Genomic DNA, 71421 nt, shown 5'->3' on the forward strand with positions numbered 1-71421 from the left:
GAGACCATGACGATATTTTGCCGGGCCATCCAAAACAAACGTCATGGGATCCTGATGGTGGGAGTCTGTCTTCTTCATGACAATGTGTGTCTGCACACTGCTCATTGTTGACTTCATTTGGTTGGGATATTTTTAAGCCACCCCTCTAGCACCCAGTGACTATCATCCGTTCACTAAATTGAAGGAACACCTTGGTGGAAAACACTTTTCCGACGAGGAAGTGAAAATCGAAGTGACAAACTTGGTGAAAAAGATGGAGGGAAACTTCTATGGCACAGGCATCAAAAACATGCCCTACGGATGACAAAATGTATTGAACTGAATGGTGATTATGTGGAAAAATATAATACCTATGCTACAATCCATGTAAGTTTTATTAAAATATATTCTTTGTATTTTAAAGAAATCTTTCAACCTTACTTTCTGGATAACCCTCATGCCATTCACTTGTAACTCAACTGAAGAAAGAGATGAGACTTGTTTTTGAGAAATCCACGCTTTGAGTGACCATAGCCTTCTTTCCTAAGTGATGACAAACTGCCTCCTTCATGATCTGCTCCAAGTATAGCATTAGACCTCACCCTGCTGCTGCTCTGTATGATCCAATATTGCAAAAACATTGGGCCCTGAATTCAGAAGGAAAAGCTACCCAACCTCCCATTAATGCAGGATTGTTTTGGTTCATTCTTGGAGGATTTAATTTTCAGAAAAGGTGATACTCTGTAATTGCAACTGGGGTAGGTTGGCTTGGTTTGTAAGTACTCATTTTATATATAACAACCATTGAGGCATTACAAGTTCACATGCCTCCTATATTGGGAGAAAGGCACGAAAAAAGTAAATAAAATATGAATAAATGGCTGCTCAGCTTAAGAGATATGCTGTCCAGTAAATAAATAAAAATGGCTGATCATCTTCAAAGTTATTTGCCAAGTACATATAAATAGAAATAAATTCTTGGTCATCTTCAGAAATATGCTGTTAAGTATCAAATATCAAAATAAGTATTAAATACATTAAAATATTAAATAAACAAAAATAATATATAAATAAATAAACATTAAGTATAAAAATAAATAAATGGCTGTCATCTTAAAAGATATGGAACACATACAAATAAATGGCTGCTCATCTTAAGAGACGGCTTGCCCCGTAATGGAAAGAGCCAACCTTGGCTATATTTGTATTAGGCTATATATAGGGAGGTGTATTTGCTGGTTTCAAATCCCAGCTCTAAAAGGGACAAAGAGCCCACCTTTGGTCAAGTAAGCATGATCATAAACACTATTAGCAATACAAGATAAATTCCAGAACCCCAAGCCTGGTCAATTTCAAATATTCATGCTGTTCTGAAACATCAATAATAGTGTAAGACACAGCCGGACGTATTAAGGGAAACCTCCAGTCACGTTGGGATTGCAGTCACCGAATGCAGAGATGTCGTTTATTAAATTTCCTTGGTGTTTGTTTTTTTTCTATTTCATTTCTTCTTAAACAATGAAAAGCATCTCTCTCTATTACAAAATACAGCCCGAGGCTTATGATGATCTAGCGCCACGCATCACCTTGTATTATCAGATCTGTTCTTGAAGGTTTCAGGAGCCCAGGTTTCAACCTTTGGAGCGCAAGGAAAAAACATGAAGACAACCAAAGGGATCGTCCCCATCCCAAATATATATAATTATCCCAAATCTATCCTCACTCAAAGAGTCTCCTGCTTTCTGCTCGAGTCAGACCAGCAATTGCAACCAGGTTGAAGGAAATCAAACATATTTGGGGGCTCACAGAGTAGGCAAAGACAGGAACACAAAAGAAATAAAAGTTTCTTTTTTCTTTTTGCCAGAGCCATATTCCTAGGCAAGGCCTGTTTCCACACAGGATCTCATGAGAAGGAGTAGTTTCTCTCCCCCTCCGGAGACCGAATTAGACAAATATCTAACATGTGTGTATATATAATATATAAAAAATACAGAGCTTTGACTTTCTTCATTTTGAAGGAAAATGTACACGATACAGAATGCGAGCAGGAGGTCATCCCGAGAAAAAACAGGCCGGTTCCGACCCCTTGTTTTGAGATTTGAGGTTTGTCCCTGCAAAGAAAAGGAGGGGGGGGGGGGAATCCCAAATGAAACAACATGAATCGAAAGGTTTTTCTTCAAGTAAAGACAAAAATGGGGACTTTGATTTTCCTTCCTCTCTTTTCTTTCCCAATCAGTCCAAGTCAGTAGCAAATGTAAGGAAAGTCCTCCTGGAGTGGGAGCTGTGCTTTGAATCATTTTCGTGTGCCTTCAATGCCTTACAGATCCCTTTGGGAGAGTAATTTGGAAGCCTTGGCTCCCAAGGAGATCAGCCGCAACAAAAAGAAAAAGGATCCCCCCAAATGCAAATGCACAAACACACGAAGGCTCTTCTTCTTCTTCCTCAAGGCATGGTCCAATTTCTTTTCCTCCCTTGCAGTCTGTTTATGGGGAAAATTCTCTTTCTCGGAGGAGAGGACAAAAAAGCAGCAAGGAACTTTACCCCAAAATCCTTGTTTTGGCAAGAGAGGGGGCTCCAAAAGACAAAAAAAAAAAAAAATCAAAATAATAAACAGTGGGCCAAAGTGGTGCTTTTGGCAGAGGATAGAGTCTTTAATACAAATTAATATGTGCAAAACCAAAACAAAAATAGTAATCTTTTAAATAGTTGAATCCAAGCGTCCAAGATTAGTTTCCTTGGTTACGATTTATGTTATTTTATTTTTTTCTTTGGCTTCCTTCCTCTGAAGAAGCCTTCCTCTCTCAAGTACCTTAGTGAAGAGTCAATGTTTTAAGAGGAGAGAGAAAACAAACCACACCACAAAGGAAAAATAAAGGAAAGAAAAGAAAACCTGGAGGAAAATCCACACACACAAGAAGGTGTCACGGATTCACACCCCTCATCCATCCACCAGCTGCTTCTTCTTCTTTTCCCCCCCAAAAGCAGCAGCCAAAGGGGGGGAAAGTGTACTAAGGATGATCTCCTCTTCATGAGAGCGAAGCACAGCTGCCATGTGTCGGTGAAGGGAAAGCTGTTTCTCAACAGGTGCGAGGGTGCTGCCACCTTCTGCTTCTGGCAGAGGAGAGGACAGGGCCAGAGGCAAAGAGGGTTTCCTCCGTGGATGGATGTCCTGGTGGTCTCTCCCCCTTCATCCGCCTCCATCCGGGCGTTATAGCTGGAAGCCTTCCATGGGGGCCTCGGGCTGCTGGAAGATGAACTGCTGCTGGGCCTCGTCGACTTGGGGGGCCAAAGTGGCATCGTCGTCCTCGATGCCGAAGTAGTGCTCAATCAGGTCAAAGGCCTTCTGGTAGATCTCCTGGTTCTCGTGACTCTGGAGAAACTCAATTTTATCCAAGCCTGGAGGAGAAAGGGCATTGTTATTAATAAAACTCGAGTCTCATGTACTGTCAAATCCAGTGCATGCCTCAATTTTCAAAACCCTGAAATCAAAAACAGTATTTGCTATAGAATGTCATGCGCAGCGGCAAAAAGTGCATTCCTTGTCATTTGGCCATCACAGTTGCTGCCTGCTTAGAATCCTTTCTTTAAAAATATAATTGTTATGACACCAAAGCTTCCAGCAATTAAAAAGAAACTATGGTGTGCATCTATGCTGTAGAATGAATCCATTTTAACTGCCTTGGTTCAATGTCATGAAGGGTGTTACTTTTTCAAGATTCTCAACCTTCTCTGCAAAAGAATGCTGGTGCATCACCAAATGACACATCCCAAAATTGCATAGCATTGAGCCGTGGCCATTAAATTAGAGATGACATTCCTTCAAATAGGGATTCCAGTCAAGCTCCTTAAGCAGCTTCCTCCTTAGTTTTGGCTCAGCATTAAGATGACCATATGACACAAATCTAATGTGTACCCTAATTCTGGAGAGGCATTTTGGCCAAAAAAAGAGGATTGGATTTGAATAAATAGGGTAAACAGAAAATAGATAGCCATCTGTCAAGGGTGCTTTGATTGTGCTCTTCCTGCATGGCAGGGGGTTGGACTGGATGTCTTGCAACTCAATTATATCCCTCTCCCTCTATATGTGTGCGCACACGCACACACTTTCCATTTAGGTGCAAACATGGAAAAATAAATAACGGCCCTTAGAGGAAAATCAGATTATAAAATATTTTGGAACTGACAGAAATGGGCAAACTGTCTTGTCTGATAAAGGAAATATCGCCCCATTAACTTTTTAAAACAATGGGAATCCTTTGTGTTATTTATAAAGAATGAAGGAAAACAAAAATGCTTGCAGGTTTTGAAGATGAAATGAAATATTGAGGGAGCAAAGTAGAATGCAGAAGTTTTTTATTTAAAATTTATTTAAAGCTTTTATATCCCGATCTTCTCACCTCCGTAGAGGGACTCAGACCAGCTTACAAAAAGGATTCAATGCTACTAATACAAGTTAAAACATCATACAACAAAACAAGATTAAAATACATATAGATAAATACATATATATTGTTGACTAAGATAATGAGTTGTCTAAGATAATAAGGGGAATATGTTCATCGTATATCTTTTTAACTTTAAGGTTATTGTTTTTATGAGTGAGGAAAGTTAGTTTGAAGTAAGAGTATTGGTGATAAAAGTGATGTATTGGAAAATTACTGTCTTTACAACAATTTTATATAGCTGAAATAATATACAGATTTAAAAAATTGCATACACTTCTATATATGTAGTTAAGAGGTATATTTGGGGAGGCATCAAGGTGAACGTCACTCACTCACAGCTATTTCAAGGGAAGAGTCCTAACATGGCTATCTCTTTTCTGACCAGTTGAAGGGAGGACTCACCGTAGGCTTCCTCAATGAGGCTGCAGTAAGGGTTGATGCCGGTGCCGCTCTGCTTGGCCTCCTGTTCCCCGAGTCGCAGAATGTTCTCCAGGCCATTCAGGGCCACTTGGACAATCTTGGAGTCCATTACGGTCAGGAGGTCGCACAGGGGCTTGATGCAGCCCAGGTTTACCAGGTACCTATGGTAGGAGAGAGTAAATGTTCAGGAGAGTCACACCCGCAATCAAAAGTGAGGCATGCATTAATCTCAAGAAAGCCCTTGATCCTAATGCCCAGCGCCACAGCTTTACACAATAATCTACTTGAGGTGTAAAACATCCTTTAGCATAGGAGTGTCAAACTCGTTTTCATCAAGGGCCACATCTGCCTTATGGTTGCCTTCAAATGACTGTTCACTCCATGGAGACAGTGGGACAACTATAATTTTTAATATGATGATTGGTACTCTTTAGTCTTTGCCCAGTTTGGGTCTTGAGATGTCATGGAACGACATGCAGACTGGGAGTAATGAGGATTGTAACCCAACAGCCCTTGTGGCTCTGAGGTTGGGGACCCAGGTGAAAGGAACTTTTAAAGTCAGGCATCATACCAACAAGCCTTGTATCTGAACTCAGACCCCACTCTCCTGACTAAGCAGAGCAAATGGTAGCCTTGCAGGTGTTACTGTATGACAACTCCCATCAGTCCTAGTCATGATGTCTAATGAGGAGGAATACAGTAGTTGTAGTCTGGCATTTATTATTATTTTATTTCCTTCATTTCTACCCCGCCTTTCTCCCACAAGGGGACTCAGGGAGAGGGACATCTGGAGGGACACACAAAATGACATGGAGGGCTGGATTCGGCCCACAGGCCTTGAGTTTAACACAAGGGCTTTAGTAGCCTTTATCTGAAAACACACACTAAGCTCCAGCTTGGACACCGTAGATTTCCTTTTCAGATAGGAGAAAATGGGAAACTGCACATCAATCCTAAACTATTGCTTCCATGGACTCACAAGTCTCTCTATCCAATGTATGCCCCTTTAAGACTGATCAGAGAGCAGCCCCAGTAAGCCTTACTAAGGGGTAAATGCCTGGACTTACTTGATCTGCTCCGGAGTTCCTCCAGACGTTGCGTTGGTGATGGCCCAGGCGGCTTCTTTCCTCGTGCGGAATTCAGCCTTCTGTAGAATTTCGATCAGGACTGGGAAAATGTTGGCGTCTATGACTGCCTGAAGAACATGCCAGAAATATTAAGAATTAACTGGGTATTTTTGATGACAAAAGTGTGAGTCAATCACTGAAATAATTAGTTAGTCAGAGGAGAGTGAGCAGGCCGAAGCCTGTTAAGAGTTAGTAGGCCAAAAGCTAGTGTCGTCCTGAGAAGTGTGAGGTAAATCTCAGTGTGTGAGAAGTTTTGATAAAAGTAGCCCCAGGTTAAAGGACTCGTGCGTACAGCTGTGTGTAAAGCTACTATGTGAAGCTCCTGTGTAATTTCAGTGGGAGAGGAGGCTCTGTGAGAGCAAAGCTGTATATCTGTATGGGAAAGAAGCAACAAAGCATGGAAGCAAAGAAGGAAGTATAAAGGACTTTATTTGTATTGTGGAAACCTTGTTATTGCAAATAGTTCAACTATATTATTTTACTACAAAGAAAAGCTTCCTATGGAAGAGATAACATTGGTCTGTGAGTTTTTGTTCTTTTTATCATTTTGGGCTATTGATGCTTGGTCATGCTGCTGCTAAGTTACTCTGCTGTACATTTATGAGGAGGGTCTTTTGCTAATCAGCCCATTTGCCCAACAGACCAGAGCAAGGGAATAGCAATAGCAAGAAGTTGAAATCCCTTGTTGTTTTCAGTATTTCCAATCACCTTTCATGTTTGAAGTCTCCACTAGCAAAGAAGAAAGAGACTTAGGAGTACTGGGCAAGAAAGCAAAGCCAACCTCTCTCTAACTTCAGGCAGGAGTTTCTCCTTGTGTTTGTGACATCTCCTTCAATGGGTTTATCTCAAGTATGGGCAAACTTAACCCCTCAGGTGTTTTGGACTTCAACTCCCACAATTCCTAACAGCCTACTGGTACTATGGAGTGGGACAGTAAATGTGCCCCTTCCTGTAAGCTCCCTCATAACATTATGGGAATGGTGGTGAAGACAGATCCCTCAAAGGAGTAAACAGATTCTATTCCATTCTAGGATACCACGAAACATAGCTCACCTAGACAAGGCTACTTTAGGGCCCTGATCTCTAGGCCTCAGACCCAAACCGGGGGACACGGAAGCCCTACCTGTATCTGAGCTCTGTTCCCTGCCGTGACGTTGGAGATCGTCCAACACGCCTCTTTCCGGATAGACTCTTTGGGGCTGCTGAGCAAGTGGAGCAGACACGGCAAAGCTGAGCAATTCAGGATCACCTGGAAAGGAAATAAAAAAGGGATGCGGATGAATTGACCAGGGATGGGCATTCAGTGCCATTTTCATGGAAGCCTCCCACAAACCCATCCAGCATGGTGATGCTGATTGGTTGTAGGTTGTTAAATCGGAAACCTAGGCTGGGAGGAGGCCCGGATTTAGGATTCTGTCCCATGTAATCACCTGGGTCTGTATGTCGTCCCCGGTCACTATGTTGCCAACCGCTCGCAAAGCTGGGGAAGCCACTTTGTAGTCACTGTGCCTGAGGGAAGGAGGAGGAAAGATACAGGTTTGAGCCTACAGGCTTCGCTCATTTGTTTAGCCTGCAGAAGAGAAGGTTAAGAGAAGACATGGCACCCATGTTTAAATATTTGAAAGGATGTCCTAAGGAAGGGGCAACATGCTTGTTTTCTGCTATCCTTGAGACTTAGAATCAAACAATGTGTTAAAATTATAAAGAAGGTTTTAAAGATCAAGTCAGGGGGTGTTGTGGTTTGTAGATTGGAATGTTTTTATGGATTTTAACTAATTTTAAAAATACCAATGATATTTAATTCTGTTTTAATGTTTGTATATTTTAGATTTTAAATTTTATTGAAATGCTTTTAATGTAAATCATGCTGAGTCTCCTTGTGGAGAGAAAAAGCAGGTATAAATCAACATAACAACAACAAAAAATTACAGGAAACAAGATTCCACTTGAACATTATGGAGATCTTCCTAATAACAACAACAACAACACTTTATATCCTGAACCCAAGGGGACTCAGGGCAGTTTTCAACAAAATAATGGCAAACATTCAATGCTGTAATAAATCAACAAAAACAAATAAACTACTCAATCAAATCCCAGAAATCAATCCACATATAACTAATGATAAGAGCTATTTGGCAGTGGAATGTGCTGCCGAGTCTCCTTCTTTGGAGGTTTTTAAGCAAAGGGCTTAGATTGAATCTTCTTGTCTGGCAGAATGAGCTTGGACTGGATGGCCCTTGGGGTCTCTTTCAACTCTATGATTCTATGATTTTGCTGTCCTCCCAGTCAGCCATGTGCAACCATGGATCCTTCTCTGTAGTGTGTTACAAGGCACCACAATGTTGGCAGTGCTAACTTCTGACTTCACAAATGAGCTAAGAGTCCCATTTGGCCAAGGGCCTCCACTTGACCTCCAGGAGAGAGCCAGGGATTAGTGCCTGGGGTTTCAATGCCGCAGGTCAACTCCATTCACTGCCCGGACAGATTTCATGCTCTTCTTAAGCAGCTAATCTCTGCGTTGAGGATCCCGAGGGCACCACCTCAGCCCTCTCAGCACTGAAAATATCTCCACAGAGCTCTAACCCACTTAAAGCAAAACGAGATAACCATGTTGAGAATTCTTTTGCGGATCCAAGGATGAAGGCTTGATAATGAACACCCCCAAATTAGACTGGCTATGTTAGTCTGTATTAATAAAAGATCCTTATGTAACAGGCATGGGCAAACTTAGGCCCTCCAGGCGTTTTGGACTTCAATTTCCACAAATCCTAACAGCCGGAATTGTGGCACTCCAAGTCCAAAACACCTGGAGGGCCTAAGTTTGCTCGTGCCTGTTATAGAAGTTATTTTAATTAACACTGAACTTATATAAGGCTGTAACCATTAGGATTCATTAAAAGACTCCAATAAGAGCCCTGTGTCGGTGGAGGATACGCTCCAGTGTTACCTGAAACCACATACACAACCAAATGCCATTAAATTACCCAATTTCCAATCCCAGCATGCTACAGAGTTCCACTGAGATTCCTAGAGGTCTCCTCTCTAGGAATTTGCTAGGTCTTCCAATACAATGCTGTAGTAATGCTGTGGATTAAGGTTCTGGGGTGTCACCAGCACCTTAATCCAACCAAGATACTTACATCAGCAATTCCACCAACCGCCGGCACACGCCAGAATCTATTACAGCCTGGATTTTCTCATTAGGGCCGTCCGAAAGATAGGAGAGGGCCCAGCATGCATCTGCCAGCAAGTCGGAGTCGCTGCTAAAGAGTAAGCGGGACAAAACCGGCAAACAGGAGGATACCTGCGAAGAAGAAGAAGGCTCCTGAAGGAGGCAAGAGGGCAACAGTTGGCCTTAAAAAAGACTCCGCAGAATATTCTGTACCCCATTGGCTGTTTAAGCCAATGACTGAAGCTGGTGTAAACATCCCACCAATATATCAATATTTTCCACCAACATTTCAATATAGACAGGCTGAAGTAACTTCTCATTTGGGGGGGTTGCCCTTATCCATTCTCCTTACTGAGAAGGAGCACAACAAGAGTCGAGCTGCCATAAGCAGATCTTGACCAGCAGCAGGGTTAGCAATACTAAGTGTTTGCCAAGAGGCTTGTGCTAAATATGTATTTCCTCATGCACTTGTTTATGGGAGGGTCACAGTTCGTTACAGACTATAAACAGTTGGGAGCATTCGGTAATATCAATGTGAGTTCTGAAAGACTAAAATGGCCCATTTCAGAATAATAAGGATAATGTTGGGTGAATTCGTGTATCTCACCTTCTCAAACTCAGGGGGAGGGTTCTTCCCTCTGCACAGGTTCGACAAGGCCCAGACAGCGTTTCGTGTCATTGTCAGCCTAGTAGATTTTGTGAGAAGCCTGGAATATGAGGCAAACCATATCTTCTTAGTACAGTGAAAATGCACACTCATGTAGATTTGACAGCCCTCCTTCAGAAATACTCCCAACAAGGTTTAAGCCTTAACAATTTTAACTAGCCATGTTAAATCAAGTCTATAGCATAGTGAAGTACATACTAGAGATTAGAAGGCCTGGAAAAAAACCCCAGAAAAACTGGGGGGAAAACAGGATTTCTTTCCGTTTTTTTCCAAAGCCATTTCTTTCAAGAAAAATAAAAGTGCGTAGAATATGTTATTTTCCTATGATAAATACTATGTCTATGCCATGTTATTCAAACAATATAACAGGAAGATATTTATATTATTGGAAGAGAATATATTCTACACACCTTTTCCCCAATTTTTCTGCAAAATTTGCTTTGGAAAAACTGTTTTTCCTTCTATTTTTCTATTTTTTCCAGGCTTTCATATCTCTAGTACAGACACACACCTTCAAAGGTTGTCTTTCACATAGAAAATTGATCCTGGAATTATGCTCTGTGGCCTCGAGGAAAGCCATAATAAAAGTTTATTAATAAATCTTATAAAGAAATGTTTACTGTGGTCTTAAGTCCAGGCCATCAGGTTTTTTTTGTTTTTTTTTACTATGGAATGCCCTATGTAGTTAATACATCGCAAAGGGAGGTATAATATTCCAGTTTCTCTCAACAGCTACTCACAGCAACAGTGGAGGAAGGATGCCACAGTTGAGGACATAGTCGCGGCAGGCAGAGCTGTCTCCAGCAATGTTTCCCAACGCCCAAACAGCCTGGAGGAAGGAGAAGAAGTACAGTACTCAATCTCTGAATGGAGAGGAAATAGGGAATGAGAAGGAGACACGGTCCCAGACTTTGGTCCTTTCAAGGTCCTATTGTATTGGGAGATTATCACTACACTTTAAAGAGTTATAAGGTAAAGTAAAGGTTTTCCCTTGATATTCAGTCTAGTCGTTTCTGACTCTGGGGGGTGGTGCTCATCTCCATTTGTAAGCCAAAGAGCCAGTGTTGTCCATAGACACCTCCAAGGTCATGTGGCCAGCATGACTGTATGGAGTGTAGTTACCTTCCTGCCGGAGTGGTACCTATTGATCTAATCACATTTGCATGTTTTCGAACTGCTAGAAGCTGGGGCTAACAATAGGAGCTCACTCCGTGCATGGATTAGAACTGCTGACATTCTGCTCAGCAAGTTCTGCAGCTTAGTGGTTTAACCCACTGCGCCACTACGGCCTTGGTGAGATATAACTTAAAGAGTTGTATCACACTTTAAATCCTGCAGCTGCCTCCTACAGAACTCTGGGTTTTTGTAGTTTAGCGAGGCCCAGGATTTTTCTGGCTGGGAATTTTAAAGGCCCCTCTCTAAACTGCAAATCCTGGGATTCTAGAGAAGACTGCCATATAATTTAAAGTGATATAGCAACTCTTTAAGAGCACAGTGTGATGATATCCTTGCACTACCTTCCTGCTGTCGATCAACTTTGCTATTAAACGAGCAATTAAGGTTCTTGTAACCTGAAGGTTTCCTGGCCCGGCAGTTCCCTTGTTAATTGTGTGAAATGGAAACCCACCATTTAGATCTTGCTACCCTCACCCTGAATCACAGGGCTTCCCCTGGTGTCGATGTCTTTCTTGTCCTCTGAGCTCCCCTGCTCTTAAAGCTCCTTCAGCAGTGCTGTCTTTTCCCTTGAACAGTCAGAACACTTGAACATGTTGTGACCAAAGGCTTGGAAGGAGCACACTGAACATGTGATGAGCAGGGAACAACAATGGACAGAAAAGAATAGGAGGCAGGGTGCGAACCTCTCAATGCTGTTGGATTGTAATTCACATCAATCCTAGTTGCAGTTGATGGGATCTGTAGTTCCAACCATATCTGCAGGGCCACAATCTGCCTACCTCTGATTATAAACACGAGCCCCTGGTGGCGCAATGGGTTAAAACCCTTGTGCCGGCAGGACTAAATACCAACAGTTCAGAGGTTCGAATTCAGGGAGAGCGGGTTGAGCTCCCTCTGTCAGCTCCAGCTCCCCATGCACAGACATGAGAGAACCTCCCACAAAGTTGGTAAAACATCTGGGCATCCCCTGGGCAATGTCCTTGCAGACGGCCAATTCTCGCACACCAGAAGTGACTTGCAGTTTCTCAAGTCGCTCCTGACATGAAGAAAAAAATTATAAAGACTTGAAGAAGGGACTAAGACTGTGTGACTTTTGCTTGCCTCAATGTATTTCATGACAGATCTCCTGGACGTGGGGTCCAAGTTCACCCCAAAAGTGCCTCACCTGCTCCTGGACATCTTCAAAATCAGCGCTCAACAACTCGATGAAGATAGGAACAGCGCCGGCCTCAATGACTATTTTGGTTTGCAGTGACGTGCCTGAGGCAATGTTAGTTAATGCCCAGGCAGCTTCAAACTGGAAAAGCAAGAGGCAACTCATTAATAGACGTCCTCAAACCAAGTACTGAGACCAATAAAGGAGTCCTGAGTTGCAAAGTACAGCAGAGACTATCACAAACTAATCCCAATGGCAATGATGGATTTAGGCTTTCATAGAAAACATCCCACAAAAAAGTTACACAAACTGGGGTTCCATATAATTCCTTATCTGCCTTCTCTTAATGATGATTCACATACATTTTAGCAAACATTTGGCAGGAGGGCACTATAACAAGTACAGACATTTGGACTTCAATGGCTTCAATGCCCTTTATTAGTATCAGGACCAAAAAAAACCCCACTTGTGCTTCAACACTTTCATTTTAATCTGCATTTTACCGGTGAATTTTAATCTGTATTTTACTAAGTGTATTATTTGTTACATGTATTTTAATAGTGTTTTATCTAATTGTTTTAACTATGCTGTACCCCACCTCAAGTCACAATGAGAGGAATAATAATAATAATAATAATAATAATAATAATAATGCATTTCAGTTTACATTTAAGACACTTTATGTTGTTTGGTGCCAAGGAAAGACCACAGTTGTGGCCACAACAGCATGTTCAAGGAATGCCATTCGGAGGCACAGTGCCCTGTACAGTTCACCAAAATGTGAAACTGGGCCAATCAGATTTGCAGAAAAGCAATGCCAAGTCAAAAAGACCCCCTTCCTCACTTACCTGTAATGTGCTGTTCTCACTTTTCTTGAGAAATTCAACAAACCTGTCTACCACTCCCTGAGTGCTTATCACTTCATCTATTGGAGGATTGGGCTCTAAAGAAAAGAAGAGGGATACTTTTAAGAACATTTAATAAGAAAACATGGCACAAGGTGCTCTGCTGAAAACCACTCTTTAAAGACTCAGAACTGTCAGTATAAATCTATATAAATAAAAATGTAATGTTCGTTCGTGTGATTAACATAACTCAAAACCCACTAGACGAACTGACATGAAATTTGGACACTGCACCCCTAACAGACCAACGAGTGACCATCACTCATAAACCCCTCCCAAAAAATAGCGGACTTAAAAACCCAAAAAAGCTAAATGCTGATACAGCGCATGCGAGAAAATGACAGCTCCCAGCATCCCCTAGACCAGACCATTTAGGGGAGGAGGATGTTCCAAATGAACTGCTTCCAAGCTGCAAGCTTGCTTCTCCTTGGAATTCTTTGAGAGCATCCCAATCCGTACATATTTCCTATTTCCTATTCCTGGACTGCAACTCCCAGCAATCCTCCAGACAGATCATAGATAGATTGATTAGATAGAGATAGACAGATCAATCAGGAGGACTGCTGGGAGTTATAGTCCAAGAATAGGTGGAGAAGGAAGAAAGGAGAGAAAGACAAACAGAGGGGAAGGAAGGAAAGAGGTAGAGAAGGAAGGAAGGAGAGAAGGAAAGAAAAAAGAGAAGGAAGGAAATAGGGAGAGAGGGAGGGAAAGAAAGGGAGGGAGGGAGGGAGGGAAAGAGGGAAGGGAAGGTTGGGCACAGCAACGTGTGGTGGGCACAGCTAGTAGTAATAGTAATTTTCTCAATCAGTATATGTATTAAAACATGTTATTTGATAGTTGAGAATCCTATACAAATCTGAGGCTAGTCTACGCCTAGATAAACCTTCTTCAAAGTATTGCAAATAAACTGTTCAAAAAGACTGAGATTAAGGTTACAGCAGTGACATTTTCTCTAAAGTGATAGACAGTAATCCCTCACTTACTGCGAGTGTTCCGTTTCAGGACCTCCTGCGATAAGCGAAAATCTGTGAAGTAGGGACGCTCCGCCCACTCGAGTGGGCAGAGTGTCCATACTTCACAGCCTCCTCCTCTTCGCCACCTCCGCTGCTCCCCGCCTTGGAGGGTCCCTTCCTCGCCTTCCTAATTTGCTTTTTGGTGGATACATTTAATTTTTTATGTATGTTTTAGTATGATTGTATGTTTTATGATGTTTATTTTAAATTTGTCTGTATGGTTTTCCTTTTTGGAAATTGAATGATTTGCCTTATATGTTGGAAACCACCCTGAGTCCCCTTGGGGAAATAGGATGGTATATACATGTATTTATTTATCTTATTTATATCCTACCTTTCTCTACCCCAAGGGGGACTCAAGGCGGCTTACATGGCACCTACACAATGCCTAAAAACATACAATGCTAACTTAAAAATAAATTGGATTAAAATTAATACATATACAACATAATCAAAATACATTCCAATGTTAAAACGCCCCATCCAAGGACCAGAGTCTAAGGCCACTTGATAATCAACTACACATATTCCACATTAAAATTACTGCACCGCACTATTTTTCAAAAGCCTGCTCCTAAATCCAGGTTTTTACTCTCTTTTTGAAGGTTAGGAAGGAGGGGGCAGATCTATTATCACTAGGGAGGGAGCTCCACAACTGAGGGGCTACCACTAAGAAGGTCTGTCTCTCGTCCCCTCCAGCTGTGCTTGCGAAGAAGGTGAGACCGAGACCAGGGTCTCAGTCCTGCAAGTTTTTATTATTATTTTTATTATTATTAAAAACTCTTCGCATTATTCATTCAAGCACTTTGCTGGCAGAGCAAGTGTGTCATTCATACATTTGGCCAGATACAACTTTTCATAACACTGTTGGGCACATTGATGAGATTATGCACACACCTCAAAACTCCATCTCTCATTCTCACAAGGATTTGTAAACCAGAAACAATGGGACAGTTATGTCTATTCCACAGTTCCTGTCGTAACATTTATAACATTTAGATGTTTTATGCAAACCAATTCAGTAATCAGTGCAATCTTGACAGAAATTCTGACAAATGTGCTGCCACAAACAGACATTTTAAAAATATATAAGACTGCTTAAGACCTGAAGCTGAATTTACCTTTTGACAGTAGCTTTCTGAACCTCTGGGTGGTTACTAGCTGAAGGTCAGGGTCTTCAGAGAAGAGCATCTCCACCATTTCTCTTGTGATCACTCCCTCCTGAAAAATCCACATCCAAACGTCAATCCCCAGATCTCGTCCCCAAGAAATTTCTCTTTTCAAAGGGGAAGCTATCAAACTGGAAATAAGAACAATGCTGGTCTGGATCCTGGAGGATCGTTCTATTCAAATAAACTAAGATATTCATCTTATAAACTTTTGGAAAGAAAGATATCAAAGGAAGTACTTCCAATACTGTCTGGTACTTTTGGTCTTCTGCTACTGACCATAGCAAAAGAACAGTTAAAACAAAAGGTTAAACTAACACAATAGCTTTCAAGATTGACTTACCCCACCCGTGGTGGAGCTGACAAAGGCGTCTGCAAGGGGACTGTCGAACATAGCAGCATCTTCATTTATTAGTTCCACATTTCGTCTTTTAAAGAGCTGAAGTAGAAAACAGATTAAATCAGAGGGGAAGGAGGGTGACTCTGGTGGCTTATGTCAGTTTTCTGCCCCAAGATGCTTCAGGGGTTGCAAACCCAAAAATGAAAAGGAAGTCAGAGAGACAGAAAGAAAAGCAGGTCTATGTACCTGCTGTTCCCGTTTCTGTTTTCGTAACTGGATTCCCTCCTCTTCTCTCCTCCGGCGCATCTCCTCCGGGTTCAGCGCCTTGTTCTTATAACTCTTCATTCTGTAGTTGTTCTCCTTTGCTGGGCTCGCCATGGTTTCTGAAGAGAAGAGCAGGAAGGAGATCAGATGTCAGCCTTCCCAATTCTATCCTTGAGCATTGGCTCTGTGTAAGAATGGCCCAAATGGCCCCAAGGTAATCTGTGTCCAGATGGGGATCCAAGTGAACTGCTCAGGGTGTCAGTCCATTGTATGTGTGGAATTATTATTATTTTATTATTATTATTATTATTATTATTATTATTATTATTAAACTTTATTTGTACCCTGCTAGCATCTCCCGAAGGACTCGATGCGGCTTACACAGGCCAAGGCCTCAATACACAATATAACAATACAAAACCTAAGCAAATTAAAACAATAAAGCATAATAAGCAACAGGCAATAACAATACACTAAAACACAATAACATAAACTGGGCCGGGCCAGAGTAATGGGTACAGGTTTAAAAGTGCTGATGTGACAGGTGGTATCTAAGGCATTATAGGGCAAGTGCAGTGTGCGGTGTGCAGCAATCATAGTTCTAGTAAAGTGCTTATGGGACTTGGTATTGGAGATTTCCTAATCTGGGAAGGCACATCGGAACAGCCAGGTCTTCAAGTTCTTTCTGAAGACTGCCAATGTAGGGGCCTGTCTAAGATCTTTGGGGAGGGTGTTCCAAAGTCGGGGGGCCACCATGGAAAAGGCCCTGTCTCGTGTCCCCACCAAGCGCGGTTGCGACGCAGGCGGGATCACGAGCAGGGCCTCTCCAGATGACCGAAGTGAACGCGTGGATTCATAAATGGAGATGCGGTCCTCACCCTCCATCTGCCTTGAGATGTCTTTAATAGTCTACAATAATATCTTTTATTAAAATTAAGCATTTCTACTGCCCTTGGGGTCATTGAAACCAGCAAGAAAACACTCACTCCCTCTATGCAGAAATGTGACCTTAAATGAAAAGTACAAATGGGTTCCTGAAGTTACTTTAGTGTCCCAACAGAGCAAGAGGTAATCAACCCTTTAAAAAAAATGTAATTATGCAAATAGCTGCAGCAATATACTTATCTCTCCTCAGGACTTGATGTACCCACCCATTTTATTACAGATTTGCCTGTTATTATATACAATCTCCTTTGAGATTTTCACATGAAGCCACTCTAAACCTCTCAATACATTACAAACAATCAAATACTAGCTGCAAGACTTTTAGACAGGGCAGGCCAAAAGCTTCAAAGACCAAACTGCTCTCCTGGAAATAAGGAAATCAAGATAAGGAGTAAGTAATACTCAAGACCACTCTGGATTACTACTGAGCTACAACCAACATCAACTAAAGCTTGCATGAGTATGAATGCTCTTGTACCCACTGCAGTCATTGTACATAGAGAATAAACATCTCTAGAAGTTCTGTTCCCAACATCGAAATCTGGAAGGACTTCTCAGATCTTATAGGAAAAATCAAACATTCCACATTTGCCTGACTGCAGGCCTTGCAAAACATGCCAGATTTAAGGCACCAAAACTACTGTTTGGAAGACCTGAAAAGGGATACATTTCGCAAGGGACAAATCCATTTAGCACCTGTTTATTGTTGCATGACTTTCAATCCCACTCTGAACCAGTCTTTTGCCTATGTGTTTCTCAGCCCTGTCTTTCCATCCCCAGCAATTATGTAAAAAGGGGGGAAGTGTGACAAGAACACCCTTATTTCCATAGCAACCATCTGTCATAAAAGAGGGCTTGTGACTCCATTGGCAGCAGAAGACTCTGGTCAAAAGTATGGCAAAAGAAGGAGCAAGATCAAAGGAGATCAGCTGGTTCATCACTTATGATGACTGTAGAGAACACTGAGGCAAAGCTTCAAAACAGATGAAACCTGGACTGAAAAAAATGAAGCAATGAGGCCCGAGGAGCCTTCTCCCTCCACCAATCTCTTTTTCTGTTGCTTCTCCTGAATCAAGTCGCATGGGAGAATGGTCTCCATTCTTGTTACCTCCAAAACATTTCCCATTTCTACTTTTTAGATGACTCCCAGAATACCCATGTGGCAACACCTTGCCTATCAAAAATGCAGCTTTTATTTGGACTTTCTAACTCAAATCCAAGCCTCCATACCTAACCACTCCAGAGTCTACCCTTTCTCATCTAGTAAATGTTGGGGATTGGTAGGGGGTGGTACCCCACAACTTTAGGCCCTGAAGTTGTATTTAGACTTTTCCATACATAAATCGGTGTTGATGTAGGGCAATCCCTTCAACTTATTTGAGTGGGGTGCATGTAGCTATACCAAAAAAAATGACTCTGGAAGAGACCTAGGTCCAAAGCTCTGCCCCAGAGCTTTTCCCATCCTTTCACTCTCTGTATTCCCCACCTTTCCTGCTAATCCTTGCTGAGTAACTGCAGAAATGCACATGCCTAAAACCGGCGGACACACTGCTGAGTCAGAAGCCAAAGCAGACAGGGAAAGCTATTATCTAAGTGGACTGGATAAAGGCAGCAGTCTATTAATCCTAAACGGCGTCACACAAAAGGGAGGCCTCAGCAGTTGCGTTTGTGGGGGAAACCTGGAGAACCAGGCTCTGAAACATTTAACAGTTGAAAACTGGGACAAGCAGCATCAGCATGTTGTCAAGATGGGAAAAAGGTATTAATGAGGAAAAGCACAGAAGCCGGAAAGGATGCCGCAGTCTGCATGAGTATACAGGGGAAGAAAGACTCCAACTCTCCTTTCCCCTCTTCCCTGCTCTTCACTGAGTGCACACTACTTTTGCATTTTCAATCCAGTACAAACATAGAAAACACTGGTTGGCATTGCCTTGCCATAATTTCAAGGATACGACGGATTTAGACTTGCACGGCACACCTAACAGTTAGACTTGCATGGCACACCTAACAGTTAAAAACCACCAGAGAGAGGTTTATAGAACGCAAACCCCATAAAGAAACCTAGAACTGCTAGTGAGCTTCCCCCACATAAAACATCAAAAAACACATATGATCTGTTTTTCCCTGCATCAAAAGGCTACATTAAACGAGGCTGAATCTGTACTACGATGTGGCCCTCCAGACTTGGTGGACTGCAATTCCCAACATTCCTCACTACTGGCTGGGCAGTTGCTGGGAATTGCCATTTTTCAAAATCCTGGAGGCCACGTCGTTCCCACACTCATCTAAATGTGAGGCCCACACACCAACTTTGCAAACTCTGCATCCACTGCTTGGGTTGCTGCCTGGACCAGCTGGTCCACATTCCAAACTGTTCCTCATAAGAAATTGAGACTGTCAAGAGTCTTATCACTGAGGAGGATGAAATATCGTCATGCTTATTTCCTAGTTATTAACTCAGGGGTTATTTTGGTCCCCTTGCTATAATGCAGAGCACCACCAATATGGGACTGGATCATGAGTTAAATCAGACAAACTGACTGCACTGGAGGGTAAGCCCATTTGGTCCTGCTGCCAAGGGAGTCACAGGAGCGCAAGGTATTTGGCAGCTGAGGCCAAGGCAGATTTCAAGGCCCGCCTTGGAAGGAAGTTGGGGATCCATCCGGGATGTTGTTCTGCGGAGGAGGCCTTCCTTACTTAGTGCCAGGCATGTGGTAATCACTAGGGAATGACTAAGTGCTACCAAACCTTTCTGCTTGCTCATTTCTTTGGAGTGCAAAAAAAACCCCAGAGCCCTGTTCAGACGCTCCTTTTCTTGACGAAATGAATGAGCTTACAGCACGTCGGCTCAGGAACCCCTTTCAGACCTTAACAAAATTAGCTGCCTTTATATATTTTTCCCACCATTTCTGAATGAGAAAATAATTTTAAAAAGAAAGGAGCAATGGGTTGGGACCTAGCTTTCCCGCCACACACTCATAGACAGAAGAGTTGACTCATGCTCTCATATTCCCCAAATCTGCTTCTGCCAGCCCAGTGTACTTCAGCGCAAGCATAAAATGCAAGGGAGGAGAAACCTGAGCCCTTTGGACAAGAACAAGATATTTTCAATTTGATTTTGATTACATAATAAAACATGCTGGCTATGTCTAGCCAGCCATGAGTTTTGTTGCCAGCATCCAGTAATGATAACAAGAAAATCTTTAAAAAAGCAGTCGGAAAAGGTGTTCGAGTGTTGGGAAACACTGACAATAAAAATTCCGAATTGACAAGAATTTTCTTGAATCACGATTAATTCTACAAAAAATGTTCACATGGTTGCTTTCTGCAGTTTCTCAAGACTCCAGGGCATGTTCTGATAACCCCAAATGGGCAGCTAAATTCAAACAAGTAATAGAGGTAAATGGTTTGTTGTTTGTGTTGTGTGTCTTCACGTTGTTTCTCAATTATGGCAGCCCTAAGGCAAACCTATCACCGGGTTTTCTTGGCAAGATTTGTTGAGGTTGGCCCTTGCAAAAATAAGTCACCCAAGGCATCCCTCTGAAATGTTACAAGGAGCTCTCTCTAACTCTTGAGCATCGGCTGCCACATTCAGTGCTTTTACAGGTAACACCCCATTCCCTCAGCCTAGAAGACACAAAAGCTACAAGGCCAAAACACTGTTTTCTAACGCAGGAAAGAGCGCTGATGCTTGACAGAAAGGGCTGCGTGTCCTGGATTTCCCTGGGCAGATTGCCTGCCAAAGACAAAAACCTCCATGCTGCTCGACCAGTATGTCCCTGAAGCACTGGGCTCCCTCCTTTTCGCCTTCTCCAATTTAAAATTAAGTATTGCCTCTTCTTGAAGGACAGGCAAAGAAATCCCTTTTCCTCTGAAAGAGGCCACAAGACCTACCTGAGTGTTTTACCATCAAAAGGTTAAAATTTGGACTTAAGAACAGCTACTGAAATTTTTAAGATGACCTCCATTAAAGATCATTACTTTTCCTATAAGGTTTTATGGGAAGGAACTGGCCAACCATCTCTGAGTATTTCTTCCCTAAGAAAACTTTATGAAAATTATGGAGTTGCCATAGATCATGAGGCAACTTGGAGGCATATTATATGCACACAAGTGGCCTAAATACTGACAAAACCACCTCTAAGTGTTGCTTCCCTAAGAAAACCCTATAAAATCTAAGGGATCACTATGGTTAGTAAGTGCCTCGAAGGCATATGTCTATATAAACACAAACAACTGTGATATTCATCCAGGTCAGGAAAATACCTGTTTGACCACATTCACACCACTGCACTCTGCCCAGTGTCAGTCTGGAAACTGCAGCCAATACTCAAAAATGAAGGGCAGCAAAGAGATCCTTTCTATTTAATATAAAATCAAGCTGCAAATAACTTATCAAAGTGGCTCACAATCTGGTTCAGGGACATGTGGATGGAGGGGATTAGTGAACATGAACGAAAAGGTCTGTAAAACAGTCCAAAAAGGAAGTGCTCTGCCACCCAACTCCACTACAGAGGTAGCAGTTTCTATGAAAATTCCCAAGTAGTCTAATAAATCTCAATCTTAATTTTAAAATACTGGTTACTATTATTTATGCCTGGCTGTATGTGCCTGGTGTGGTTTGTACAATTTGTCAGTCTTCTGATGAGATATTTTAATCTATTTGTTTAGGCTGGGGAGCTCCAAATCTTACTAGGAAGCTTCCAAAGAGTCACAGAATGTGTATCAAAATGTACAACAGAGAGAAGAGAGAGAGGAAGTGTGAGACAGGGACAGAAAAAAACCAGAATCTGCTCTGACCATAAGATGAGTTGCTGGAGCCAAGAGCTTTGAGCACAGTACACTCTGTGCTGGGAAAAACAAAATTCCCTCACGCTTTATTCTCACAATTCTGGGCCTGGTGCAATGGTCACGGGTGGCTGGACTCTCTCCTGCCTCAATCGAAATGGGGCACAAAAGATTTTGCTGCACCCAAATATCCCTGGAATGCGCTACTTTGCTGACCAAACAGAGTCCAGGATTAGGGAGGAAACGAAAATGGTCTGGGATGTAGGGTGTCACTGGTTTCCTTCAAATAAATGACATTGCTGGGTATTGTTCCAAGGTGGCCTCTTCACCCTAGCAAGCCAGAAAAGGTACATGGGTCTCATTCATAGGACCTGCGAGGCAGCCATAGCACAGATGCCTCAGTGACAGCATCCAAATGCCCAGGCGTTCAACTCTCAGCCTTTTCCAGCTCTCAGTGCCAAATAATATGGGCGGCATTCTGACAAGCCAAACAGAGACTCCCCTGAATGCCACCTGTGTTTTGACAACTGGATGATAGTGGGAAATCTTACAGCCAGAACAGTGTGATCCAAGGGGATCCAGTATTAATGTGGTCAAACTGGCACTTCTAGTTTCCTACTGGATGCAAATAGTTTGGGTGGCAACTGGCTTGCAACCAACACCAATCACTGCAGCAATAAGTCATTGGAGAGCTCATCCCATCCTCTCCCACAGTCGGAACAGGAAGGGCTGGGTGACAATTGTCTTAGTTAACAGTGAACTAGGTAAATAATAATATTTCTTACCAGACTCTCCCTCTAAAATGAAGCAGAGAACAACTGTGGATTGAGCAAATAAATACCCATTAAAAGAACATATGAAACATACAAATTAGTCTGTTGGAAGAGACTAGTCTTTACTTGTGTTTTAAACTCAGAAAGTGTACCCAGCTGTTTAATGTTTACACTGGCTAATCCATGCACTTCTATGCCAGCATAATCACTTGTCCATTGATCTATGACTCTGGAGACCACGGTTCGAATCATTGAAATGCACAGTGTGACCTTGGATGAGCCGCTCTCAGGCTCAGAGGAAAGCAAAAGCAACCCCACCAACCAAATACTGTTCCAAAATCCCTTTGTGAATGGGTCAGAAATAACTGGAAAGCATGCAGCAACAACATGTCGTGCTAGCATTACAATAACCACAAAAGCCTCTTGTGGCTCCATAAATATAAGAAATGGACAATTCATGCCACATTACAAAACCTATTCCAACATAAATTCTACCTTTTAAAATATGTCAAGCATCTTCTGGACAGCTTAATGGTTTTTCACAGTCCAAGCAGCCAAAAGTTTCACTGGGAAGTAGCAAGGAATCTAACCAGCACAGCAAGAAGGTAATTTTTTACTAAACTGCTGTTTCCATTGCCATATTTTAGATCCATGCAATCCTGCTGTCACACCAACCCACCAGAAGCCCCTTTAACTGCTGTTTGCACATGCTCAGATGCATAATCACACTGCAAAACCAAGGTCAGCCTGCTTTTCAAGCATCCCTCAAAAGGATTAAGGTCTTGCCTGAATCACAAAACAAACTCTGGGACTGAAAATTCCACAATTGCACAATCGCAAAGGAACTCTTGAATGAAAGAATTTCAAGGCAACCAGAGAAAGAGAGTGAGTGAGTGAGTGAGTGAGTGAGTGAGTGAGAGAACCGGCATATCTTTCTCCTCCTCAAAATCACTCTCGGAGGCTAAATAGGACTTGTGTCTGTTTTTGTAGATCACCTCAGTAAAGCAGAGGTAAGGTGATTTTCCAGATGTTGCCTGCTTACAAATCCCAGCAGCCCTAGACAGCATAGTCAATGGTGAGGAAAGTTGGCAATTGCAGTCCCACACTATCCAGAGGACACATAATAAAATAAATTAACCCCCTTCTAGGAATAAACATAATTCAAGCATCACCCCGCCCCCAAAACTGTGTCACTTCCATATTACACTACCAGATTTCAACTCATTTCAGAAGGTAAATAGGTTCAGGACATGCTACTAATTGGGTAGGGAAGACCAGGAATCACCAAGCCAGACCTATGAAGAATATTAAGCCACTTGTCTTATAGCTTAAAACGGACTGCCATGTGTCATGTGATGGCGCATGGCAGGCCCCATCTTTGCCGCAAATAAAAGCAACAAGACGGAGCAAAAATGCCCTGTGTGAGGAGGTCCTAAGAGTGAGAAAATACATTATTCAGAGGAACAGGCGTAATAGAAAATTTTACAGTGCAAATATTTATGGAAGCATTCATCTTTAAACTCCAGCTCCGACAAGTGGTCAAGTTAATATCTTCATTATTTGACCTAAGCTCTAATGCATTAACAAAGGAAAGGGACAAAACATATCTGCTTGCAAGTGAAATTTACTTTTTGGTGTCATTTGAATCTAGGAAAGCAAAGCACATTATTTTGTATCATGTCAGTTGCGTTCAAACAGTACAGGAGTCAATATATCTTGCTTTTAATTTACATGATGGCGGTGGACACAAAGAGAAATAATGTTGTTACAAGCTCTGTTTGCTTAAAGTCCACAAATCCTGTAACACAAAATAAAAGCAAGATGTCTCAATTGCTGTACCCTTTGAACACAACTAACGTGCTACAAAAACCACATAGCTGACTGTCCATTGCTTTCCTAGATAATTATTCTGCCCTATAACCTCAGGAGTAAGTTCCATTAGCTGTCTGAACTTACGACACAAGAGGGAACCTGTATGCCCAAGAATTAGACATGTACATTACCAAGGGAGGGAACAAGAAACTGTAGCTAATTAAGTCCAGAAAATTATCCTATGTCAGGAAAACCATGTCTATGCCACATCCTCCACAAAAAGTCAGTGTGCTAATCAACAGCCAATAAACACACCAGTTCAGCTGCAGAGAATAAGAAACTGTGATACATCTCCCAAAACCCAGCTAAAGGCTCTCAAATATCAATCTTTTAATAAATTCACTTGTCACCAGGAAATCTAGAAGGCAGAGAAGAGATGAAAAGACATTTCACAGCAGCAGATTATGCCCTAGGAAACAATGGGAAAGAACACAGGTGGATAGGAAGGGGTACACATACCAAACCTAGATATTGGGGGTGGGGGGGGGGTGGGGTAAATTAACCAAGACAGAACAACCTGACATAATGCACTCTCTGTGGATATCAAGACTGTATGTAAGATAGGTTCTCCTCTTTCTGGCAGAATTAGCCTATGTTCCCCTAAAAGTAAAGTCACCCCAGACCACCTGGACTGGTGAAAGGTAGGTGAATGGCATATCTTGTAGCTCTCAAAGTAGTAGACAGGAAGGTGAGGCCAAAGTTCAAGTTCCCTTGTCAGCCGCTAGTTAAGAAAAACAGGTGAGCTATTTATAAAATTACCAAGAAAAACATTTTTGGGGGACTTCCCACAATGAATTGTTATTTTAGCTCTTAGCAAAGACTATTTACACTTTGCTTGGATTATAGCAGTGGTTCCCAAGCTGTGGTCCGTGGACTACCAGTGGTCCGTAAGAATGAAAATATGGTCCATGGCTTCACCATTATTACACCGTTGCCTTGAAACCACGCAGCAATGAGAGCGACTGGTCTTGCGAAACCCTCTTGTAGTGCCGAGGCAATGGCGATGTCGGGAGGGAAAGGCTGACTACCCACAAAAGATTACAACTACCACATCAGCTCTAGATCATTAAATATGGTTTTCTGTGGGCGAACAAAGGGTGACTATTGAATGGCACATGTTCTCTATCAGAAACAAAACTGGTGGTCAATCCTTTTCTGAAACAACACCCCAAATAATCAAACTGAATCTAAAGTTGACCAAAAACTGATTCATAAGCCTTTTGGTACTAATGTTGAAGAGTGGTATCTGGTAAAAAAAAGAAAAAAAGGATGGGAACCACTGGATTATAGGGAGGCATCTCATCTTGGAAACCAAGCAGAATCAGTCTGAGTTGGTAACTAGATTAAAGATTGCCAATAATTGCTGCAAGCTATATTTCAGAGGCAGGAACAGGCAAAACCACCTCTGTGTTCTCCATGGTGAAGAATCACATGAAATTCACAGGGGTTTTTTTTTAAGTTGACAGGTAGCCCACTCCAGCAAGGCCTGTTTGGTATTGGAGAAAAGGCAACTGCCAGAGGAAAGGCCTAATAGTCAAAGACTTAAACCTAAAAGCTAAGACAGAACAGGAAGAGACTATGTTTTGTTTTTAAAGAAAAATTGTTATTTTGGATTTCTGGCAATCAAGGGGAGACAAGGCCAGGAGGAAAAGGCTAGCTCTTGGCGACTACAAGCAATCCTTTGGTGAGCAAAAATACATTAATACCCCCCCCCCAAACAGGATTACAGATTCCAATAGTAGAGAAATGTTAGACTACACAACTTGAACACTTGACATAAAATCTTAATTTAAGATGGAATTTGTAGTTCTGACTGAATCATTACTATAACATTTGTACTTTAATATAACTGTATTTACGTTGTATTAGCTGCTAGAGGGGACATATCTGTATGGGTATGTATGTGTTTAGATAAGAGATGGGTGAAAGATAAGTACAGTAGACAGACAAATGATAAAAGATGATTTATAGAGAGATGGTAGTTAGAAAACGCCAGAGAAGATAAATAGACAGGGTATGATAGATAAGAGAGACAGGGAAGGAAGGAAGATAGGAAGGGAAGAAGAAGAACAACAAGAAAAATAAGAACAACAACTTTATTTTTGTACCCCGCCTCCATCTCCCCGAAAGGACTCAGGGCGGCTCACATGGGGACAAGCCTGAGGTTCAACATAGTTAAAATATGAAAACAAAATTCATAAGAACATTTCAACAATATAAAACCACCACAGAATACAATACATAGCGAACATCTAACAACTTTCGCTGGTCTGAGTAGTGCACAGGATAGGGCTGATGGCTAAAGTGCTAAATGCAGATGACAAAATTAGGACCCGGGGGTAGTGTAAGGAGAGCACTATGTCTCTAAAAGGGAACAGTGGTAATATGTAAGATCTAATTATGGATCAAATTGGGAAGATGATAGATTGATAGAGATAGGAAGACTGATAGATGGACAGATAAGACAGACGATGATAGACAGACAGATAGATAGATAGATAGATAGATAGACAGACAGACAGACAGACAGAAGAGGACCCTAGAGTGATGTGGGCCTGACAATTAAATGTTTTTCAAAATGCTTGTCTTCCAGCTGTTTGGGATTTCAGTTCCCAGAATTCCTGTCTGTTGGTTAAGATGGCAGCAGAGCCTTCTGGGAGTTGAAGTTCAAAATACCTGGAAGACCAAAGGCAGTGCGGTGCGGGAGGCACCTTCAGAGATCACTAAAAAAACCCTAAATAAAATGTTTTAAACGATTAAAAACCATCACTTTAAATAGAATAAAACCATGTAAAAAGATACCCACAAGTTTCTAAAGAATCAATAAAAGACCCCAATAAGAAGCTTCAGAGAAGACCAGTGCAATAATATTAATAATAACAATAATAATGGCTGAGAGAGCGACCAAACAATTGAAAATCACATTACTAACAATTGGAAATCATACAAAAGCATCCATAAGTTTTAAAAGGATAAATGAAAGATCCCAAGAAGCAGCTCCCTTGCTTACCTATGAAAAACATGTTGAAACAAAAAGGGCAGCAAAAGGAAAGTAGAGAGAAGCTCATCCTAATCCTGCTAATCATCATTCAAAGTTGTCCCCACATGTGACTGAGAGAGCGCACCCTTTACTTTATGAGGGTCCAATCCACGCAAACTTTGTCTCTTGTGCTAAATACGTAATATTAATTATAATGATAATAATAATAATCATACTAACAGCAATAACTAGCATTTCTTTCTGAGGCTTCAATACACATAAAGCTATTAAAACAACATCATTATTTTTAATATTAAATGCCTAATAGTAATACTCATAATAATGCAATAAAGTTGAGAGAGTAACCTCTTTCCTTTCAGAGACTTCAATATACACAAACTTCAGCAATAGTAATGACTGATATGATCAATGTATTGTCGAAGGCTTTCATGGCCGGAATCACTCAGTTCTTGTGGGTTTTTTCGGGCTATATGGCCATGTTCTAGAGGCATTTCTCCTGACGTTTCGCCTGCATCTATGGCAAGCATCCTCAGAGGTAGAGGTCTGTTGGAATTAGGACAATGGGTTTATATATCTGTGGAATGGCTGGGGTGTGGCAAGGAGCTCTTCCCTGCTGCAGTTAGGTGTGAATGTTTAGCTAATCACCTTCATTAGCATTTGAAGGCCTGCCTGAACCTGGGAAAATCTGTTGCTGGGAGGTGTTAATCTGTGCCTGGTTTCTTCCTCTCTGTTGTTTAGCTGTTATAATTTTAGAGTTCTTTAATACTGGTAGCCAGATTTTGTTCATTTTCATGGTCTCTTCCTTTCTGTTGAAATTGTCCACATGCTTGTGGATTTCAATGGCTTCTCTGTGTAGTCTGACATGGTGGTTGTTTGTGTGGTCCAGCATTTCTGTGTTCTCAAATAAAATGCTGTGTCCAGGCTGGTTCATCAGGTGCTCTGCTATGGCTGATTTCTCTGGTTGGAGTAGTCTGCAGTGCCTTTCATGTTCCTTGATTCGTGTTTGGGCAATGCTGCGTTTGGTGGTCCCTATGTAGACTTGTCCACAGCTGCATGGTATACGGTAGACTCCTGCAGAGGTGAGAGGATCCCTCTTGTCCTTTGCTGAACGTAGCATTTGTTGGATTTTCTTGGTGGGTTTGTAGATTGTTTGTATGTTGTGTTTCCTCATCAGCTTCCCTATGCGGTCAGTGGTTCCCTTGATGTATGGCAGGAACACTTTTCCTCTGGGTGGATCTTCATCTTGACTCTCGTGGCTTGTTCTTGGTCTTGCAGCTCTTCTGATGTCTGAGGTGGAGTATCCATTGGCCTGGAGAGCCCAGTTGAGGTGGTTCAGTTCATCTTGGAGGAGGTGGGGTTCGCAGATTCTTTTTGCACGGTCTGCCAAGGCTTTGATGGTGCTTCTTTTTTGACTTGGGTGATGGTTGGAGTTTTTATGTAGATATCTATCTGTGTGTGTGGGTTTTCTGTAGACGGTGTGACCCAATTGTTGATCTGGTTTGCGGATGACTAGGACATCTAGAAAAGGCAGTCTTCCTTCATTTTCTTTTTCCATGGTGAACTGGATGTTTGGGTGGATGCTGTTAAGATGGTCCAGGAACCTGTTGAATTCTTCATCTCCATGGCTCCAAATGGTGAAGGTGTCATCCACATATCTGAACCATATCGTGGGCTTTTTGGTTGCTGTTTCAAGAGCTTGTTTTTCAAAGTGTTCCATGTAGAAGTTAGCTATGACTGGGCTGAGAGGGCTCCCCATAACTACTCCATCTTTCTGTTCGTAGAATTCATTGTCCCACTGAAAGTAACTGGTGGTGAGGCAATGGTGAAACAGAGCCGTGATGTCTTCTGGGAACCTCTGGTTGATGAGTGCCATGGTGTCTGCTACCGGGACCATGGTAAATAGAGATACCACATCGAAGCTGATCAGTTTGTCGTTTGTATTTAGCTTGAGATTGCTGATTTTTTCTATGAAGTGGGCTGAATCCTTGATGTAGTGTGTAGTGAGCCCAATATGGCTTTGTAACTGTGCAGCAAGAAATTTTGCTAGGTCGTATGTGGGGGATCCAATGGCACTCACGATGGGTCTGAGTGGGGTGGAGTCCTTATGGATTTTTGGGAGTCCATAAAGCCTGGGTGGATGGGCTTCCGATTTACATAGCTGCTGTCGTATGTCAAAGTTTATTGAGGAGTTCTTAATCAGGGTGTTGGTTTTCCTGGTTATTTTGGCAGTTGGGTCTTGCTTGAGTTTTTTGTATATAGTAGGGTCCAGGAGTTTTCTGATCTTCTCCTTGTATTGCTCTGTATGCATGATGACTGTGGCAGACCTCTACCTCTGAGGATGCTTGCCATAGATGCAGGCGAAACGTCAGGAGAAATGCCTCTAGAACATGGCCATATAGCCCGAAAAAACCCACAAGAACTGATATGATCGTCATAATTCTAAAATGCCCCAAACAATAAATAATAATATCATTATGTATAATGTTATTATATTATTATAATTATCATATTATAAGATTATTATTTTAAAATGTCTATTAATAATACTCATAATAATACCATAAAGGTGAGAGAGTGACCTCTTTCCTTTCTGAGGCTTCAACACACACAAACTTCAGCAATAATAATGACTGATAGTATTGTCATGATTCTGAAATGCCCCAAACACTAAATAATAATTATATAATAATGTTATTACGTTATAATTATTATATTGTAAAATGTTTATTTTATAATAACATTATTATTTTAAATTATTAATAATACTAATAATAATGGTCCCGCCCATTGTACTACTGGCAATTGGTTTTGTCTAATATTGTTTTGACTGAGTTTTAACGTTGCTGTTTTATACTCTTATATGTTTTATTGAATTGTGCTTCTATCTGGATTGGTATATTTAAATATGTTTTTTATTTTAATTGTGCTTTTGCTTTGATGGATTGTTTTGTATTTGTGTCTGTGGGAATTTTGTCCCGTAAGTAAGCCGCCCCGAGTCCCTTCGAGGAGATGGTGGCGAAGTATAAGAATAAAGTTATTATAATAACACCATAAATAAAGCTGAGAGAGTGACCTCTTTCCTTTCTGATGTTTCAATATAATAATGGTTATTATTACAATAACATTACAATATAATAATTATAACAATATAATAACATTATTTTCTGAGGTTTCAATATACATGCACTTTAACAATAATAAGGATGACTGATATTATCGTCTTAATTCTAACATTATTTATTATTTTATTATTATTATAATTTAAAGCATTTATATTCTGCCCGACTCATGATGGCGCACAACATATATATGGCAAACATTCAATGCTGGAACATAAAATAAACTATAAATATACATAAACACTAAAATCAATTATCTCCACTTTAAAATCAATTGTTTAAAACCATCTCAGATCAGCCATACCGAATCTGGTATGCACCAAACACTAAATAATAATAATAATAAATTGTTATTAGATTATGTTATAATTATTACAGTGTAATGTTATTATAATAATAACATTGTTAATTATTATTTAGTGTTTGGGATTTTAGAATTATGACAATAATATCAGTAATTATTATTATTGCTAAGGTAGGTAAAGGTAAAGGTTTTCCCCTGACATGAAGTCCAGTCGTGTCCGACTCTGGGGTGTGGTGCTCATCTCCATTTGTAAGCCGAAGAGCCAGCGTTGTCTGTAGACACCTCCAAGGTCATGTGGCCGGCATGAGTGCATGGAGCACCGTTTTTGCTAAAATACATATATATTGAATCCTCAGAAAATAATGTGATTATATATTGTTATATTGTAATTATAATATTGTAATGTTATTGCAATAGTGACATTATTTCAAAATGACTATTAATAATACTCATAATATCATAAAGCTGGGAGAGTGACCCCTTTCCTTTCTGAGGCTTCAATATACACAAACTTCAGCAATAAAAATAATGACTGATATTATCGTCATAATTCTAAAATATCCCAAACACTAAATAATAATATTATCATTATACAGAATAATATTATTATATTAAACTATTATAATTAACATATTATAAGAATATTATTGTTTTGAAATGACTATTAATAATACTCATAATATCATAAAGCTGAGTTATCCCTTTCCTTTCTGAGGCTTCACTATACACAAACTTCAGCAATAAAAATAATGACTGATATGACCGTCATAATTCTAAAATGCCCCAAACACTAAATAATAATATTATCATCATCATATAGAATAATGTTATTATCTTATACTATTATAATTATATTATCAGATTATTATTTTAAAATAACTATTAATAAAACTGATAATATCATAAAGCTGAGAGAGTGACCACTTTCCTTTCTGAGGCTTCAATATACACACATTTCAGCAATAAAAATAATTACGGATATGACTGTCATAATTTTAAATGCCACAAACGCTAACTAATAATATTATCATTATATAGAATAATGTTATTATATTGTATCATTATAATTATTATATTATAATATTATCATCATTTTAAAATGATTATTAAATGACTATAGAATAATGTTATTATATTATATCATTATCATATTATAAGATTATTATTATTATTATTTTAAAATGACTATTAATAATACTCATAAAATCATAAAGCTGGGAGAGTGGCCCCTTTCCTTTCTGAGGCTTCAATATACACAAACTTCAGCAATAAAAATGACTGCTATAATCATCATAATTCTAAAATGTCCCAGACACAAAATAATATATTATATAATTATATTATATTATAATATGTTATTATAATGTTATAACATTATTATTATTTTAAAATGACTATTAATAATAATACTCATAATAATACTATAAAGCTGGGAGAGTGGCCCCTTTTCTTTCTGAGAAAACTTCAGCACTAAAAATGACTGCTATAATCGTCATAATTCTAAAATGCCCCACACAAAATAACATATTATATAATTAAATAATATTATAATAATATGTTATTATAATGTTATAACATTATTATTATTTTAAAATGACTATTAACAATAATACTCATAATAATATTATAAAGCTGGGAGAGTGACCCCTTTTCTTTCTGAGGCTTCAATATACACAAACTTTAGCAATAAAATAATGACTATTATCGTCATAATTCCTAAATGCCCCAAACACTAAATAATATATTATATAACTATACTAGCGGTCCCCTGCCACGCGTTGCTGTGGCCCAGTCTGCTGATCTGGAAATTAAAGTAATGAGAAAGTGTTGGTTTCTAATATATGTAATGTCTTTCTGCTTATGGGTAATCAGTATTTCTTGCTGTTTCTTTGCCAGTGTTGATGTGGAGATTGTCTGGTTTGCCCACCCTGGAACATGGAACATATAGTTGTCCTTCTTTAGGGGCCCCTTTCAAATCTATGATACTGCATCTATCATATACATATATGTGAATGGCTGGATGGCCCTTTCTTGCCCTGGTGAAGGGAGTTGGACCGGATGGCCTTAAGGCAGCATTTCTCAACCTGGGGTTTGGGACCCGGGGGGGGGGGGGGTGTCGTAAGGGGGTGTCAGAAGGATTGCAAAAGATCACCAGAAAACACAGTATTTTCTGTTGGTCATGAGGGTTCTGTGTGGGAAGTTTGCCCCAATTCTGTCGTTGGTGGGGTGGAGAATGCTCCTTGATTGCAGGTGAACTATAAATCCCAGTAAGTACAACTCCCAAATGTCAAGGACTATTTTCCCCAAACTCCATCTCATAGAATCATAGAATCAAAGAGTTGGAAGAGACCTCATGGGGGCCATCCAGTCCAACCCCCTGCCAAGAAGCAGGAATATTGCATTCAAATCACCCCTGACAGATGGCCATCCAGCCTCTGTTTAAAAGCTTCCAAAGAAGGAGCCTCCACCACACTCCGGGGCAGAGAGTTCCACTGCTGAACGGCTCTGATGAATCTGTGTTTATATTTGGGCCTATTGAGTATTCGTGCCAAGTTTGGTCCGGATCCATCATTGTTTGAGTCCACAGTGCTCTCTAGATGTAGGTGAACTACAAATCCAAAACTCAAGGTCAATGCCCACCAAACCTTTCTAGTGTTTTCTGTTGGTCAGGGGAGTTTTGTTGGCCAAGTTTGGTTCAATCCCATCGTTGGTGGAGTTCAGAATGCTCTTTGATTGTAGGTGAACTAGAAATCCCAGCAACTACAACTCCCAAATGACAAATTGGTAATTTTTTTGAGTGATGGTCACTCCTTGTGTTGTGAGGCGTTTTGTTGCAAATTTGGTGTGATTTCGTTCATTGGTGCTTTTGTTTTTAAGGTACTCATTATGCAGAGAGTATTTATATATATATATATTATATTATTATAATAACATTATTATTATTATTAAATTATTATTAATAATACTCATAATAATACTATAAAGCTGGGAGAGTGACCCCTTTCCTCTCTGAGGCTTCAATATACACACACTATAATAATAATAATAATAATAATAATAATAATGCCTAATATCACGGTCAGAATTTTAAAATGCCTCAAACACTCGATGTAATTAATATCAGATGATGAATCCATCTGCGTAAAGGCCTGTCCCCCTCAGAAGGGCGTCTTTCCGGCGTGCGCAAGGCAGGCCTGAGGGGCCGGGAAGGAGTCTTGGGCGAGGCCGAGGCCTCCCGGAAAGGAAAGGCCGATACCCAGGCCCAGAGAGGCCCCTCCGGAGCCCGGGGAAGGGAAAGGGCGAGGGGAGCGGGCCTCACCCATGTCTGCCTCCTCCGTCGCGCGGGCCGCAGCTGGGGCCGCCACCGCCTCCTCCGCTGCCGCTTCCTCCGGCGACAATATGGCGGCAGGGCCGGACCAATAGGGGCAGCCGGAACGGAAGGGGTGGGGCTTCAATAGGGAGGGGGGAAGAGGAGGGCGACGGGAAGCGGCGGGGGACAAAAAAGCCTTCGCGGTGGGACCTCCCCGGACACGCCCCTTTTTAAAGAGACAAGCGCCCCAAGAAAGTGGCCTTGGTTCTTGTGGGTTTTTTCGGCCTATATGGCCATGTTCTAGAGGCATTTCTCCTGACGTTTCGCCTGCATCTATGGCAATCATCCTCAGAGGTAGTGAGGTCTGCTGGAGCTGGGAAAAAAGGGGTTTATATATCTGTGCAGAGGCGGCCCTAGGTAATTTTCAATGGTAAGCAAACCGTATTTTGGCGCCCCTCCCCTCCCCCCAACCAATCATTGATATATATTTTCTGTTTGTCGTGGGAGTTCTGTGTGCCATATTTGGTTCAATTCCATCATTGGTGTAGTTCAGAATGCTCTTTGATTGTAGGTGAACTATACATCCCAGTAACTACACTTGCCGCACTTGCTCCCTTGCCTGGCCCGCTTTGGGTCCGGAGGCGTGCCTGAAGACCCCGACGTGTGCGCCAAAAGTCACCTCTTCTCCTGACTTTCTCCTCAGCCATTGGGACCGAGAGAGAGAGGTGGAGATGCCCACCTTTCCTGAAGGTAGGCGCAAAAACAAAGGAGGGAGCGGAGGTGGGAGATACCTCCAGCCGGAGGGGCTCTCTCTCTCTCTCTCTCTCTTGGTCCCAATGGCTGAAGAGAAAGTCAAGAGAAGAGGCGACTTTTGGTGCGCACGCTGGGGTCTTCAGACACGCCTCTGGACCGGAAGCAGACCAGGCACGGCGGCTTCGCCCCTTGGCCCACCCGTGGATTGGGGAGAGGAGAGGAGGCGGGTGGAGGGCCGGGGGATCGGGAAAGGGAGCCGGTCATGGGGAAGGGATTGAACACAGAGAACGATTGAGCGCCAGCTCTGCTTGCGCACCCAGTGGCCAGGTGGAGCAGGAACGAGAGGGGCGAGGCGAGGCTCAAGGGCCCGGCCTCTTTGGGAAGAGGATTGCCTGGCAGCGAGGCAAAAAAGCTGAGGCTCCCCCCGGATTGCTAGGGCTGTTGTGAGCTGAGGGGCGCTCCTCAAGTGGCGGTCGAGGGGAGGGCTTTGGGTATTCTATTTATTCTGTGAACTTTCAAGATGGAAACACTCAAAGCGGAATGGAAAGCAGAGTCTCCTTCTCTGGAGGTGTAGATGGACATCTGTCGGGAAGGCTTGGATTGTGCCCACCTATCTGACAAATGGTAGTCGGACTAGGTGGCCCTTGGGGTTTGTTATAAATCTAGAATCTTTTGATCCTACAGCCCTTTTTCTCCATGACCCTGCTTCTGTCTTTGGACTCTGATGACCCTCTGTTGATAGGGATCGGATTATGTTCTGCCTGGCAAAAGCAGGTTGGACTGGATGGCCCTTGGGGCCTCCTCCAACTCTAGAATTCTATGATATACCTACGATATAACTCTCTTAATCATATCTATCTACCTATCTATCTATTTCAATCATTTCTAGGGATGGATGGTCATCTGTCAGGAGGACTTGGATGGTGTCTTCCTGCCTCACAGGACAGAGTTTGACTGGATGTCCCTTGGGGTCTATTATAACTCTAGGATTTATAACCCTATTTCTCCATGAACCTGCTTCTGTCTATGGGCTTGGATGGCCCTCTGTTTGGAGGGCTTGGATTGTGTTCTCCTGCTTGACAGAAGGGGCCCTCTCTATCTCTATGATCCTACGTGCCTCAGCCCTAGGCCCCCAAGTTCAGACAAGGCCACGAATTGTGGCCCCACTCCATCCCTTTCTCACAAAGAGAGAGAAGCAAAGCAGGCCTCCAGGAACGATGGCCACCGAAACATTTTAAGGTGTCCTTTTATTAAAATGTGGGTCGCTGTTTTGTGTGGCTTCCTGCGCGGCCGCCCCTCGTCTGTCCGTCTGCGTGTTCCCAAGGGGGGGGGGGCGGCTGTTGTGGCCTTTTGTGCTGGGGGAGCCTCAGGTGGTCCGTGGCCGGTGGCTGCCTCCCATGGCAATGTAGACGTCAATGGGGACGTTGGGCAAGGTCAGGCAATGGCACCCGGGACATCTTCGCAGCTGCCTGGACCGGGAAAAAGAGAAAGAGCTCGTAATGCAGGAATACACACTAGATCCCATCAACATATACATCCCTACAGGAGCATCTACACTGTGGAATTAGTGCAGTTTGGCACCACTTTCAACTGCCATGGCTCAAGGCTATAGAACCTTGGCTTTTTAAGCCCCTTTCAAGAGGGCTAGCATCTCTCCGCACTGCAAATTCCAGAATTCCATAGCATTAGGTGTATTTATGCTATAGAATTAATATAGAATAGACTCTTAGTTCACTGGCACCATATGGAGATTGATGCCGGATAAATGTAGTTAAGAGTTGGGCCTGTTATTAAAAACAGGCCCAACTCACACCATACACTATACTGTACCTTACACTATTATTATTATTATTATTATTATTATTATTATTATTATTATTAAGAATGCTAGTTCTTCACCAAACTACAAATCCCAGCATTGCATAGCATTGACTAGATAAGGAGAGACAGGAAATATAATTATACTTATTATTATCACATTGAATAAGTACAGGGGGTAATACATTCATTATTATTATTATTATTATTATTATTATTAATGAGAAGTGGGTAATGCATTTATTATTGTTGTTATTATTATTACTTGAAACACAACAATATGAGTTCTCAGCAAACAAGATTATTCTGCTGGCTGTTGTATTGGATCACTCGTTGGACACTTCCCAAGTGTCTAGGACTATGTGATTTATCAGCGAATAATGTGTGCAGATCTCAGTAAGGTGGCCTTTTGAAGCTGGCAGATGGTAATTTTGTCAGCGCTGATTGTGTTTAAGTGCAGGCCAAGGTCTTTAGGCACTGCACCCAGTGTGCCGATCACCACTGGGACCACCTTTACTCTTTTGTGCCAGTCTTTGCAGTTCGATTTTTAAATCCTCATATCGTGTCAGCTATTCCAGTTGTTTCTCTGTAATCCTTCTGTCACCTGGGATTTTATTTTGCATTATTATTATTATTATTATTACAGTAGGCTGTCAGTGAAGGAGCCCCCGGTGGCGCAGTGGGTTAAACCGCTGATCAACTGAACTTGCTGACCGGTTGCCGATTCGGATCCGGGGAGCAGGTTGAGCTCCCGCTGTTAGCCAGGCTTCTGCCAACCTTGTGCCATCCGCCCAGACGCTATAAAAAAATAAGACTGCGACGTGCTTCTCTCTATAGCTGAGAGAACTGCAGTTGTCTATCTTGAAAACTTAAGATACTAAGCAACTGAGACCAGTATTGGTTTTAAACATCAAAAAAGAAAATTTATTTACACAAAGTCCTTGAAGACTTGGCACAGTTCATACAACTGCAAAGAAACAGTCAATAGATGAAGCTACAAAAATATTCTTTCTTTCCTATAGTTACAGAGGCAACCCTTTCTCCAGATGGCAGATAAGATTCTGGAATCTTAACACCCTAACCTAAAGCTGTTGTGGTTTAGAAAAAGGCAGGCTTTTTCCCTTTCTATAACTTAAAGTCAGTCCTGGAGACAAGGTAGTCACGACTCTCTTTCTATAACTATAACTCAATCTTCTCAACTAAGCTTATCTGTCTAAAATATCTCAACACAGCTCAATACACAATATACTATCTAAACTAACTCAGCATAGCTTAATACTTATCTTACTCAGTTTATAGTTTTTGCAATGGTTCTCCCAGAGCTAACTGCTTAGCCATCAGCACGTCTGAAATCTTTCCTCAAACTGAAAAGGCAGGGGAGAATCTAAAATGGAGATCTTTCCCTGGGAGAAAAGGCGGTCCCTAAACTCAAAGAGCTGCTCTCTAAGCCAATGGTTGCAAAGAGGCCTGTAGACTCTGATACTATTAACCTTTAGGACTCTTGCAAAGATGCAGCAGCCCTGGGAGAAAATGCAAGCGGAAGCAACCTCAAGCAACTATAAAGTAAGGCAAACCAGGCTCCTGGGAGATGGAACAAACCTAGCAGTTCAAAAACATGCAAATGTGGGTAGATCAATAGGTACCACTCTGGCAGGAAGTAAATGCACTCCATGCAGTCATGACAGCCACATGATCTTGGAGGTGTTTACGGACAACGCCAGCTCTTCAACTTATAAATGGAGATGAGCACCAACCCCCAGATTCGAACATGACTGGACTTAATGTCAGGGGAAAACCTTACCTTACCTTTGGCTCTCAGTGAACCCATCGCACTGATAGGGATTGATTGAGAGTAACTATTGTTTGAGAGTAACTATTAAAATAGGCCTAGCTCATAACATGCTGCATAATATATCATATGTTGTTCTTGTTGTTCTTGTTGTTGTTACTACAGTAGCCTCTCAGTAAACCCATGGCACTGATGGTATTGGTAGACGCAGAATAAATGTAGTTTCTACAGCTTGAGAATAACTATAAATATAGGCCTAAGTCATTTCATACTGAATAATATACTATACGTTGTTGTTGTTGTTACTACAGTAGCGTCTCAGTGAACCCATAACACCGATGGGAATTGGCAGATGCAGAAGAAAGGTAGTTTCTATTCCTTGAGAATATAGGCCTAACTCATACCATACTGCATTATATACCATACATTGTTGTTGTTGTTGTTGTTGTTGTTACTACAGTAGCCTCTCAGTGAACCCATAGCACTGATGGGGATTGGTAGACGCAGAATAAATGTAGTTTCTATAGCTTGGGAATAACTATAAATATAGGCCTAAGTCATTCCATACTGCATAATATACCATACATTGTTGTTGTTGTTGTTGTTGTTGTTACTATAGTAGCATCTCAGTGAACCCATAACACCGATGGGAACTGGCAGATGCAGAAGAAAGGTAGTTTCTATTCCTTGAGAATATAGGCCTAACTCATACCATACTGCATTATATACCATACATTGTTGTTGTTGTTGTTGTTGTTGTTGTTGTTGTTGTTGTTACTACAGTAGCCTCTCAGTGAACCCATAGCACTGATGGGGATTGGTAGACGCAGAATAAATGTAGTTTCTATAGCTTGAGAATAACTATAAATATAGGCCTAAGTCATTCCATACATATACCATACATTGTTGTTGTTGTTGCTGCTGTTGTTACTACAATATCATCTCAGTGAACCCATAACACCGATAGGAATTGGCAGATGCAGAAGAAAGGTAGTTTCTATTCCTTGAGAATATAGGTCTAACTGATACCATATTGCATAATATAACATACGTTGTTGTTGTTGTTGTTGTTGTTGTTGTTGTTACTACAGTAGCCTCTCAGTGAATCCATAGCAGATAGATGCTGAATAAATGTAGTTTCTGGTTGCTTGAGAATAACGATTAAAAATAGGCCTAACTCATACTATACGCCATACTCTACTATACCAGAAATTCTGCTGAAAATAGGGGAAAATGCAAAATCGATATGCTCATACAATTTAAGGATTATGAAGAATTAGCCTCAAAGGCTGTAATATAAAGTTATCCTTTTCACTTGACACCTAAAGTTAAATATTGGTGCTAATGGGGTTGCCGAGGGGAAGGCAGCCATAAAGGGGGTGCCATAACAAAGATATGCAGCAGGTTATCTATCTATCCGTCTATCCGTCTATCCATCTATCTTATCCATCCATCCATCCATCTCTTTCTGTATCTATCGCCATCTCTGTCTACCTATCTATCTATCTATCTTGTTGTTTATTCGTTCACTTACTTTCGACTCTTCGTGACCTCATGCACCAGCCCATGCCAGAGCTCCCTGTCGACCGTCACCACCCCCAGCACCTTCAGAGTCAAGCCAGTCACTTCAAGGATACCATCCATCCATCTTGCCCTATCCATCCAATCTTATCACTTCAATGATACCATCTATCCATCCAGCCACCCACCCAGCCATCCATCTCTTTATTTATCTCTTTGTCTATCTATCTATCTCTCTATTCCTCTCTCTTTCTATCTCTTTATCTATCCCTTTGTCTACATCTCTCTCTCTATCGTTTGTCTCACCTGCTTCCAGGGCGCTCAGGTGCCACTGGCTCCTGTGTTTCGGGTGCCGTCGCCAGGCTGGGAGAGTCTCCTGCCTCTATGGGAAATCTCCGACCTTGTGGGGTCTCTTGGGAGCTCATGACCAAGAGCCCCAGATCTGTCTGCGGAAGCAGGAAAGGGTCAGGGAGGTTGGGGTCTTCCTCCAATCCCAAAAAGTGCCCCATAGGAAGAGGAGAACTGTTCAGGAAGAGCTATGGGGAGACAGCCAGACCCCACTCGGAGACAATGAAGCTGTACCCAGTACCCTTTCAGGATCTCCTTTCCCCTCATAAGATCATTTCAAGCTGGTAAAGGACTATTTGAAATGATGTGTTTTGGACCAGTTCATATCATCCTCTGCCAGTGGGTTAAACCCTTGTGCTGGCAGGATTGCTGACTGGCAGGTCAGTGGTTTGAATTTGGGGAGAGTGGGTTGAGCTCCCTCTGTCAGCTCTAGCTTCCCATGCGGGGACATGAGAGAAACTTCCCACAAGGATGGTAAAAACATCAAAACATCCAGGCGTCCCTTGGGCAACGTCCTTGCATATGGCCAATTTGCTCACACCAGAAGTGACTGGCAGTTTCTGATACGAAAACAATCCCCTGCCAACCTAAGCCATGGCGGCTGGGGATTTGGGGATGTGACATCCTTATTTATGTCGTGTCAAAAGCATTGCATAAATTAGTATAAAACTGATAAAAATAGAAGGAATGCAGGCGGCCAAATATCTTTTGACCAAAAACGGGCAACAGTACTGTCTGTAGCCTCCAACAATTCTTCCTCTGTACATGAGGCAGGGTATAGTGGACAAGCATACAGATGCGGAGTTGCTTGTTCTGCTCCACAGTCACACAAGGTGTGGGATTCTTTTAGGTCAGTGGTTCTCAACATTCCTAATGCCATGACCCCTTAATACAGTCCCTCATGTTGTGGTGACCCCCAACCATAACATTGTTATTGTTGTTACTTCATAACAGTCATTTCACTACTGTTATAAATCATAATGTAAATATCAATTATGTAAGATGTATTTTCATTCACTGGACTAAACTGGGCACAAATACCCAATGCACCCACATGTAAATGCTAGTGGGGTTGGGGGAGGACTGATTTTGTAATTTGGGAGTTGTAGTTGCTGGGAGTTATAGTTCACCTATAATCAAAGAGCATTCTGAACTCCACCAGCAATGTATTTGAACCTAATTTGCCACACAGAACTCCCATGACCAACGGAAAATACTGGAAGGGTTTGATGGGCATTGACCTTGAGTTTGGGAGTTGTAGTTCACCTCTATCCAGAGAGCACTGTGGACTCACACAATGGTGGATCTGGACCAAACTTGGCACAAATACTCACTATGTGCCAATGTGAACACTGGTGGAGTCTGGGGGAAATAGACTTTGACTTTTGGGTGTTGTAGTTGCTGAGATTTATAGTTCACTACAATCAAAGAATATTCTGAACTCCACCAACAATTGAATTGGCTCAAACTTCCCACATGAAATCCCCATGACCATCAGAAAATACTGTTTTCTGATGTTCTTTGGTGACCCCTCTGACACCCCTTCGCGACCCCCTCAGGGGTCCTGACCCCCAGGTTGAGAAACACTGTTTTAGGTAGTGCCGTTTTGCCAGGTTGTCTTTTGATCTGCCCACTCCACTTCTGTTAATTAATGTCTATTAATGTCTATTCATATAGAAGGTTTGTCACTTGCTAAGGAAGAACTATTGGCCAAAATGTCTGAGGACATTTCGTGTGACATCTTATGTATACAGGAAACACACAGAGACATCAGAATGCAATTGGCAGTGGAACAACTTCACAGACAATATGGTAGTGCCATTTTTGTACGATCTAGTGTAGCAATCTCTGCAACCTCTCTCACAGAAGTGAACAACATTGAAATCCTATCTGTGGAACACAATAGCTGCCGTATATCATCACTCTATAAACCACCTGGGGATGATTTCTATCTGACGTCCTAAAAGGCTAGAGAAGTGTGGAGATTTATTTTATTAATTTACAGTATTTATATTCTGCCCTTCTCACCCCGCAAGGGACTCAAGGTGGATTACAATGTACATATACATGGCAAACATTCAATGCCATAGACACACAACATATATAGACAGACACACAGAGGCTATTTAACATTCCAGCTTTTGATGAGGGTATTCTGGCCACCAGGGGAGCTGTAGCTTCACCGTCCATTTGTGACACTGATGAAGTACTTCCTCATTCTTTGCATGCTTGCTGGAGATTTTTATGGCGTCGTAAATTAGTTAAATTAGCCTCCCCGCATATGCGGTACTTAAATTTCCTATTTATTTATTTACAACATGTATATGCCACCCTTCTCACCCCGAAGGGGGCTCAGAGTGGCTTATAAGTAAAAAGTAAATACAATATATTATTATCATAGCACAATATTAATATTATATATTACATTGTACTATAACATTATATTGTAATATTATTAGTAATATTACATTTAATATAAAATATATAATTATAATATCATTTTATTAGTAGTAGTATATTGTATTACATTATAATATTATCAGTATTATATGTATATACAATATATTATATTATACTAGCCGTCCCCTGCCACGTGTTGCTGTGACCCACATGGGGGTTCTGTGTGGGAGGTTTGGCCCGCTTCTATTGTTGGTGGGATTCAGAATGCTCTGTGATTGTAGGCGAACTATAAATCCCAACTACAACTCCCAAATGTCAAGATTCTGTTTTCCCCAAACTCCACCAATGTTTACATTTGGGCATATTGAGTATTTGTGTAGAGTTTAGCCCAGATCCATCATTGTTTGAGTCCACAGTGCTCTCTGGATGTAGGTGAACTACAACTCCAAAACCAAAGGACACTGCCCACCCAACCCTTCCAGTATTTTCTGTTGGTCATGGGAGAACTGTGTACCAAGTTTGGTTCAATTCCATCATTGGTGGGGTACAGAATGCTCTTTGATTGTAGGTGAACTATAATTCCCAGCAACTACAACTCCCAAATGACAAAATCTTTTTTGAGTGAAGATCATACATTGGGTTGTTAGGTGTCTTGTGTCCAAATTTGGAGTCAATTCGTCTAGTGGTTTTTGAGTTCTGTTAATCCCACAAACGAACATAACATTTTTATTTATATAGATTATATTATATTATATTATATTATATTATATTATAAGCACAGTGCAGGAGACAAGATGGAACAGTCTTCCTGGCCTCTCTCTTCACTCTGATCTCAGAGCAGCGGTTGGTGCTGGGGGGGGGAGGGGGGCTCCCAACTGATGACACTGGAGGCAAAATGGAACTGCCCTCCTGGCCCCTCATGACAGATGCAACTGTCTTTCGGGCTGCAAAGGTCGACAGCAAGCTACATGAATTGGTCGGAAGCTCACTCTGACCTGGGCTGGTTTCGAACTCATGACCTTTCGGTCAGTAGTGATCTTTGGTCAGTAGTGATCTTAATGCAGCTGACTCCCAGATTGGTGCCTCCCATGTGAGTGGGCAATGAACAACCCCCTTTGGGGCATATTCTGGCTTCAACGTACCCTTCAAAGGTTCTGGATGCCATCTGACAAGTACGATCTTAGAGAGTCCAGCTGAAGCTAGCCCAAACTATCCCACTGATACAGAAAAATGCTCACACAACCAATTGTGGAAGAAGTTTTTTTTCCAATTAAGAAGAAAAAAAAATATTCCTCCTAAATATTGGGAAGAACACCTTGTCTAAGAGGAACTAGTCCAAAGGGTTGTGGGCTCTCTCTTTTGGGAGATCTTCCAATTGAGGTTGAATTGGCATCTCCCAGTAGAGTTGGACTTGATGGGTCTCCCAGCTGTGAGGTTTAGGGTTCTCCTACTCCCCCCTAACCCCTTTCCTTCTCTCGCCCCCTCCATCTGCCTGTCCTTACCTCTCAAAGGCAGAGGAATGCTCCCTGAAGTCAACCAGCCAGCCTGCTGTGCCGTCTTGCAAAGGGCAAGAGGCTGGGATGGAGCCCAGAGAGAGGCAGGTGACCTCCCAGGGGCATTGTGACCCGGGCAGCGCATGGCGCTCGCATCACAAGCCTCCCTGTCCTTCTCTTGGCTGGGAAGACTACGCTTTCTACATGGAGTTGCCTCTGAAGACTGCCCGGAAGCTTCAACTAGTCCAATGAGCGGCAGCCAGATTACTAACAGGAGCGGGGTACAGGGAGCATATTACTCCTCTGCTGCGTCAGCTCCGCTGGCTGCCAATTAGCTTCCGAGCACAATTCAAAGTACTGGTGTTGACCTATAAATCCCTAAACGACCACAGCCCAGTTTACCTGTCCGAACGGATTCTCCCCTATGAACCATCAAGGTTGTTAAGATCTTCTGGAGGGGCCCTGCTCTCGGTCCCACCTCCTTCTAGTGGGGACGAGGGACAGGGCCTTCTCGGTGTTGGCCCCTCGGCTCTGGAACTCACGTTGGAGATTAGATCTGCCCCTTCCCTCCTGATTTTCAGAAAGCTGGTGAAATCTTGGCTTTGGAATATAGCATTTGCAGAATGATGATTGAGTCAATAACGGCTGACCACACTTGCGGATGGTGATGAATTTGTGATTTTACTCTGACCACCTGGCTTTTGTAATTGTATGATCTGTATTTTAATGTATTTTTGTATGAATATATTATGATGCTATTATGTTTATTCTATGTGTATATGAATTTTCTGCTGTTAGCCGGCCTGAGTCCCTCTTCAGAGGTCGAGAAGACTGGGTTATAAAAGCTCTAAATTAAAAAATAAAATAAATAAATAAGTTCCATCCTGTTTGGCTCAAGCCAGCTACGACTGGGCTTTCCTCAACGGACCCCATTGCCACCTCTGCTTCCTTTTAGGACATCTCCTCCATCACACTTGGTTCCTGAGTTGTCATAATTGCAAAATTATGCAATTGCAAAGTCCCAAAATTAAACAGGTTGAATAAGAGCAGTATTTATATGGGCTCTGTCGACTGATACTTCTGCTAATGCTTATGAGAAATTTGCACATGGGTGGGGTTTATCAATTGTGTCCCCCAGTGGCGCAGTGGTTTAAACCCTTGTGCTGGCAGGACTGAAGACTGACAGGTCGGAGGTTAGAATCCAGGGAGAGCATGGATGAGCTCCCTCTGTCAGCTCCAGCTCTCTATGCGAGGACATGAGAGAAGCCTCCCACAAGATTGATAAAACATCAGAACATCCGGGCGTCCCTTGGGCGACATCCTTGCAGGCGGCCAATTCTCTCACACCAGAAGCGACTTGCAGTTTCTCAAGTCACTCCTGACACACACAAAACAAAAAAGCTGTGTCCAAACAAGGAATAAAACTCTGATCTTGATACACTCATGAAACTAAATACCGTATATACTCGAGTATAAGCCGACCTGAATATAAGCCGAGGGACCTAATTTTACCACAAAAAACTGGGAAAACATATTGACTTGAGTATAAGCCAAGGGTGGGAAATGCAGGCACTACAGGTAAATTTCAAAATAAAAATAGATACCAATAAAATTACATTAATTGAGGCATCAGGAGGTGAAATGTTTTTTTTAATATTTACATAAAACTGTAATTTAAGATAAGACTGCCCAACTCTGATTAAATCATTACATCTCTTCAGTGTAAATGTAGTTACGTACCCTTCCAACAATAATAAAGAGAGTAAAATAATAAATATAATAATAATAAAGTAAAACAATGGAAATGCAATAATAACAGTAATAATACTGTAGAATAATAAATGTAATAATAGAGTAAAATAATAAATGCAATAATAATAAAGTAAAATAATAACTGTAATAATGTGCTGGTACGCCTGCACCAGGAGCTCCAACTTTATTTTCTTTCTATTAAGTGTTTGCATGCAGGGATTCTGCAAAAAGGTGGCTTCCTTGGTTTGCAGTTATAGGGCAAGCCACTTGTCTATCATTGTTAAGTTTGGATCCATCCCTTCTCCCAGGGAGATGGGAAAGGAAGAGGGAACCATTTTTAGTTAGTCTTAGTGAGGAAAGCTAAGTTAGAGGACGTGGACAAGCTTCACCTGCAGAAAAGCTTCATTTCTTAAGACCATCCAGGGAAACCAAAGTCCAGGAAATTCCAGGGACATTCCAGGGGGAAACAGCCCCAAAGCTCTGGTAGAGAGCTCACAGCCTCTCAGCCTTACAGCATCTGAGGGAAACAGCCCTAAAGTCTCTAAGAAATTCCAGAGGGAAAACAGCTTTACAGACCCAGAGAACTCCAGCTGGAGAATCTGCAAGCCTTTACTGGTAGGTCTACTCGGTGCTCAAGACACAGTTTGAATCTGGTAGTAGGACCCACATCAGTAAGGATTAGATTATAGTCAGCCTGGAAGAGGTTAAAAATGGGTTTTCCTCTAAAGTAAAGGAACAGTTAATGAAGACAGTTGCCTGTCCCTCATGGACAAGATTAAGGAAGGTAAAGGTAAAGGTAAAGGTAGTCCCCTGACATTAAGTCCAGTCATGTCTGACTCTGGGGTGTGGTGCTCATCTCCATTTCTAAGCCGAAGAGCCAGCGTTGTCCGTAGACACCTCCAAGGTCATGTGGCCAGCATGACTGCATGGAGCGCCGTTATCTTCCCGCCGGAGCGGTACCTATTGATCTACTCACATTTGCATGTTTTCGAACTGCTAGGTTGGCAGAAGCTAGGGCTGACAGCGGAAGCTCACGCTGCTCCCCGGAATCGAACCTGCAACCTTTCGATCAACAAGCTCAGCAGCTCAGTGCTCTAACCCACTGTGCCACCAGGGGCTCCTGATTAAGGAAGCCACCAGTTAATTCAAAGCCTTGAAGCATTTGTTTGACCCATTGAAGATTTGAGAAATATCTGTTGGATGTGTTCAATAATAAAGGACTTTGTTACATCATTAAAGATTCTAAAGACTATCTCTACAGGAAAATCCTTAAAGGCCTCTTTCGAGGCGCCCCGGCTTCCCGCTGGGCACAAGGTGCACGTCCTATTTCAAAAGTCAATTATTACGGGCCCAGCGCATGACAGAACAAATAATAATCATAAATAGTGTAAAATAATAAATGTAATAATAATAATAGGGTAAAATACTGTAAATGTAATAATAGTAAAGAGAGTAAAATAATACATGAAATAAAAATAATACTAATAACAGAGTAAAATAATAAATAACCTTGAGTCGAGTATAAGCCGAGGGGAGCTTTTTCAGCCTAAAAAAGGGGTTGAAAAACTAGGCTTATACTCGAGTATATACAGTAGTTTTGTTTGGTGCATTGGAGGAAGATGGTCCGACAACGAAAGGAGGGGCTCATAAAGGATGAGTCATAAGCCCACAAGACTGGCATATGTGGCCCCCCAGATTCTCATTTGGTGAACACGAAAAAATAGCTTTCCTAACCTGAGATTAGCTTTCCAAGGAACAGCTTTCCAAGGCAAAACCTTTATTACTATAGGATCACCAAGGCAGTATCCCAATTTGGTGTATTGGGAGGACGATGGATGGAAAGCAATAGAGGGTGAATCATAAACCAATTCTGGCCCCCAGATTAATACTTGGCTAGTAAGAAGGAATAGCTTTCTGAAGCAAATTAGTTAATGCATCCACCGCCATTCCAGTGTTGGCATCAGGCATAAGACACCCTCTGACATTTCCCCCATGAACACAGGGGCGTAACGTAAGTGTTTTTGTAATATCAAAGTGTGTGCAAAGGCATCTTTTTTCGTGCTAGGAACAGTCTGAGAAACTGCAAGTCGCTTCTAGTGTGAGAGAATTGGCCATCTGCAAGGACGTCGCCTAGAAGAAGCCTGGATGTTTTACTATTCTGTGGGAGGCTTCTTTCATATTCCTGCAGAAGCTGGAGCTGACACATGGGAGTTCGCCCTGCTCGCCAGAATCAAACTGCTGATCTTTTGGTCAGCAGTTCAGTCCGCACAAGAGTTTAACCCATTGCGCCACCGGGGGCTCCGTCAAAGGCATTAATGAGGAAGAACACACAAGCTAGGGGTTGATGCAGTCTGCTTTTGCTTAAGCCAACTGGGAAGGGCAAGACTTTGCCAACTGAGTGGGTCCTAATAATAATAATAATAATTATTATTATTATTATTATTATTATTATTATTTATTTGACCAGTCATATAACCATTTCAAAATACAACACGAGTAAAAGTCAAGGCAAAAGTGGGTCACCTGTTGTGGCCTCTTGGGGAGTCCCAAATTGTCCTATATCATGCCCGGGAATGCGATGTGCATTGAACCACATGAGTTACACACACTGGAAGCTATGCAACAACCCATCCCTGAAGATCAGGGTTGCCAGGATTACAACTGGAAAAGGCTCCTCTACCTTGAAGGGCGTGTAAGAAAGATTCTTGGTAGTGTGGCTGGGACTTGGTTGTGCGACAAGCAACATTTGCTGAAATTCCCATATAACCATCAAATGGAGCAGTGATTTGAGTGTTTGAACTCCAGGGACCAGAGTTCAAATCCCCTACAGTTCCTATCATTCGAATCAGCTATAGGAACCTACTAGGGCTAGTCCAGGTATGGCCAAACTTCGCCCCTGCAGGTATTTTGGAATTCCACAATTCCTTTCAGCCTACTGGCCAGGCTGTAACACAGCTGGTTAATCACCAGCAGCAATAAATCTTACCAATCGAAAGATTGGCAGTTCGAAGCTTGGGTCGGGGTGAGCACCTGACCTTTAGTTCAGCTCACTGTCCACCTAAGCAGTTCGAAAAAAGCTGTGAGCTCTGAGTAGAGAAATTAGACACCACTGAAGTGGGGAGTTATTTTACGGCACCATAAAAAGGAAATACAAAACTGTGATCAAGGGCTCTTCGTCTTAAGAGGGTAGAGTGACAGCACCCCCTGTGGCCGGAATGGAGCACAACTTCCAGATGCTGAAGCTGGGAAAAATGCCAGCATAATATCTCTATCTGTTGTCTGTCCTGTCTGTTTAACGGCATTAAATGTTTGCCGTGTATGTGTTCTGTGATCCTCCTTGAGATGGGGTGAGAAGGACGGAATATAAATGCGGTAAATAAATAATAAATAAACATCCCATGATAGGTTTGCCTTAGGGCAGCGTTTCTCAACCTGGGGGGTCGGGATCCCTGGGGGGGGGGGTCACAAGGGGGTGTCAGAGGGGACACAAAAGAGCAGCAGAAAACACAGTATTTTCTGTTGGCCATGGGGGGTTCGGTGTGGGAAGTTTGGTCCAATTGTATCATTTGTGGGGTTCAGAATGCCCTTTGATTGTAGGTGAACTATAAATCCCAGCAACTACAACTCCCAAATTTCAAGGTCTATTTTTCCCAAATTCCACCAGTGTTCACATTGGGGCATACTGAGCATTTGTGCCAAGTTTGGTCCAGATCCATCGTTGTTTGAGTCCGCAGCAGGCAGGTGAACTACAACTCCAAAACTCAAGGTCAATGCCTACCAAACCCTTCCAGTATTTTCTGTTGGTCGTGGGAGTGTGCCAAGTCTGGTTCAATTCCATCATTGGTGGAGATCAGAACGCTCTTTGATTGTAGGTTAACTATAAATCCCAGCAACTACAACTCCCAAATGTCAAGGTCTATTTTCCCCAAACTCCACCAGTGTTCACATTTGGGCATATTGAGGATTTGTGCCAAGTTTGGTCCAGATCCATCATTGTTTGAGTCCGCAGCGCTCTGGAGGCAGGTGAACTACAACTCCAAAACTCAAGGTCAATGCCCACCAAACCCTTCCAGTATTTTCTGTTGGTCATGGGAGTTCTGTGTGTCAAGTTTGGTTCAATGCCATCATTGGTGGCGTTCAGAATCCTCTTTGATTGCAGGTTAACTATAAATCCCAGCAACTACAACTCCCAAATGTCAAGGTCTATTTTCCCCAAACCCCACCAGTGTTCACATTGGGGCATATTTAATATTTGTGCCACGTTTGGTCCAGATCCATCATTGTTTGAGTCCGCAGTGCTCTCTGGAGGTAGGTGAACTACAACTCCAAAACTCAAGGTCAATGCCCACCAAACCCTTCCAGTATTTTCTGTTGGTCATGGGAGTTCTGTGTGCCAAGTCTGGTTCAATTCCATCGTTGGTGGAGTTCAGAATGCTCTTTGATTGTAGGTGAACTATAAATCCCAGCAACTACAACTCCCAAATGACAAAATCAATCCTCCCCAACCTCAGCAGTATTCAAATTTGGGTGTATCGGGTATGTGTGCCAAATTTGGTCCAGTGAATAAAAATACATCCTGCATATCAGATATTTACATTATGATTCAATACAGTAGCAAAATTATAGTTACGAAGTAGCAACGAAAATAATGTTATGGTTGGGGGGTCAGCACAACATGAGGAACTGTATTAAGGGGTCGCAGCATTAGGAAGATTGAGAAACACTGCCTTAGGGTCTCCCTGTCTAAAGTTACTTGAAAGGCAACAGCAACTGTTCAAGGCACAGAAGTCTTCCCCAGTTTTTAAGAACTCAAGGAACTCTATATATAAAGGAAAAAGAGAATGGAAGGAAAGGGAATACTTACTCTTAGGATGTGCTTTACGTAGCCGAACCCAAGCCCTGCCCAAAGCTCTCAAGCCAGCAGACTTCCATGGTGGAGAGCGAAACACACTAACTTAACTCGACATGTCGGACTAAGGGGCCTACCTAAAGTTACTTGAAGGTCTCCTTGACAGGGCCTCCTGGTCATTGGCCCCATACCCTGACCGCAGGGCTCTGGGGGGCAGCCCCACTTGACCCCTCCTCCTCCCATTGGTGCAGAGGCCCTCCCTGCAGCACCCAGCCCATGGGCAACACATGCCCGCATCACAATGGGGGCTGCCGGTTTCAGGGGCACTACCTCAGGGCCCCCCTCCATCACAGGCCTCACTGCCTGAGCAGGAAAAATAATAATGCTCTAGCGTCCTGGGCTGCATCCAATGCAGAGCCTGGCCTGGGAGGCGACCGGACGGCGATGACTAGGCGAGGCAAGGACAGGATGCCCTGAGGATGACCGCAGAGCAGGTTAAAGGCACGATGGAGGAGTTCCTACTCTCCCATGGTTACCAGGTGGGCAAGACCATTGGAGAAGGGACCTATTCGAAGGTCAAGGAAGCGTTTTCGAAGAAGCACCAACGCAAGGTGGCTGTGAAAATTATAGACAAAAGGGGAGGACCGGAAGGTAAGGATGACACACATTGGAATCGATGCGACCAGCCATCCCTGGAAGTGCGGTGTGGCTACATGTCGTCTTCCTGGGAAACATCTGCAAGCGGAAGGGGATTTGGGGTTTTAAGGTTAAACTCTTCCACTGCAGAGTTTGTTTCAGTGATAAATTTGGAAGAGCCCACAAGGAGGGCTCTAGATACCCCCGATAAATGGGCTACAATGCAGGCATGAACTTACTTACTTATTTAGGTGATCACTCGTAGCCTCAGGATGATGGTCCTCCAAGTTGTGGGTCTGTAAGTGGCAGTGGAACCCTATTCCTGACCTGCATGTTCTCCCGCAGTGAGGACATCAGTTTCCAAGTGGAATGTGGTCCCGGTTAGGGTAGGCTTGACGTGCCTTCCTCTTGGCACATTTCTCCCTTTTGCCCTCCATTTGTGCCTCTTCGAATTCTGCAGCACTGCTGGTCACAGCTGACCTCCAGTTAGAGCGCTCAAGGGCTGTTTATGCCACAGTTTTTTAAGCTGGCTTTAAGACCATCTTTAAATCTCTTTTTCTTTCCACCAACATTACGTTTCCCGTTCTTGAGTTGGGAGTATAGTAATTGCTTTGGGAGAGGGTGATTGCGTATTGGACAACGTAGCCAGTCCAACGGAGTTGATGGTGTGAGAGCATCACTTCAATGCTGGTGGTCTTTGCTTCTTCCAGCTCGCTGACATTTGTCGGCCTGTCTTCCCAAGAGATTTGCAGGATTTTTGGAAGTAGCGCTGATGGAATCATTCCAGGAGTTGAGTGTGACGTCTGTAGACAGTCCACATTTCGCAAGCGTATAGCAGGGTTGGGAGAACAATCTATATATATAAAAATGCTTTGTGTGTAATGAGTACCTTAAAAACAAAAAAAAACAAAAAAAACGATTGGGCCAAATGACCCCAAATTTGGCAACAAAACTCCTCACAATCCGAGGAGTGACCATCACTGAAAAAAACCCACAAAACACCTTTAAATTCAAAATATTACTATATTAAATAGACTCATAGAATAGAGTTAGAAGGGACTCTACCATAGTATTGCGAGAGAACAGAAAGGAAGGAAGGAGAGAAGAAAGGAGGGAGGGAAAAAGGGAAGGAAAGTAGGAGGGAAAGGGGAAGGAAGGAAAGAGAGAAGGAGGGAGGGAAAGAAGGAAGGAAGGAAAGAGGGAAGGAAGGGAGAGAAGGAAGAAAAGAAAGAGGTAACGAAGGAAGGAAGAATACAAAGTAGAAAGGAAAGAAAAAGGGGAGTAAAGGCAGGAAAGAGGTAAAGGAAGGAAGGAGAAATAAAAAGTGAAAGAAGGAAGGAAACGGGGAGAGAAGAAAGGAGGAGGGAAGGAAGGAAAGAGAGAAGGAAGGATGAAACCAAAGAGCAAAGGAAGGAATGAAAAAAGAGGTAGAGAAGGAAGGAAGAATACAAAGCAGAAAGGAAAGAAAAGGGGGAGGAAAGGCAGGAAAGAGGTAAAGAAGGAAGGAAGGCTAAATAAAAAGTGAAAGAAGGAAGGAAAAAGTGAGGGAAGAAAGGAGACAAAGGAAGAAGTAGAGAAAGGCGGAGGGAAGGAAGGAAAGAGAGAAGGAAGGATGAAACCAAAGAGCAAAAGAAGGAATAAAAAAGAGGTAGAGAAGGAAGGAAGAATACAAAGTAGAAAGGAAAGAAAAGGGGGAGGAAAGGCAGGAAAGAGGTAAAGAAGGAAGGAGAAATAAAAAGTGAAAGAAGGAAGGAAAAAGCGAGGGAAGAAAGGAGACAAAGGAAGAAGTAGAGAAACGGGGAGGGAAGGAAGGAAAGAAAGAAGGAAGGATGAAACCAAAGAGCAAAAGAAGGAATGAAAAAAGAGGTAGAAAAGGAAGGAAGAATACAAAGTAGAAAGGAAAGAAAAAGGGGAGGAAAGGCAGGAAAGAGGTAAAGAAGGAAGGAAGGAGAAATAAAAAGTGAAAGAAGGAAGGAAACAGGGAGAGAAGAAAGGAGGAGGGAAGGAAGGAAAGAAGGAAGGATGAAACCAAAGAGCAAAAGAAGGAATGAAAAAAGAGGTAGAGAAGGAAGAAAGGAGAGAAAGGGGAAGGGAAGAAAAAGGGGGGAAGGAATAGTCCAGATATCATAACAGTCCAGATATCTACCTCTACTTCGAAAATTCTTACTATAGGCCACAGCAACGCGTGGCAGGGCACAGCTAGTCTTTTTTATAAACAAGCACCTTGGTCTCCCTACAGTCCTCAAACACTTTCTGCTTCATTTGGAAGAATGCTGCACTCACAGAGCTCAGGCGGTGTTGTGTTTCAGTGTCGGTGTTGACTTTTGTAGATAGGCGGCTGCCAAGTTAGTGGAAATTGTCAACTTTTTCTAATGTTACACCATTAAGCTGTATTTCTGGCATTGCAGGGACAATGCTGTCTCATAGCACATTCAGGTAATGTTTCAGCAGGTATCTTCAGCACCAGGTAGGCCTTTCTGTCTAGAATCCTAGAGTTGGAAAAGAGCCCAAGGGCCATCAGGTCCAACACCATCTTTCCAGGTAGGAAAAGCACAATCAAAGCCCTCTCAACAGATGGCCATCCAGCTTAAAAACCTCAATAGAAGAAGACTCCATTATGCTCCCAGGCAATGTATTCCACTATTGATCAGGTCTTACTGCCAGAAATTGTTTCCTAATACTTGGGAAAAGCTCTTTTCCTGCCGTTTGAATCCGTTGCTCCATTGTGTTCATTGCAGTAGAAAACAAGCCTTCCCCTTCCTCAACATTTCAATAGTTCTCACAACCCCACTATTTTCTCCAAGTGAAGCATGGTGAACACGATCATGAGGTCAGATGTATTGTGCTCCAAAACTCTGTCTGTCTGAATACGGAAGTCCCAGAGTAGCTTGATTTGTTCATTCTCTGTAACTATTTCTGGCTTGTGATACCACCAGTTCTTTGTCACAGGCAGATGGTATTTGTGGCACAAGTTCCATCATCATCATCATCATCATCATCATCATCATCATTATTAGAAACACAACAAGATTAGTCCACAGCAAACAAGATCACTCTGCTGGCTGTTGTATTGGATCACATGTCAGATACTTCCCATGTGTCTAGGATTGTGTGATGTATCAACGAATAATGCGTGTAGATCCCAGTAGGGTGGCCTTTTGCAGCTGTTGGCACCGATTGTGTTTAAGTGCAGGCCAAGATCTTTAGGCACTGCACCCAGTTGTTGTTATTATTATTGTTGCCCAAATCTAATGCGCACCCTAATTTTGACAAGGTAATTTAACTCCAAAAGGTGGGCATTTGATTTGAGTAACTAGGCTATTAAGGGCAGGGCTTGGTTCAGGCATGAGAGCCTCAGATGCCCCCGAAATAAGCTAATCTTATCTTTCTCCTTTACTTCCTGCTGCCCCTGCAGAGTTTATTGAGCGCTTCCTGCCCAGAGAGCTCCAGATTGTCAAGCGCTTGGACCACAAGAACATCATCCGGGTGTATGAGATGCTGGAGTCGACAGATGGGAAGATCTACCTGGTGATGGAGCTGGCAGAGGATGGGGACGTGTTTGACTGTGTGCTGCAAGGGGGCCCGTTGCCAGAGGGCCGGGCTAAGGCCCTATTCCTGCAGCTGGTGGACGCCATCCGCTACTGCCACAGCTGTGGGGTTGCGCACCGGGACCTGAAGTGTGAGAACGCCCTCTTGCAGGGCTTCGACCTGAAGCTGACTGACTTTGGCTTTGCCAAGCTGTTGCCCAAGAACCGGAAGGAGCTGAGCCAAACCTTCTGTGGGAGCACAGCCTACGCGGCCCCCGAGGTGCTGCAGGGGGTGCCCCACGACAGTCGCAAGGGGGACATCTGGAGCATGGGGGTGGTGCTTTATGTCATGCTCTGTGCCCACTTGCCCTTTGATGACACTGACATCCCCAAGATGCTCTGCCACCAGCAGAAGGGGGTCTCTGTCCCGGGACACTTGGGGATCTCCGAGGAGTGCCAGGACCTCCTCAAGAACCTGCTGGAGCCGGACATGGTCCTCCGGCCCTCCATCGAAGAGGTCAGCTGGCACCCGTGGCTGGCCAGCTCCTGAGGGCCGAGGGCCACGTCACCCCCACCCCAAACACACACACTCTCCCCCCCAATAAAAGGGGACAGTCTGTTTCCAAAATGCTCACATATATTTTAACGGGATGCTCAGTTTCTCATCTATCCTTATCCCACGGAGCGCTTGTGGGAAGAGTCAGTTCACAGCATTGTGTACATTCAGTGGGGAGTTCAATGATTTGTTTATGGCGGATCCGGCACCCAGGAAGCTAAGTATTTTTGAAATATAAGCCTTGGCTCTCCATGCCAAATGTGCCTTCTGTCCCTTCCCTTTGTGGTGTTCAAGGGCCTTCTAAGCAGACTGTCCATGCCTTCTCGACCTTCCTAATGCTGCGACCCCTTAACACTGTTTCTCAAGTTGTGGTGACCCCCAACCATAATATTATTTCCACTGCTACTTCATAACTAATTTTGCTATGAATCATAATGTAAATATCGGATATGCAGGATGTAGTTTCATTCTCTGGACCAAATTTGGCACAAATTCCCGATACGCCCAAATTTGAATGCTGGTGGGGTTGGGGGGGATTGATTTTGTTATTTGGAAATTGTAGTCACAGGGATTTATAGTTCACCTACAATCAAAGAACATTCCAAACTCCACCACAATGGAATTGGGCCAAACTTGGCACACAGAACTCTCATGACCAACAGAAAATACTGGAAGGGTCTGGTGGGCATTGACCTTGAGTTTTGGAGTTGTAGTTCACCTACCTCCAGAAAGCACTGTGGACTTGAACAATGATGGATCTGGACCAAACTTGGCACAAATCCTCAATATGTCCAAATGTGAACACTTGTGGAGTTTGGGGGAAATAGACCTTGACATTTGGGAGTTGTAGTTGCTGGGATTTATAGTTCACCTACAATCAAAGAGCATTCTGAACCCCACCAAGGATAGAATTGGACCAAACTTCCCACACAGAATCCCCATGACCAACAGAAAATACTGTGTTTGCTGGTGGTCTTTGGCAACCCCTTTGACTCCCCCCCCCTCCCCATTGGTCCCGACCCTCAGGTTGGGAAACACTACTTTAAGATGTTTGAAATAGGTCCTGCTTTGGAGATCTTGCTCTCCTCAACTTCCTAAATATGACCAAAAGAGTTGCCTGTCTGACTAAGTCCAAAGACAAACAGGTCAGGAATGAGCCAGCAGTGGCTCTCCAGAAGTTTTTCAACTGTAGTTCCCATAATCCATCTGTGCCGGCTCCTGGGAAAATTACTCACCCCAGATTCTCAGGGGAGGTCTTTCCAAATCCTGCTGCATGGGAACATTTTCAATGCCATTGTCTCATATACAGGCTGGAAGCTCAAGCATGCAAAGTATAGCCTTTCCCACTACCAATGTCCTCTCCTTCTATTGACTGCCTCCTGGCACTGAGGATTCCCATGTGATGAATGGAATGAACTCCTATAGCCCAGGAAGGCACAAGGAAAGCAGTAGTTGAGCAAAGGGAAGGCACATTTCTTCCACCTACTTGTCCCTCTTATCCTTGGCTGACCCTTAGCTCCTGCTTGTCTTGTGGCTGCCAGGGCTATAAGGGTTCATGCCACTTAGGCAGAAAAAATGAAATGCAAAGATACAAAATGTGGGATGCCTGGAAAGGAGATTCCACCTGAACATGAGGAAGAACTTCCTAACCATAGAGCTGTTCAGCAGTGGAACTCTCTGCCCCCGAGTGTGGTGGAGGCTCCTCCTTTGAAGGCTTTTAAGCAGAGGCTGGATGGCCATTTGTTGGGGGTGCTTTGAAAGTCATTTTCCTGCTTCTTGGCAGGGGATTGGACTGGATGGCCCATGAGGTCTCTTCCAACTCTTTGATTCACTTTGCCCTTGACATGGCTATTTCCTAGGCTGCACAGCTCATCTACATGAGAGGGAAGAGAAAAAAGTGATAATGTGGCCATCAAGTGTGATAGTGTATATATCATATACAGTAGAGAGCAGGGAGGAGGCCCTGCTCTCGGTCCCACCACTGTCCCAAGCACAGCTGGTGGGAACGAGAGAAAGGGCCTTCTCTGTGGCTGCTCCCACCCCTGGAACTCCCTTCCTAAGGAGTTAAAGATGGCCCCTCCCTGCCCATCTTCAAGAAACAGCTGAAGACGTACCTCTGCTCATTGGCTTACGAGAAGGACTAGATGGTAATAGCTACCATCTGTATCCATGCCCTGATAGCCCCACATCTTGAGCATTGATCAATCTATTTGCTCCCAAGGAACTGGGAAATAGATGCTTCTGTTCGATGTTTTGTCTTATGTCTGATATAACCGGTTGCATTTTTAATTTAATTTTAGTTGTTAAGGCATAATTTGCTTTTATATCTTGGGTTGTCAATTTTCATTATTATGGGTGTATTGCTGTTGTGTTCGGGCATTGAATGTTTGCCTTTTATGTTTGAAATCCACCCTGAGTCTCTCTGGGGAGATAGGGCGGAATATAAATAAAGATTATTATTATTATTATTATTATTATTATTATTATTATTTGAAACACAAGATGAGTCCACAGCAAACAAGATCACTCTGCTGGCTGTTGTATTACATGACACATCAGACGCTTCCCCAAGTGTCTAGGACTGTGTGATGTATCAGCGAATAATGCATGTCGATCCCAGTATGGTGGCCTTTTGTAGCTGGCAGATGGTAATTTTTTCAGCGCCAATTGTGTTCAAGTGCAGGCCAAGGTCTTTAGGCACTGCACCTAGTGTGCCGATCACCACTGGGACCACCTTGACTGGCTTGTGCCAGAGTCTTTGCAGTTCAATCTTTAAATCTTCATATCGTGTCAGCTTTTCCAGTTGTTTCTCTGCAATCCTGCTGTCGCCTGGGATTGCAACATCAATGATCCGTACTTGGTTTTTTAACACAATCGTGAAGTCAGGAGTATTGTGCTCCAAAACTATGCCAGTCTGAATTTGGAAGTCTCCGAGTAGCTTGACTTGTTCATTTTCTGTAACTTTTTCAGGCTTGTGATCCCACCAGTTCTTTGTCGCAGGCAGACGGTATTTGTGGCACAAGTTCCAATGAATCATCTGAGCAACGGTGTTAATGTCTCTGCTTGTAGTCTGTCTGCGTGATCTTCTTGCAGCAGCTGAGGATGTGATCTATTGTTTCATCTGCTTCCTTGCAGAGTCTACACTTGGGATCTGTCGTCGACTTTTCAATTCTGGCTTTGATGGCATTGGTTCTAATGGCTTGTTCTTGGGTTGCTAAAATCAGGCTCTCCGTCTCCTTTATTAAAGTTCTATTTGTGAGCCACAGCCATGTTTTTTCTTTGTCAATTTGGCTCTCAGTTTTTCCCAGGAACTGTCCATGGCAAACATTCTTTTGCCAGTTTTCTCTTCTGTTCTGCATTGTATTTTTATGGTATTCCCTTTGTCTTTTGCACTTGAAGCAGTTACTACTATTAACTTCCCTCAATGTTGGTTCTTGACTGCCTTTCACATAATCTGCCATTGCATGTTTCTCTTCTACCGTTTGTTTCACTTGCAGAAGCCCTCTGCTTCCTGATTTTCTGGGCAGGTAAAGTCTGTCGACATCACTACACAGGTGTAATGAGTAGTGAATTATCATCAGTTTTCTTGTTGTTCTGTCCAGATCATCCAGCTCTGCTTGTGTCCAGTTCACAATCCCAGCAGTGTATCTGATAGAATCATAGAATCAAAGAGTTGGAAGAGACCTCATGGACCATCCAGTCCAACCCCCTGCCAAGAAGCAGGAATACTGCATTCAAATCACCCCTGACAGATGGCCATCCAGCCCCTGTTTAAAAGCTTCCAAAGAAGGAGCCTCCACCACACTCCGGGGCAGAGAGTTCCACTGCTGAACGGCTCTCACATTCAGGAAGTTCTTCCTCATGTTCAGATGGAATCTCCTCTCTTGTAGTTTGAAGCCATTGTTCCGTGTCCTAGTCTCCAAGGAAGCAGAAAACAAGCTTGCTCCCTCCTCCCTGTGACTTCCTCTCACATATTTATACATGGCTATCGTATCTCCTCTCAGCCTTCTCTTCTTCAGGCTAAACATGCCCAGCTCCTTAAGCCGCTCCTCATAGGGCTTGTTCTACAGACCCTTGATCATTTTAGTCACCCTCCTCTGGACACATTGCAGCTTGTCAATATCTCTCTTGAATTGTGGTGCCCAGAATTGGATGATCGGGATGGCCCAGGTGTTGATAGCCTTGATCATATTTCCGCCATTTAATTTGCTCTTCAAAATCTTTCTGACCCTTTGGATATTTTACTACTACTACTACTACTATTATAATTGATCAGGAGTCACTCTCTTTCTCCATCTCAACATACCGAGGTCACCCCTGAAAGCATGTGGCCAAGAACAAACCCGGGCCACTCAATGCATTTGCAGGACAAGGAGAGGAGAAAGAGACGGAGACCGGCAGGCCATTTCTGTAGAACTCTTTTAATTGCTGTTAACGGCAAGTCTGTAAAAGGTTCGAGGAGAAAGTCGTCATTACAAAACTAACAGCTTGTTAGAGTCACTTGTTTGCCCCCAGCTTCGAAAACAGTCCAGGGAAATGCGGTATAATTTAAAAATGAGAGAATATTGCACAACCGAGAGAAGAGGAAAATGAGGAATTACGATGAAGCCAGAGGACACCCACCCCCCGGTGCTCCTTCCTTGTCTCACTAGCTTGAGAAGAAACATGGTTGCGGGCCTCCAAGTCCAGCCCCATCTTGGCCCCTGCCCTTCCCTGTGGGTCTTCAAGGCGGGTACTGCTGCCTCCAAGGTTTTGAGACCTTGGACGCATTAGTCTGCCCCACATCAGTTTTGAATCCTCTAGGATCCGGTTTTTAAGTAGTGGAGAGGAAATGCCTGGAATGCAGCTTGCTTTGTGGTCCCTTTGGCTGAGAAGGAAGTGTTGTGGGCACTTAAGACACGGCCAAAGATCCGCTCCTGCAAGAATGTGGTGGGGCCAGTACTTGCAGAGGCAGGAACCTTCCCAGGCGTTTCAACTCAAGCTGCAAACTGCAAGAACCTGACACATATTTCTGGCCTCTCTCCCTTGACTCCGGCTGGTTTTCTAAATCACAGGAATGTAAGAAGTCGCCTGTAATCACATAGTTAATTGTCTCCAGGTGACTGTAGTGTCTGTAGACCAGGCATGGGCAAGCTTGGGCCCTCCAAATGTTTTGGACTTCAACTCCCACAATTCCTAACAGCCTCAGGCCCCTTCCTTTTCCCCCTCAGCCGCTTAAGCGGCTGAGGGGGAAAAGGAAAGGGCCTGAGGCTGTTAGGAATTGTGGGAGTTGAAGTCCAAAACTCCAGGAGGACCCAAGCTTGCCCATGCCTGCTGTAGACTCTTGAAATTGACTAAAGTTGTCCATTGACAGCCTTACACCAGTCACTATTTAGTGCAGTGGTTCTCAACCTGTGGGTCCCCAGATGTTTTGGACTTCAACTCCCAGAAATCCGACCAGCTGGTAAACTGGCTGGGACTTCTGGGAGTTGTAGGCCAAAACACCTGGGGAGCCACAGGTTGAGAACCACTGATAGTGTTTCTGCACCTTTGTCTCGTCTCCTCTGCCTACTTCTTGCATTGGAGAATTAAAATGGTAGTCACAATGCATTAATTCTCCTCTGGTGTCCAAGAAGCCAGGAACAGTTGAGCAAATAAGCGAAAGTACCGAGAAGAGTGGAAGGGACCTGACTGCAGGGGATAGTTGCAGCTCTTGGAAGAACCAATGCTTGCTCCTGTCATTAGATTCGTCTTATTTATTTACTTACTGTATTTGTATACTGCCTTTCTCAGCCCATAAGCGACTCAAGACTAAACTAATCTCACATTTTACGGTATGGACCTGTCCCAAGTCACTAAAGACAAGGCTCTTGCGTCACTAGGGAGGAGCTGACCATGCCTTTTGCAAGTGGATGGTACACTTCCATGGATTGAAACTTTTTTTTTTCGTGTCAGGAGCAACTTGAGAAACTGCAAGTCGCTTCTAGAGTGAGAGAATTGGCCGTCTGCAAGGATGTTGCTCAGGGGACACCCGGGTGTTTTGATGTCTTACCATCCTCGTGGGAGGCTTCTCTCATGCCCCCGCATGGGGAGCTGGAGCTGACAGAGGGAGCTTATCCCTCTCTCCCCAGATCTGAACCACTGACCTGTTGGTCAGCAGTCCTGCCGGCACAAGGGTTTAACCCACTGCATCACTGGGGACTTCATGACTAGGGCTGATGGGAGTTGCAATACAGTAATGCCTGCAAGGCTACCATTTGTTCTGTTTAGTAAGGAGAGTGGGGTCCGAAATAAGATACAAGGCTCGTTGGTATGATGTCTGACTTTAAAAGTTCCTTTCACCTAGGTCCCCAACCTCAGATCCACAAGGGCTGTTGGGTTGCAATCTCCATTATCGCCAATCTGCAGGTCATTTATTTATTTATTTATCGACGTCACTTTTATCCCGCCCATTTCAGCCCGAAGGCGACTCAGGGCGGTGTACAAATTGGCAACAATTAGATGCCGTATATAAATACATACATCAGTTAACACCATGACATCTGGTGATCCAAATTGGGTAAATACTAATCATCCTTGTGGGAGGCTTCTCTTCTGTTCCCTCATGGGGAGCTGGAGGTAACAGAGGGAGCTCAACCTGCTCTCCCCAGATTTGAACCGCAATCCTGCTGGCACAAGGGTTTAACCCAGGAGTCTTCAAACTTTTTAAACAGAGGGCCAGGTCACAATCCCTCAAACTGTTGGAAGGCCGGATAATAATTTGAAGAAAAAAAACATGAATGAATTCCTATGCACACTGCACATATCTTATTTGTAGTGCAAAAAAAAATCCACTTAAAAGCAATACAATAATTAAAATGAAGAACAATTTTAACAAATATAAACTTACTAGTATTTCAATGGAAAGTGTGGGCCTGCTTTTGGCTGATGAGATGGGATTGTTGTTGTGGTGTGCTTTTAAGTCGTTTCAGACTTAGGTTGACCCTGAGTGAGGGCCGGGTAAATTACCTTGGAGGGCCATATCTGACCCCCAGGGCCTTAGTTTGAGGACCCCTGGTTTAACCCATTGCGCCACTGGGGGCTCGTGGATTGAAACTAGCTCCTATTCATTTCCACAGGGCACATAATGCATCCTAAGATGAACAGCCAACAGTTTGGAACCTTTTTAGAAAGGCAACATTGAAGTGAATCGGTTCTTAGGTCAGAGCTCCTAAAGCAATTTCTGACTCTTTGACCTAGGAAGGAAACTTGAACAGGCTATGAGCAAGGCAACACACTTGGAGGCAGTTTGAGTGAGATGTTCGACAAGGGTAGCGCATGGGGGCACAAGGCTTTGGCAAACGCTGATCCTTCTAGGCGGGCCAAGACTAGCAGCTGTCTCAGGAGTGGGGCTACTTATAGGGAAACTTTGGAAAGGGGCCTCCTTCAAAGAACACAGCATGAGCATCTCCTGCGCAACAGCCCCTTTGCTGAGCTTGCGTGGGAAGTGCTCCTCCCATGAGGTTGCATGCTCAAGAAAGGATTCAGCACAAGAACTTTTATTATTTTTTTGAAAAGTGCTTCAGGTCCCTGGAGAGCAGAGAAAGGAGGCAGCGTAAGACGGGATGGGAAGGTGGACTGCTCAAAAACCTGTGAGACTGTGGGTTCTGTTTACGTGGTACAGAAGCCCCCTTTGAAGGAACGGGACCAGGAAGGCTGCCAGGGTCCACACTAGAGCTCCTCAAGACCAATGTTCCTAGTGGGAGGCAGAGAAGATCTGGCTCTGGGACTCACTAGAAGCTTGCTATGTTTCACGAAATGGCCACACAGTAAGCAAAGCTGCCGATTCAGAGTGGCCAGCAAAGGAAGCCTAACTATCCTGCAAAGTCCAGTCAAATCCAGAGAGAATTCCTTCCACACTTCAATCCACCACCAACTGACATCCACCTCAAGGTTTAAAACAAAACAAAACAAAAAAAGAAGGGTTGGAAAGGGAACAAAGAGAAAAAAAGAGAAATCCACCCAGGAGCAGCAGTTCTGAAAGAGTTATTAGTCTGAGTGGGAAAGGGCATTGTCCTAAGGGAAGACGCCGCTAAGGCTAGGCCCCTTCCCCTTCCCAAGTGAGATATTGGCGTCCATGGCAAGGATCCCAGCTTCATCCTCGTGGTCCAAGGTTCCCAACGGGACGTGAGCAGAGATGAGATGCAGCCAGGCCAGAACACACACGGACACAAGGGGCAAGAAGCCGGTTGCTCTGTGATTTAATTCACATTGGATGGTGCGGAGGGGTGTGTGGGGCGCCGGAGAAGGGGCCAGGATGCGCTGCTGCTGCTGCGCAGGAAGCGAGGGCCCCGGCTGCTACTCCCAGTCTGCCCATTCTTCATCATCCAGCTGAGCAGATGGGGGGAGAGAGGCAGAAGATAACACGAGATGAGACTTTGGAACAATATTCAAAGAAGTACTTTCTATTGTGCTAAACAAGGCATGGGCAAACTTTGGCCCTCCCTCCAGGCGTTTTGGACTTCAACTCCCATAATTCCAAACAGCCAGTAGGCTGTTAGGAATGGTGAAAGTTGATGACCAAAACTTCTAGAGGGCCAAAGTTTGCCCATGCCTGTGCTAAACTCAATTCAATGCTTGAGATAATACCATGTAACCTATACAATGTTATTTTGTTACTGTGTTTATACTTTTTTTCCCCTTTTACGTAATTTTGATTATGTTGCTTGTTGTTTCTGTTTTGATCTTATTTTGCTGTAACATGTTGTTCTGGGCTTGGCCCCATGTAAGCTGCTCCGAGTCCCCATTGGGGAGATGGTGGCGGGGTATAAATAAAGATGATGATGATGATGATGATGATGATTATAACCCAAATTTTGTCCCTGGGTTACAAATGCCATCTCCTAATGGGTTCTATCATAAAATCATAGAAAAGGTTTATTAAACTTCAAAAACTTTGTTTTTGTGGGACATCCTGCAATAATAATAATAATAATAATAATAATAATAATAAAACTTTATTTATATCCCGCCACCATCTCCCCATGGGGATTCGGGGTGGCTTACATGAGGCCACACCCATCAATACAGTAAACACAATATAACACAAAAATGAGAAAATAACATAAAATAAAAAACCAATGTAAATAAGCAGTACAACAATTTAAAATCAAAACATTAAAACACTAAAAATGATCACAATGGGCAGGGCCAAATTCAAAGATTAAAATTTTAAAACACTGGGAAATAGGGCAGTGTAAAATATGAGAAAGGGGATCCGGGGGATAAGGTAGGATTTTATTGCACAAACCAGAAAATAAAGTGCTTCTGAGGGCATGTTTGGTCAGGGGTTATCATACATTCAATCACTGAAGGCATGTTGGAACAGCCAAGTTTTCAGGCTCCTTCTGAAGATATTTCTGGGGAGCAACACATTTTGCTCCAGTTTTTCAATTCTCATCAAGTCTCAACCAATTCAACATAGTTTGTGGCAGCCACAAAAAAAAAAGTTCCTGGAGTAGAACAACCACTTTCAAAGTAAGGTCTGCACAATTAAACAGGAAATAACACTTTCAAACCAGGAACAGAACATTTTCCAAATTTGGTTACATAGTGTAATCAATCACTTGCCAAATATTTTACTTTACACATAAAAATCAACATTCATTCATTCATTCATTCATTCATTCTATTTATTTATTTATTTATTGGTGGCATTTATATCCCGCCCTTCTCACCCCAAAGGGGACTCAGGGCAGCTTACATGAGTGCCATTATTCCATGCCCGAAGAACAACAATTAAAAACAATTAAAAAACAATTTAAAGCAGCATTAAAACAACATATGTAAACATTAGACTACTGTGCATAGATCCAAAGCCAGATAATAGTATTTATAAATCCAAAGCCAATTCCAATGGTATTGCACAGATAATTATGCTGGGCCAAATGCTTGCTTCCAAAGCTATGTTTTCACTTGTTTCTGAAATGACAGGAGGGAAGGGGCCAATCTAATCCCACTAGGGAGGGAGTTCCATAGCCGAGGGGCCTCCACTGAGAAGGCCCTGTCTCTCATCCTCACCAGTTGCGCCTGCGAAGGTGGTGGAACCGAGAACAGGGCCTCCCCACAATAATAATAATAATAATAATAATAATTATTATTATTATTATTATTATTATTATTATTATAACAACAACACTTTATTTGTACCCTGCCACCATCTCCCCGAAGGGATTCGGGGTGGCTAACATGAGGCCAAGGCCAAGCTATTACAATAAGGAAAAATAAAATACATACAAAACAGACAATAACATCAAATAAAAATACTTAACAATAACATAATAATGCAATAAAATAGAAGCAATAACATAACAAAACAAAGTATGGAATGATAAAAGAATTAAACAAGGGTGATCAAAACCAAATGCGAAGGATAAAAATTGTTAAACCCGTGGGTGAGATAGATAGATAGATAGATAGATAGATAGATAGATAGAATGCTGTGTCTAGCGAGAGACTCGGGTGGGATAAGAAGATCTGAACCTCCGTGAAACCAGAAAGACAATAAAAATTACAGGTCCCCACGTTTAGGGACCTGTTTTAAAATTCCAAAGGATGCAAGCTTCTTATTGTATTGTTTTGTTTTGGGTCTCTTTTTAGAGACATAAAGGGGGATATATATATACCGTATTATAATAAGACCAATAACAATAATAATGAATTACCTCCCCAGTGATGTCCGCCTTGGAGAGGGCCAGCTGAACCTCTTCTTCGGTCATGTCCAGATCAAAGTCCTTCTCCCAATCCTCGCTGACGTCTGTGCTTGAACCTGAAAGAGGGAGAAGGACAATCTAGGGTTGCAAGGCTTTCCGGATGGGAAATTATTCACAGCCAGAACTCAGGGCTTTAGCAACTGCTGTTGTGTATCAATAAGTTGTTTGGGACTTACGAGACTCCATGAATTTCAGAGGGTGGTTTTGCCATTTCTGACGTACAGCCTACAGTAACTAGTATACACTGGCAGTCCTTCTGATGTTGGGAAGGACTACCACATAATAGTGTGAGCCAGCACAGTGTACAGTAGGGGTGTCAAACTCATTTTCCTTGAGATCACCATCGGTTTTATGAGCCGTTGGATCAATGGATGGAGAATTCAATGAGACAGAGGGCCAACAATCACTTGAGTCAATAGATGTTATTGAACAACAACTCCCCTCACTTTTGATTATCTTCTATGACGACTGGGGATAATGGCAGCCCATATGGTCCTGAGGCTGGGGAAAGGTGAAAGGGCATTTTAAAGTCTGACATCATTTCCACAAGCCTTGTTTCTCAATCAAAACCCCTCTCTCTTGTTCATTTTGTCCGATTTGTATTGCCACCAAACTGCAGCCTGCAGATGTTAATTTATCCCAACTCCCATCAGCTCTAGTCGTAATTTCTACTAAGTTGTAGCACAGCATTGGAAGGCCACATGAAATGACATGGAGGGCCAGTTTTGCCTGTGGACCTTGGATTTGATGCATGTGGTGTAATCATTCCAACTATCAACCCCATGAGATTAGGGTTTTTTTTTCTCATGTCAGGAATGATTTGAGAAATTGCAAGTCACTTCTGGTGTGAGAGAACTGGCCGTCTGCAGAGACGTTGCCCAGGGGACGCCTGGATGTTTTACCATCCTGTGGGAGGCTTCTCATGTCCTTGCATAGGAAGCTGGAGCTGACAGACAGGAGCTCACCCCGCGCCCCAGATTCAAACCACCAACCTTGTGGTCAGCAGTTCTGCTGGCACAAGTGTTTTAACCCATTGCGCCACTGGGGGCGCCGATGACATTAAGTCAGCCCATGTTGTGATAGTCATAGGCCAGAGGTTAAAACATTACACCAAGTTGGCACTCGCCCAAATAGAGTATGAGCCCCTGTAACCCACCCTGCTGGACATAGCATTAGCCTTGCACCTGGTGGGTTTGGGATGAAGAGTTCCTACTGATAAGAACTAGACAAAGGAAGGGTACAAGGTAGAGAAGGTTTTCAACCTGTGAGTCCCCAGGTGTTTTGGCCTACAGCTCCCAGAAATCCCAGCCAGTTTACCAGCTGTTAGGATTTCTGGGAGTTGAAGGCCAAAACATCTGAACACCCACAGGTTGAGAACCACTGGGGTAGAGAATACAGACCATGATGTCAAATTCCATGTCTTTTAACTATTTCACTGTGACTATGGAATGGCTTTGGACAACGATTTCTGGTTGGCATGATTTTAGTATTGAATACAATGTTTTTAAGTGCTTCATATGTATAAATTTTAATTTATTTTAAGCTTACCATTTTGTATATGTTTTTAAGGCACTGAATTATTGCCATATGTAAGCCGCCTTCAGTTTCCTTCGGAGTAGAGAAAAGGCGGGATATAAATAGGGTAAATAATAAATATATAAATAATTTAACCAATTGCTCCTGACAAGAAATGAGTGACACTCACAAGAATAGATTCATTGTGTCTTTGGTGGAAATACAAATTGGACAAAATGAACAGGACTACCCCGCTCTTCTACCTATGCAGAGACTGGAAGGCATGGGTCTGGCCTATTTTGCCCTTCCCACGCTGCCTACCTTTTTTCCCATTGTTGGAAGGAGTGGATTTTCCGCTGTCTGAGTTAAGCTCGAAGAGTCGTAGGTCCATCGGTCCTTCCTCTCGGGGACCATCCGTCCGGCTTTGCCCCTTACTTTCAGTCACCTCCTTGGGCTGCTTCTCTGGTGAAGGTTTCTCATCCTGGGGCATTGAGGCGGGCTGTGTGGGCTCTGCTGTCTTGGACTCTTCTCTGGGGACTTCCTGCAGCCGTGGGGAGAGGTCCCCTGCCCCGGAGAGCTGGGCGTCAGTCTGTGTGGGCAGGGCGGGTGCAGTGGCGGCGGCTGAAGCTGGGTTTGTGACCTGCGTCATCAAGGAGACACTCTCGCTGCTTTCGGATGGGGTGGCCTCGGTCGGGGTAGGGCTGAGCGTGGCCCAGCTTTCCATGGATACCTCCAGGGTTGGAGTGACCTCTGTTGTCAAGACAGGGGCAGGCTTTGCCTCATAGGGAGGCTGCGTGTGGGGCTGGGGAGATGACGACGACGACCCTAGAAACTCCTCTGATGCACGAGAGAGAAGAGAAAAAAGTGATAAAGTGGCCATCATGTGAGATACTGTATATACCACATACCAGTAGTTCTCAATCTGTGAGTCCGCATGTATTTTGGCCTGCAACTCTCAGAAATTCCAGCCAGTTTTACCAGCTGTTAGGATTACTGGCAGCTGAAGGCTAAAACATCTGAGGACCCACAGGTTGAGAACCACTGTCATATACAGTAAAGAGCAGGGAGGAGGTCCTGCTCTCACTCCCACCCTTGTCCAAAGAGTGGCTGGTGGGAATGAGAGAAAGGGCCTTCTCCGTGGCCGCTCCCCACCTCTGGAACTCCCTTCCTAAGGAGTTAAAGATTGCCCCCTTCCTCCCCGCCTTCAAGAAACAGCTGAAGACCTCTGCTCATTGGCTTACGAGGAGGAAGAGTAGATGGTAATACTACCATTATCCCTCTGATTAATAGCTACAATCCGTATCCGTGCCCTGTTCGCCCCACTAGCTCAATAGACATATGAGCAATGATCAATCTATCTGTCCCCAAGGAACAGGGAAATTGATGCTTCTGTCCGATGTTTGATGTTTTGTCTTATGTCTGATATAACAGGTTGCATTTGAACAAGAAGACATGGTTTTTATAATTTTTATTGTTATTGCTTTTACGATTCTTAATTGTATTGTAATGTGATTTTTTTGCTTTTAACCATTGTATGTATTTTTATATGGCATCTAATTGTACTGATTTGTACCCTGCCCTGAGTCGCCTTCAGGCTGATATGGGCGGGATAAAAGTGACGTAAATAAATGACATAAATAAATTGTTTTATTTAATTTTCATTGTTAAGGCATGATTTGTTTTATATGTTAGGTTGTCAGTTTTCATTATTATGGGTACAGTGTTGTTTTCAGGCAGATAGGGCAAAATATAAATAATGATGATGATGATGATGATGATTATTATTATTATTATTATTATTACTATTAATTAAACCAGGCATGGGCAAACTTTGGTCCTCCCTCCAAGTGTTTTAGACTTCAACTCCCACAATTCCTAATAGCCATCTGTTAAGGATAATGGGAGTTGAAGTCCAAAACACCTGGAGAAAGGGCCAAAGTTTGCCATGTCTGGTATGTACTCTCACCCAAGTGTCTTCTTACTCCAGACCTTTTAGAAATAGTTTGGAGGAGTTAAACATAAGAACACCCTGCTCTAAATATTTTATTCATCATAGTAAAAGAGAATATATCCCACAATCTATTTGTCAGTTTTTCCAGCAAGAGTGACTCTGGAAAAAGAGGGAAAAATTATTCTGATTTTTTCTAGGACATAGTTGTGCCTCATTTACCTTCTTCCTCCTCCCATCTGGGCTCCTCTAAGTGAACGCTCTGCTCCGCTCGTTGCTTGAGGGCCTCCCTTCGGACCTCCTCCTGGGAAATAAAACGAATTAGTATGGGTCTCGTGATTCCTTGACATCCTTGCTCAGCTATTCTGCTGGGCAGAGCCTCAGAGCAAGACCCAAGGCCTGATTCTCCTGGGAGAGGAAAGCTTAGTGGCCATTACAACTCAGCGAAGAACAGATCCTATGTTCCAGAGATGTGATGGAGAACCATCATGCTGTGCCTTCTAAAGGAGCAAGGTATTTATCTCACTCTTGCGGGGCCTCTGCCAACTCACCTGCTCCAACTGATGGACTTTGTAGAAATAGCGCTGCCAGAACTCTGAGTGGGAGACTGCTGCTGGGACCTGGAATCATAGGAAGAATAGTGGATTCATGGGCACATCATGCTTTAAAACAGAATTAAATAAGCAAAGAAGGCAAGGTTCGTACCACCCTTTCAGTTTCATCCAATACATCTAGCAGAAAATGACACTGGAAGATGTTCTGAAGGGACTAACCCAGAACATCTGACTTGGGAACAAGACCATGGAGATCAAGAGAGTAGGATTCCTTACCATCTTGGAGTAGAGGGAGCGGATGGAAGGACTGTTCACCAGCAAGTCCGAGATCTCCCCCTTTTTCTCCTCCAGGTTGAAGTGTGAAAGCCAGGCCTCAAAAAGTTGAGAGGGTCCTGCAAAGGGAGGAGTGAAAAAATAAGACAATCAAAGCATAATGGAAGAGGGGCAAATGGCTGGAATGAGCTTGAAGAATAGGTCACACCATAACAGAATCAGCCAAAGTACTCTAATAGCAGTTCTGCAGCCATCCTTGGTGGTGGCAAAAATAAACCGAGACTCTTGAAAGGGGAAATGATCTTTACATGTCAGGCTGAACAACCCTAGTGCTGCGGTCTTACAAAGTAGGGCCCGAAACAATGGATGCAAAACCCAAGCAATGACACTGCAACTCAGAATCAGGAAGAAATGCCTGACAGCAAGAATCATAGAGTTGGAAGAGATCTCGTGGGCCATCCAGTCCAACCCCCTGCCAAGAAGCAGGAAAATCGCATTCAAAGCACCTCTTCTGCAGGTTAAACATGCCCAGCTCTTTAAGACGCTCCTCATAGGGCTTGTTCTCCAGACCTTGTTCATTTAAGTTGCCCTTCTCTGGACACATTCCAGCTTGTCAACTTCTCCCTTAAACTGTGGTGCCCAGAACTGGACACAGTATTCCAGGTGTGGTCTGACCAAGGCAGAAGAGAGGGGTAGCATGACTTCCTTGGATCTAGGCACTATACTCCTATTTATGCAGACATGCTCAAGCAATGGAACAGAACGGAATACTTCAGAAGGTGGTGGACTCCTCTCCATTGGAAGGTTTTGGACAGAGCTTGGATGGACACCTGCAAGGGATGCTTTGCGTGTAGATGGGCAGAGACTGAATCACAAAAGGACTATGCTATAATTCAGTGTCCATTTGCTATCCTGCAAAGTCTGCTGTGTTTCCCACATTTAAACAGGCTGGATTTCTGCCAGAAGATAAAGCTATGCATGTCAGAGAGGGAGCATAGCCTGCCTAACTGT

At 43.0% G+C, this 71421-nt stretch overlaps 4 protein-coding genes across 6 annotated transcripts in view; 1 reads left to right on the top strand and 3 right to left on the bottom strand.

The window, feature by feature from the left end:
• Window positions 1-1410: 1410 nt before the first annotated feature.
• On the bottom strand, window positions 1411-34066 carry KPNA6 (karyopherin subunit alpha 6). The gene is made up of 14 exons (XM_060784127.2): window positions 33958-34066; window positions 15819-15955; window positions 15576-15671; window positions 15185-15284; window positions 12994-13088; window positions 12155-12286; window positions 10554-10642; window positions 9754-9853; window positions 9115-9278; window positions 7402-7480; window positions 7095-7220; window positions 5912-6039; window positions 4827-5005; window positions 1411-3375 (listed from the first exon to the last, which is right to left on the bottom strand). The coding sequence occupies exons 1-14, from the start codon at window positions 33959-33961 to the stop codon at window positions 3188-3190; spliced, it is 1617 nt and encodes a 538-aa protein (XP_060640110.1). The 5' UTR covers window positions 33962-34066; the 3' UTR covers window positions 1411-3187.
• A 1952-nt stretch (window positions 34067-36018) lies between these two features.
• Window positions 36019-44179, bottom strand: FAM229A (family with sequence similarity 229 member A). The gene is made up of 3 exons (XM_067473318.1): window positions 44080-44179; window positions 40136-40275; window positions 36019-36170 (listed from the first exon to the last, which is right to left on the bottom strand). The coding sequence occupies exons 2-3, from the start codon at window positions 40252-40254 to the stop codon at window positions 36068-36070; spliced, it is 222 nt and encodes a 73-aa protein (XP_067329419.1). The 5' UTR covers window positions 40255-40275; window positions 44080-44179; the 3' UTR covers window positions 36019-36067.
• Window positions 44180-51150: 6971 nt separating this feature from the next.
• On the top strand, window positions 51151-55890 carry TSSK3 (testis specific serine kinase 3). The gene is made up of 2 exons (XM_067473319.1): window positions 51151-51322; window positions 54723-55890. Exons 1-2 carry the CDS (start codon window positions 51151-51153, stop codon window positions 55382-55384), a joined length of 834 nt encoding a protein of 277 aa, XP_067329420.1. The 3' UTR covers window positions 55385-55890.
• A 3905-nt stretch (window positions 55891-59795) lies between these two features.
• Window positions 59796-71421, bottom strand: part of BSDC1 (BSD domain containing 1) — a 21211-nt gene continuing 9585 nt past the window's right edge. For 2 of the 3 annotated variants that reach the window (XM_060784126.2, XM_060784125.2), the window contains exons 6-11: window positions 70414-70529; window positions 70135-70203; window positions 69806-69887; window positions 67957-68472; window positions 66073-66176; window positions 59796-63739 (exon numbers count right to left, since the gene is read on the bottom strand). In XM_060784126.2, the coding sequence (XP_060640109.2) occupies window positions 63707-63739; window positions 66073-66176; window positions 67957-68472; window positions 69806-69887; window positions 70135-70203; window positions 70414-70529 (920 nt within the window). In that variant the 3' untranslated portion in view covers window positions 59796-63706. The remainder of the gene's footprint in view (window positions 63740-66072; window positions 66177-67956; window positions 68473-69805; window positions 69888-70134; window positions 70204-70413; window positions 70530-71421) is intronic. The other variant, XR_010908719.1, reaches the window with a different exon arrangement.

Source organism: Anolis sagrei, chromosome X (genome assembly GCF_037176765.1).
Source record: "Anolis sagrei isolate rAnoSag1 chromosome X, rAnoSag1.mat, whole genome shotgun sequence".
NCBI lineage: Eukaryota > Metazoa > Chordata > Lepidosauria > Squamata > Dactyloidae > Anolis > Anolis sagrei.

Bases quoted from the DNA above. Each gene is read 5' to 3' on its own strand.
- KPNA6 (XM_060784127.2), bottom strand. The intron at 6,040-7,094 runs GTAGGGCTTCCG...CATGTTCTTCAG, and splicing joins GGAACAGAGCTCAGATACAG to GCAGTCATAGACGCCAACAT. The intron at 5,006-5,911 runs GTAAGTCCAGGC...CTCCTACCATAG, and splicing joins GGAACTCCGGAGCAGATCAA to GTACCTGGTAAACCTGGGCT.
- FAM229A (XM_067473318.1), bottom strand. From the start codon at position 40,254: ATGAGCTCCCAAGAGACCCCACAAGGTCGGAGATTTCCCATAGAGGCA. The intron at 36,171-40,135 runs GTGAGACAAACG...TTCCCGGTCCAG, and splicing joins CCTGAGCGCCCTGGAAGCAG to GCAGCTGCGAAGATGTCCCG.
- TSSK3 (XM_067473319.1), top strand. From the start codon at position 51,151: ATGACCGCAGAGCAGGTTAAAGGCACGATGGAGGAGTTCCTACTCTCC. The intron at 51,323-54,722 runs GTAAGGATGACA...CTGCCCCTGCAG, and splicing joins CAAAAGGGGAGGACCGGAAG to AGTTTATTGAGCGCTTCCTG.